The 72,089-nt window shown below is 47.5% G+C and overlaps 2 protein-coding genes across 2 annotated transcripts in view; both read left to right on the top strand.

Moving 5' to 3' along the window:
- The window catches only part of FAM171A1 (family with sequence similarity 171 member A1), a 16,285-nt gene extending 15,614 nt beyond the window's left edge, over positions 1-671 (top strand). Inside the window, exon 4 of the mRNA XM_044295582.1 lies at positions 1-671. This exon is cut by the window's left edge and continues 1,211 nt beyond it. Within this exon, the coding sequence (XP_044151517.1) occupies positions 1-356 (356 nt within the window). The 3' untranslated portion in view covers positions 357-671.
- Positions 672-28,642: 27,971 nt separating this feature from the next.
- NMT2 (N-myristoyltransferase 2) lies at positions 28,643-68,468 on the top strand. The gene is given in 14 exon segments (XM_044293793.1): positions 28,643-28,807; positions 35,314-35,449; positions 44,480-44,518; positions 44,816-44,960; positions 50,576-50,694; positions 54,903-54,994; positions 56,344-56,431; positions 56,433-56,461; positions 59,169-59,339; positions 61,800-61,908; positions 62,409-62,579; positions 65,902-66,069; positions 66,863-67,000; positions 67,321-68,468. Coding segments are annotated over 14 exon segments (1,536 nt in total). The 5' UTR covers positions 28,643-28,697; the 3' UTR covers positions 67,342-68,468.
- Positions 68,469-72,089: the final 3,621 nt, after the last annotated feature.

The following is a 72,089-nucleotide window of genomic DNA, read 5'->3' as shown; positions in this document are numbered from 1 at the left end:
CGACTTTGCAGGAGCACCAGCAGCGTGAGCAAAAGTTGTCAGACAGCACGGCTTACACACAGCTTGTTTATCTAGATGATATGGACCAAAGCGGTAGCGAATGTGGAACACCTGTGTGTAGTCCTGAGGATAATAGACCTTTCATCGAGGCACCAGCAAAAAAGAGCTGCGGCCAACTACCCAGCCTTCAGGAAGAAACTTTCAAACGAACTGCAGACTCCTCACCAGTGCCATTAAACAGCCCTGACCACAATTACTCCATTCAGGACGATGGTTCAGACGACCAAGGAGAGAATAAAAAAAGCCCTTGGCAGAAACGGGAAGAGCGACCTCTTCTGGCCTTCAACATGAAATAAGTTGCTGGGCTACAAAATGGAGTAGTTAATTGCCAAATATTCTTTCTTTCGGGAATGCTTACTTTGTAGGGGGATGAGGGGTTCTGTTTGTGAAATTTGGACCTGATCTTTGATGATAAAGACTAGGCTCACAGATGGTTTCAAGGAAAAGACACAGGATGGATTTTATGGAATCTTTTACAGTTAGTCAAGGAGTGGATAGTTAAGTGTAGCACTACCCCAGCCTTGCTTTTGTACCGAACTCTAAGAACTTGACTGTTTCTTGCTAGGTCTTGACCACTAAACTCCCCGCGACGGGAGCACATGAAGACAACTTGTAGTTTCAAAAACCGATAGTATCGCAATGTGTACTGTATATCTGTATTCTACAGAGGCGATGTAGACATTCTTGCAAAAGGCTATGCATTGCTGCTTTTACACCAATTGGCATTTTTGCCTATGCGCCGCTTTTATTTTTTGTTTTACTTTGTTTTTTTTTTTGTTTTTTATAAGGCTGTAAAGAAATATATTCCTTTTTGGGGGTTTTATTTTTTTCATTTTAATCCGCTTTTATCTTCTTTTGTAATATATTTTTACTCAGCTGTGAGTCTGATCTCTTTTCTGGTATTAACATTATTAGAATTTTCCTAAACTTGAGCAAAAAATGCATTGTACAGTTTGTGTCCATAGAATTTGATCCCTACTCTCCAAGTGCCTTTTTTTAAAAAAAAAAAAGCTTCCCAAATTTTTCATTCATTCAATTCGAATAATTTGAACTAATTTGTCTTTTTTTGGCTATTTTGTATTTAATTTTTCTTGCATGCACCAGATTTCACCCTCTGCTCACCCCTTCCATATCAGTATGATGTAAGCTCTGACTACCATCGTGTACCGTAGAGATCGACGTAGCTGAAAACTAGAAGACATCTAGAGCCCATTTAGCGCCACACGCATATTTATGTAAATACGGTTTCTGTTAATTTCGAGGACTGATTCGATTGCTCCCTGTTGACTTGGTGGGCAGAGAATGTATGAACTTATTCTAACATTCTGAATTTGCTGGAATGACTTTTCTGTGCATTCTCTTTAATGAACTGCTTGGTTATACAAGAATTATTAAAATAAAGCCTTTACAAAATGTATTGTTGATGACTAATTTTAGGCCATTTCTTCAGTTGACATTGGGTATAATATTTTTGGGTAGTGGTTTCATGGTAGTAGGTGTTCAGCATGTGTATGTTGCAGTTTGAGTGAGTGTCAAGCCTTTTTGTGGCATCCAAGGGGTGTTACCACTTCTTCCTCCATAGTGTGTTACAGCACCATGTCATGTAGTTCTTTGTACCTTGTATTAGATTATAATAGGATAAATTGGCACTTTCCTCACTTTTCAGTGGCCGGTAGTTTCCCTTTTTCCTGAATGCAGGATCTTCGTGAATGTTCAGAAACCTCAATCCCTAAAAAATTAGTCTAGAATAATATAGGAAAAAGGAAAATGCCCCAATGTTGTAGGTGGGTCCAAATTGACAGAAGGTGGGGCAGCATTAGTAGATGAGCCCAATACAAGTTGGCAGGGTCAGTAATACCATAGAACAGCACAGAATACCATCCCACAGGACCAAATACCACAGTGCAGCACAAAATACCTCCTCAGCAGCTGTCCCTCTGTGGTGACCATCAATGGCTGCCTCGTTCTATACTCCAATTGTCTGTAATATGGCTATGGAGCAGGGGGCTTAGGAGGTGAGAGGTGGACCACAACACCAAGCCAACCCTACCTTCAGCATGCTGCCTGGACGTCCTCTAATAATGACCCCTATAGTTCACTTAGTAGTATGTAGACAGCGGGGAGGGCTCATGGACATTGGCCCACTGGGAATGATCCCTGTAGGGTCTATGGCCAATCCGCCCCTGATGGGAACCCATGAAAAAAAAATAGGATCTCCTAAAATGAGGACAGCAAAGCATTTTATAAAGGCCTTTTTACATTAGCCGAGGATGATCTCATCTTTTATGTGGCACATATTGTAAAATCCTTGTTCATCGGCAGCACATCGCCCTTTGTAACTAGGGATGAGCTGCTAAAAGTAGAGGAAACCGTATGGGAAAAGTCATAATAACGATCATTCAGCCCCTATCAATTCTGCATGTAACAAGCATGCAATAATCAGGAACACCCGTGTAAAAGGGCATTAAAAGGACCCTGCAGTTAAAGAAAAAGTGTTCTCATTAACCGGGGAATGAACACCGCACTTGCCTAGTGATCTCCATTTTTCTTTTCCGCTGCAGTTCTGCTGATTCCCGGGCACCTCATCTGTCATCCAAGATGGCCGCACCGCTTCTCGGACTACCTGATGCATACTGTGCATCGGTAGTCCAAGATGCTTCCTGCTTGTCCAGCCCTGCACTTGGATTGGCTAGCAATGCTCACATGAGCAGTACTGGCCAATCCATGGAGAGCAGAAAGTGTCTTAGGCTACCAAAGGGATTCGGGAGCTACTATTTCTCTTTATGGATGGCACATAGTAGAGGGACGGGGTCTAATAGGCCAGGCAATTCTCCTCTGGGGAAAAATATGCAGATTTAACCCTCTTTCCACAAAGAAAAGAAAGCTGAACTTCTGATGCCACCAGATGTAAGCGGTCTAAAACGGATCAGCTTTGCTTTCAATGCATTCTGAATGGATAAGGATCCACTCAGAATGCATCAGTTTGGCGCCATTCCGTCTCCATTCCGCTTTGGAGGCGGACACCAAATCGCTGCCTGCAGCGTTTTGGTGTCCATCTGACGAAACTGAGCCAAAGGAATCCAAGTCAATGGGGACGGATCCGTTTTCACTGACACAATATGGCACAATAGAAAACTGACCCGTCCTCCATTGACTTTCAATGTTAAAGATAATACAGACGGATCCGTTCTGAACGGATGCATGCGGTTGTATTATCTGAATGGATGCGTTTGTGCAGATCCATGATGGATCAGCACCAAACGCGAGTGTGAGAGTAGCCCCTAAAAAAAAAAAAAAACACAGTACCTACTCGCCTTGTCCCGTTCCTGAAGCTCACAGTCCTCTCCCCCCTGCAGATGCAGATCGCTCTGCAGCACTGTGTGGGAGGAGCTTGTGCAGATTTCTAGGCTGCAGGCTCCTCCCACACAGGCCGGCAGCGCGATCCGTGCCTGCAGGCTGAATGGTGGAGCGGAGAGAAGTCTTCCTGCTTCATCATTCAGTGCGGGGGAGATGGAGCGCAGGGAGCTGAGTGATAGGACCACATCTATATTGATGGAAGCGCTCATTGCTTCTAGGCTCTGGCACCCCCTGAGAGCAGGCACCCGGGGCGGACCACCCCCTCCTTAGCACGCCACTGATCAGAGGTTCAGTTTTCCTCTTTTTTTGGAAAGAAAGTTCATTTTCATTGGGCTACCAAATGCACACTATGCATCAGGCAGGCCGGGAAGCAGGATACCCATCCTGGAGGGCAGAAGAGGAGCCTTGGGAACCGGTGGATCTGCAGCTAAAATGACGAAAAGCGTGGCATCATGTTAGGCTCCACGCACATTTTTTGCAGATTGGATGCAGACCCATTCATTTCGACAGGGCTGTAAAAGATGCGGACAGCACGCCATCTTTCTGTCAGCATCTGTTTGTCCTGATTGATAGAACATGTCCTATTCATCTCTGTTTTGCAGACAAGGATAGAACATTTCTACAGGGGTTTAAAAAAAAAAAAAAATATGGCGGCATCCACAAGGCCAGGATCCGTGTTTTGCAGGTCCTCACTTTGCAGACAGCAAAACACTTAGTCGTGTGCATAAGGCCTGTGAATTTGGACAACCATATTTTTGTAGCCTGAAATGAATCTTGACTGCACCACATTTAGCATGAATGCACATCACGCTCAGTAATAGGTTTGGCCAGCTGAGTCAAAACATATGCAGGCAGTTTTGGACTTGGGTTTCTTGGGCCCGGACATGGATATGAGGGTCGCCCTTTATTTTTGCCGAATATGTGCACGTCTACTTTTAATGGAATTGTATATTTTTTTTGTATTGGATTCATTGGCTAGCGCTGTATATTGAGTAGCTGGAGCTGTTCACTACAGATATTAGCAACATGGCCGGGTCAATTCAAGAACAGATGTAGCCGTTCTAAACTTGACTGTGATATCACATCACAAAAGCCACTGAAAAAGTTAATAAAAAAGTTTATTTCCATTCGTTAAGGGTCCATTCACACGACCGCAAAATGGGTCCGCATCCCCAGAACGGGTGCAGACCCATTCATTTTCAATGGGGCCGCAAAAGATGCGGACAGCACACATTGTGTCCGCAAAACACTTACGGACGTGTGAATGGACCTTAAAGGTTCTGGCAAGATGCCTACTTTGGTGATGAGCAGCCGTACCAGGACTGAAGACCTTTTGAACTTTTCGGGTTCCATACCTTGTACTGTATATATGTTTTGTTTTTTTCACATTGAAATTGACTTTTTATGTTTTTTTTTTACTACATTCAATATAGTGGAATAGACATTTGATGGAGGAGTCCAACCTTTGATGTAGCACAAATGAGTTCAATCATTTAAATGGCATCTGTCAGCAGTTTTGTACCTATGACACTGGCTGACCTGTTACATGTGCGCTTGTCAGCTGAAGGCATCTGTGTTGGTCCCATGTTCGTATGTGCCCGCATTACTGAGAAAAATTATGTTTTAATAAATGCAAATGAGCCTCTAGGAGCAACGGGGGCGGTACCATTACACCTAGAGGCTCCGCTCTCTCTGCAACTGCTGCACCCTCTGCACTCTGACAGGACCAGGCAGTATAAATGTCATCACACCTGGCGCTGTCAATCAAAGCCGAGAGAGCGTGGCAGTTGCAGAGAGAAAACTGCCTTTGGCCTGTTTTACACGGACATCATTTTTCTCATCAATGCGGGCACATGTGAACATGGGACCAACACAGATGTCTTCAGCTGCCGAGCGCACATGCAACAGCTCAAACAGGTGCAAAACTGCTGCCAGTCACCCTTCAATCACTAAAGGACTCCTGATTTAATTTTACATCGGTGCAACTGTGAAAAGTCGGACCAAAATCAAACCTTGTGAAGCGAAATTTAGTTATGAACATTATTTTGCAGTAGCGTATGACATTTATAGATCCAGGCGATTTTGATTAAATAACGCCTTTCCCTTAGTCTCTATAACTTCTGCGGATCCAGTGCGTTCTAAATCTACACCAGCTCCCTAGCTGTCTTACATTTAGACCATTTTCTACACCTAAGGCCTCATGTACGCGACCGTTTTTTTTAAGGTCGGCAAAAACGTGATCCGTGACCGTTTTTTCGTCCGTGGGTCTTCCTTGATTTTTGGAGGATCCATGGACATGAAAAGAAAATCTAAGTCAAGTTTGCCATTGAAAAGATAGGAAAAAACGGACATGGACCCGGATCACGGACGCGGATGACAATCTTGTGTGCATCCGTGATTTTTCACGGACCCATTGACTTGATTGGGTCCGTGAACCGTTGGCCGTGAAAAAAATAGGACAGGTCATATTTTTTTCACGGCCAGGAAACACGGATCACGGATGCGGCTGCCAAACTGTGCATTTTCCGATTTTTTTTATTTTTTATTTTTTATTTTTTTTTTTTTTTTTCCACGGACCCATTGAAAGTCAATGGGTCCGCGAAAAAAAAACGGCACAACGGCCACGGATGCACACAACGGTCGTGGGCATGAGGCCTTAGACCTGGCGCAAGCAGGGAAAAGCCGCAGACTGCTGTGCAAATTACCTTTTCACTGCAATCTGCGCAAGAAATACACCTAATATAGGCATATTTCTGATCGCAAATGATCCCCAAATTGTTTGGCCCATGGGTTAGTGATAAATATGGCCTTGCCTAAAAGCCTGTATCTGCTAGATCAGCAACCTTCAGCGCTCCAGCTGCTGAGAAACTACAACTCCCAGCATGCAAACATGCTTGGCTGTTCTTCTCCCATAGAAGTGAATGAAGCATGCTGGGAGTTGTAGTTTCAGAAAACCAGGAGTGCCAGAGGTTGCTGATCGCTGTGCTAGATTGTTAGATCAGTGTTTCCCAACCAGTGTGCCTCCAGCTGTTGCAAAACTACAACTCCCAGCATGCCTGGACAGCCTTTGGATGTGCGGGCATGCTGGGAGTTGTAGTTTTGCAACAGCTGGAGGCACTCTAGTTGGGAAACACTGTTAGATGACCGCAAAGTTAGGCGGGTCAGCAATCCACGGCCGCCGGCCGCGTGCACCCCGCATCACGGATGCGGACCCTTTCACTTGAATGGGTCCGCAATTCCGGAGATGTGCAATGCAGTCACGGAACGGAACACCGGAAGCACTACAGAGTGCTTCCGTGGTGTTTCTTTTTATTGTTCTGCACCACAAAAAAATATGACATGTCATATTTTTTTGCGGTGCGGACTGACCACGGACCCATTCAAGTTGAATGGGTCCAGCCCGCTGCATGGATGTTGCCCGTGCATTGGGGACTGCAATTGCGGTCCCCAATGCACGGAAAGGCTGCACAACGGCCGTGAGCAAGAGGCCTTAGGCCTTTTGCACACGACCGCATGTCTTTTTCAGTATTTTGCGGTCTGCAAAAAACGGATCCGCAAAAAATACGGATTACTTCCATGTGCATTCCGTTTTTTGCGGAACCGAACAGCTGGCCCCTGATAGAACAGTACTATCCTTGTCCATTATGCAGACAATAATAGGACATGTTCTATCTTTGAACGGAAATACGGAAATGGAAGGCATACAAGAGTACCTTCCATTTTTCTGCGGATCCATTGAAATTAATGGTTCCGTATACGGAACGTAAATTGGGGGGGGAAAAAAACGTTCATGTGCAAGAGGCCTTAGGCTACATGCACACGACAGTTGTGTGTTTTTCGGTCCGCAAATTGTGAATTTGCAAAACACGGATGGCATCCGTGTGCGTTCCACGATTTGCGGAATGGCAGGGACAGCCATTAATATAATTGCCTATTCTTGTTGTCCGCAAAACGAACAAGAATAGGACAGGTTATTTTTTTTTATTTTTTTTGCGGACCACAGAAGAGGAGCAACGGAGCACTTTTTTTGCAACCCTATTGAAGTGAATGGGTCCGCATCCAAGCCACAAAAACTGCGGCTCGGATGCGGACCAAAACAACGTTCGTGTGCATGAGGCCTTAATGAGATTTTCCAAGTTTCATGTGTACAGTGTTTTGTTTAGTTTTTTGGGGGTTTTTTTACACGCGGAAATTGACCTGTGGTGTGCATTTTGTAATTCCGCAGTATGACGATTGTGCAGATTGTACCATATGCAAAGAGGGAGATCTGCTGCAAATTGGCATCAAAATCCACAAGTAACTCATGTGCGTTTTGGTTTGGAAATGCTGTGAAATCTGCATGAAAATCCCCACCCGGTGCCATGCAGGTCCCTGCCCGAGTATTATGGCTACTTTATCACGCATCGTGAAATCATTTGGCTGCCCCCTCGGTGTGTTATCTGGTAGGCTGCGGTAAGAATGGTAATGTGAGTCACATAACTGTCTGCAAAGTATATTTATGCATAAACAAAGCTCTGACAGCGAAGAACAACTATAAATGTACCCGTCCGACGTGGCAGCAGATATGGAGTTACTATAGCAACGTCACCTGCAAATATGAATGAAATGTATCTTAGATGTCATGTATGATGAGAAAAAGTACAAAACAAGGAAATGGCAAATCCAGGTAACCATGAGAACATCATGCCTTCTGCATGCCAGCCTCAGGGCTCCCAGCTGGTGCACAATGGGGGGGATCGGGTGATTGGCTACTATTAGGTTTAGAATTTGGAATCTTGGGTCTAAGACAGGGGGTCGGCAACCTGGCTTCGGCATTCCAGCTGTTGTGAAACTACACTTCCCAGCATGCTCTATTCATTTCTATGAAAGCAGAGCAAGTATGCATGCTGGGAGTTGTAGTTTCACAACAGCTGGAGTGCTGGAGGTTGCCCACCCCTGGTCTTAGAAGTCGGTAGCCTGCATGGTAACTGTAGCCACCAGAGCATTCAACCAGGACCGAAATAAGTACAAAAGCAAAGTACTATTACTGAGCAGGACGACAGCACATTATACTACGTTTTTGTGAAATCTTTTTTTTTTTTTTTTTAAATAAAGATTTGAAGTGTATCAAAGAAAGCAGGAAGTATCTGGATAAAAATGGATACGCTTAATGGATAGAAACGTATCGTCTTGCCACACGCAGCCAAGGAAACCGATCATCTAAAGTGATGGATAATGTCTCAATATCTGGCAGTTTGATGGATTTATCATGGTTTGGTGGATGAGAAGGCTAACTACAGGAATGCATGGTGCCGATTTAAAAATTTGGTGGAGGAGGAATGATGGGTTGGGGCCACTTTTCAGGGTTTAGGTCATGTCCCTAACACTGGGTTCACACCTGAGCGTTTTACAGCGCGTTCCTACGCCCTGTAAAACGCTCAACAAGGAGAAACCAATGATTCCCTATGGAAATGGTTCACACCTGGGCGTTTTACAGCGCGTACGATCGCGCTGTAAAACGCCCTACGCTCAAAAAAGTACATGAGCTTCTTTGGGGCGTTTTGTTGCGCGTTCCCGTACATAGACATTCAGGAACGCGCGACAATGGGCGTTCGCTTGTCTCTGTATGCGCGATGGCAGACGCCGGTACAATCGCGCATACAGAGAGTTCCTTTCAGAACGCTCAGGTGTGAACCCAGGGTTATTTCCAGTGAGGGATAAAGTTAATGCTACTGCATACAAAGACATTTTGGAGAATTGTCGCTTCCAGCTCTGTGGTAATAGGCCCTTTCCGTTCTAGTAGGACTGTGCCCCGGTGCGCAATGCAAGGTCTGTAATTTCATGGTTGGGTGAGTTTGAAGTGGAAGAACTTGAGTCCTGACCTCAACCCCATTCAACAAATTTGGATGAACTAGACGGGAGATGCAAGCCAGGACCTCTCCTCCAACATCAATATCCGACCTCACAAATGGATAAGTGGGCAAAAAGTCCCATAAAGACATGTTAAAGCGTTGAAAATGTCTGTACCCCTCTTACAAAACAAACCCACGTATCTTTTCATAGTTACACCAGGTATGCCCTGTTGCTGTGAGTTACCGTTGACTCTGATACGGTGGCAATACCATCCTTCAAATTGGCGTGGTATTAAAAAGCAGGAAGTGCTCAACCCCATATGCAGTGGTGCATCTATACTGGGGGGCAGATCCTGCACTTGACCCGTTGCTAATGGCAATCCCCAGCAAAAATGCATACAATGGAAGATGCCTGCAGCGGACCACAAGTACCACAATGGACATCCTACACAGGATAGAAATTGTGTGGATGTGATAAGCAGTCAAAATAACAAAACAAAGACAGGTGCACTCTGCGGTCTTACTAACCCTCGTACTGGTGTAAAATTGAGAATTAGCCAACATATCCTGCTTGGAGGACATGTCTGAGCCCGAGCACCGCGCCAAGGTTTCTCAAGTAGCTCGGGGAACCTAACTCTAAACCTACCTGGGTCGTATGGGCAATACCAGGAGCCAGTGGGCGAATTACAGGTGCGTAAGGTCCAACTCAAAGCAATCTCCCAGTAACCTCCAGCATGTGACCATGCATACAATGGGAGGAGGCAGAAAGCTCTGAGCCCCACCCAAGACTGGAGAAACCTTGGCGCAGTGCTCGGGCTCAGACATGTCCTCCAAGCAGGATATGTTGGCTAATTACACCAGTACGAGGGTTAGTAAGACCGCAGAGTGCACCTGTCTTTGTTTTTGTTATGTTATTTTGCAATACCATCCTTGGTGAACTATGTGCCTAAACTCTGCAAAATAGGCCAGTGTGCTCCTGAAATCTGATCATTGCTATGAAACACATCCTCGTATGTGACCTGCACCCTACGTGAAGTGACGTGCTTCTGCTGCTATAAGATGCTTGCTAGGTATTGTTTTCTTTGCACTAATGTGAGTGAAATGCCCATTTTGTATTAAGGCCATGTTCATAGCTGTATACTGTATTGGTCATAGGTAGCCTGTGACAGGGGAGTGATGTCCTTGGGAGTCAGATGTGACATACGCTGTTTAGAGTGAGAAATGCCCCGTGATCATGTGGCTAAGAATGGGTTAATACCGGATACATGACAAGGCTGGGTTGGTTCAGTCTACCCCTGAGGCATACCCAAGCCGTAGAGCACCTGTGCATAAATAGCTATGCCCGGCCTGTCATTTTGGTCAGGAAGGCAGCATACAGATTGTGCTGGTAGACGCTGCAGCTGGTGTGACAGAGAGCCAGCCAAGTTCAGGGTGATAGTTAGCTAGTAAGTGGAGGTGTGTTGTGCTTGCAAATTGGCACACCGGCTCAGGAGGGTGAAGCAGCTGAGAACTGCAGTGGAGAAGTTAGCCTGGAATAGAGGTAGCCGAATTTCACTTTCTAGCCTGCACCCTGGGGCAGCAGAGGACCTGTGGTGAAGCCAGGTCAGAATTAGACCAGCTGTAATGCCACAAATGAACTGGGGGCAGTGTGCATGTCTTGGAGAAAGTGAGATACCATGACCTGTTAGATGCCTGCGGAGAGTATGTATGCATGCACCACAGGTGAACAGCTTTTCCACCTCATCACCACGACGGCTACGAGGAGGGCTACGAGGAGATTGACCCCTGACCTCTGTAGGGGCAGGAACAGAGAGAGGGTTTAAATCCCCACCACCAGCACCAGTGTTTCCTGTCCCTACAGAGGACAGGGGCAGAGAGAGAGTCTCCCTGTAGGGAGATGAAGATGGATTTTTGCTTGGCACCTACCGGTGTTCCCCCTGCCCTCCTGCGGTCGGCGTACTAATGCTGGGCAGGGGTGAAGGAGGGAGGCCTCGCTCCATTATTAGATGTGAGCCTGCTCCCGGCTGCGATCTCCCGCCGAGCCCTTGGGGCGTTCGCCGGGTGCGCACCGAAGCGCTTCTGAAGGCGGCCGACGTCACTTCCGGTGGACGAGGGAAGTGACGTCATCCAGGAAGCGTCTCCAGTTTTAAAATTTTGGCGCCAGCAAGCGCTGAATGCCTCCTGTACCGGCATTCCTGGAGCTGCGTGCGGTCATGTCGGCTGAACCCCGCTCCCCTGGAGACCCTCCTGTGCTGCCTACCGTAAGTCCCCTGTGGGGAAGCGCTTGTTACTCTGCTACTTGTTTTTAAACACTGTACCAGGTTGCCTTCTCCTCCTCCTCCACTTCTCAGGCTTGGGGCTTTTTCTCCATGCATTTTTTATTCATGGCTGATTGGGATTATTTTCCCCAGGTTCCTAAGGAGGCTCAGAAAAAATGCGTGTCCTGCCTCAAACGGCTTCCGGACGATTACCGCAAGAAACTCTGCAAGGACTGTATTTCTAGTGTCATTGCGGAGGAACAGCCTTCCTTCCTTGATGAATTAAGGTCTATGGTCCATAATGAAGTAAAGACCTTCTTATCCCAGATTTCCCCTCCTCTCAGGGACCCGCCTCCACCTAAAAGGCGCAGGGAACCCTCTCCCTCCTTATCTGACCCGGAGGTGACAGGGGAGGATGCCTCTTCATCGAGAGCCTGGGAAGACGAGGAGGCTTCCTCTGATATTGACACTGCTGAGTCAGAGAGGAAATTTAGTTTCTCGCTTGATGAGATGCCAGACCTTCTAAGGGCTGTCCGGGCCACGATGGGGATAGAAGACACCCCAAAAGCCCACTCAATACAAGATGAGATGTTCGGGAGACTCCGGGTTAAGAGAACCCGCGTGTTTCCAATTAATGAAAATATTCGTGACATGGTTCTGGACGAATGGTCCAACCCTGAGAAGCGGTTGGGGGTATCCAAATCCTTCAAAAACCGGCTACTATTTGATTCCAATGAGGGGAAGATCTTCAATGAAACTCCCAAAGTGGACATTCAGGTCGCTAAGGTTAATAAAAAGACTGCCTTGCCCTTTGAAGATACCTCACAGCTGCGTGACCCCATGGATAGGAAGGCGGATAGCCTCCTGAAGAAATCATGGGAAGCGGCCATGTTCAATCTAAAAACTAACATCGCGGCCACCTCGGTTGCTAGGTCCATGAGGTTGTGGCTTGACGAGTTAGAGGCTCACATTAGAGATAATACCCCCAGGGATGAGCTGCTTAGGTCCCTCCCCTTATTGAAGTCTGCTACAGCCTTCATGGCAGACGCCTCGGCCGAATCTGTTAGATTCGCTGCGAAGGATGCAGGGTTTTCCAACGCTGCCCGCCGCGCTCTGTGGATGAAAAGCTGGTCAGGCGACAATACTTCAAAGATGAAGCTATGCTCCATCCCGTTTTCAGGGGAATATGTCTTTGGCCCGGTCTTGGACCGTATCCTAGAAAAGGCCGCGGACAAGAAGAAGGGCTTCCCTGAGGAAAGATCCTTTAAAAGGAAATATCCCTTTCGGGCCCCCTCTAGCCAGAATAAACCCTTCAGGGATAAGGGAAAGTCAGGGCGTTGGAGCTATCCTAAAGGGGGCAGAGGTAGAGGTAACCCCTCCTCCTCCCAAAACAAGTCCTCCGACAAGCAATGACGCCAGCGTGGGGGGGAGATTGAGGAAATTTCTGACTCCGTGGGAGTCCATTTCCCCGAATCCCTGGACATCATAAGATTCGGTTACCGAATCGAACTTTCCTCATCTCCCCCAAACCGCTTCATCATTACGAATCCAAGTTCCTCCAGTATTCGTATAAAAATTCTGCAGGGAATTCAGAGCCTTCTAGCTATGGACGTGATAGTACGGGTCCCTCCTTCTCAACTAGGACAGGGCTTCTATTCAAATCTGTTTCTGGTACAAAAGAAAGAGGGGTCTTTCTGTACTATTATAAACCTGAAAGCCTTGAACAAATTCATAACCTACCGGAAGTTCAGGATGAAATCCATAAAATCCCTGATCCCCTTAATAGGGAAGAATGCCCTGATGTGCTCAGTAGATCTTCAGGACGCCTACTACCACGTTCCAATTCATCCGGAATCCCAGAGGTTCCTAAGATTTGCTATACAGGATTGCAGGGGGGTGACCAACCACTTCCAGTTTACGGCCCTCCCCTTTGGGATATCATCTGCACCCAGAATCTTTACGAAGCTGGTAGTCGAGATGGTAGCCTTCCTGAGACACAAGGGGCTAGTAATTGTTCCATACCTGGACGACTTCCTCTTGGTTGGGAATTCAGAGAACGATCTGAGATCAGACTTGCTAACCTTCCTATCTCTCACCCAGGATCTAGGATGGTTGGTGAACCAGAAAAAGTCACATCTGATACCTTCCAGCACTATCCAGTTTTTAGGTGTCATCCTGGATTCCCGGGCTCAACGTACCTTTCTTCCACCAGACAAGATCAAGAGCCTCCAACTGAAGATTCGTCGGTTTCAGAACAGGAGGTCTTGTCCTATAAGGGAAGCCATGAGCCTCCTGGGCCTTCTTTCGTCCTGCATCCCGTCCGTTCCCTGGAGCCAGTCCCACTTTCGGTCCCTTCAGTCATGGATCCTCAGATCTTGGGACAGACGACAGTCCTCACTGAACCACAAGGTTCTGATTCCCCCTGCGGTGAAGGTCTCACTGAACTGGTGGAAATGCACAGCCCACCTGTCCTTGGGAGTCGCCTGGGAGAAGACCCCCTACATCCAAGTCCTTACGGATGCAAGCGAGAAAGGATGGGGTGCGAAAGTGGGAGATCACTTCTTTCAGGGCTCCTGGATTCCGACAACCCGCTCCCAATCTTCCAATTACAGGGAGCTGGAAGCGGTCCGAAAGGCTCTGAAGGTGGCAGAAGTCCTCCTTGTGGGTCATCACGTAAAGATACTTTCCGACAATACGACGACGGTAGCATACCTTTCTCATCAGGGAGGCACGAGATCGGAGAAGTTGATGTCCATCGCAAGAGAAATCTTCGAGTGGGCAGAGTCCCGCGTGAGGTCCATCTCCGCAATCCATTTGAAGGGGATACTAAATGTGGAGGCAGACTATCTCAGTCGCCAGTTGATAGACCATACCGAGTGGTCTCTGAATCAGGACGTGTTCCAGACTCTGGTGGAAAAGTGGGGCGCTCCACAGGTGGACCTGTTTGCCTCCAGGAAGAATGCAAAGGTGCCGACGTTTTGCTCATTGAAACCTCTAGACAACCCTTGGGCTCTAGATGCGCTGACGATTCCTTGGGACTGGGATCTCTGCTACGCATTCCCCCCCTTGCCTCTGCTTCCCAGGATAATCCAAAAGCTCAACCTAGAAGACTCAACTCTGATCCTAATAGCTCCCTATTGGCCGAAAAGGAGCTGGTTTCCTTCCTTAAAGAACCTATCGATAGAGGACCCATGGCCTCTTCCCTCCAGGAAGGACCTTCTTCATCAAGGGCCGATACTTCACCCAAACTCGAGTTTCCTCAAATTATCTGCTTGGATCCTGAAGTCCAGAGGTTGAGATCCCAAGGGCTCTCTGATCAGGTGAAGTAGGAAGAAAGTTACCTTCTCAATATATTTGAAGACCTGGAAGCGATTTTGTTCCTGGTGCGGCAATCCTGCCCCAAATCTAGAACCACCCAACTTCCAGATGATCTTGGATTTCCTCCAGCAGGGACTTGAATTGGGTCTCAGGCCTTCCACCCTGAAGGTACAAGTCTCGGCCCTAGCCTGTTTTTTTTTTACCAAGATCTAGCCAATCATCGCTGGATCAGGAGATTTATGAGAGCTGCTTCTCGACTTCGTCCCTCCCTGAAAACCAGGATCCCCAATTGGGACCTCAATACGGTGCTCACAGGCCTGACCCTCGCCCCGTTCGAGCCCTTGGCCAGTTGTTCTATCAAACATCTTTTTCTAAAAACAGCCTTTTTAGTGGCCATCACTTCCGCAAGAAGGTTAGGCGAGATTCAGGCTCTATCCATTCAGGAACCCTATCTCCGTATCACCGATGATTGAATTGTCCTTAAATTAGATCCAGGTTTTCTACCTAAGGTAGTATCAGACTTCCACCGTAGCCAGGAGATAGTATTACCTTCCTTTTGCAGTAATCCCTCTAATGATAGGGAGTCTAGCTTCCATTCTCTGGACGTGAGACGCTCAGTCCTGCGATATCTCGAGGTATCTAAAGGTTTCCGTAGATCCAATAACCTTTTTGTCCTTTTCTCAGGTAAGAATAGGGGTCTGAAAGCCTCCAGGTCCTCCCTAGCTCGGTGGATCAGGGATTCCATTTCCATTTCCTATGAGTCTCAGGGCCTTCCTTGCCCCTCAAATCTGAGAGCCCACTCTACTCGAGCTATGTCCTCCTCCCAAGCCGAGCGGGCAGGAGCTTCCCTTGATGATATATGTAGAGCTGCTACCTGGTCTAGCATCCACACCTTCACTAAACATTATAGGTTAGACCTATCCAGTTCAGACCTGTCTTTTGGACGTAAGGTCCTTCAGGCGGTCCCCCCCCCCCAGGCTATAATTTTTTATATCTCCTCGTAGCCGTCGTGGTGATGAGGTGGAAAGCCGGAATTAGACTTACCGGTAATTCAGTTTCCACGAGATCACCACGACGGCACGTATTTTCCCTACCCCTCTTTAAGTTTTCTTGGGAGGTTATGAAGTAATACCCTCTCGTTTGTTATGCTTGTTTCTCACCACTTATTTTTGTCTCTGTAATTTTGGACACACTGGTGCTGGTGGTGGGAGGGGGGGTATTTAAACCCTCTCTCTGTTCCTGCCCCTACAGAGGTCAGGGGTCAATCTCCTCGTAGCCGTCGTGGTGATCTCGTGGAAACTGAATTACCGGTAAGTCTAATTCCGGCTTTTTCATTGTTGTCAGTCACGTAGAGACTCCCAGCCAGCGCAGGGTTGTCCAGGAGCTGGGAGCAACGCCTGCAGAGACAGTGAGAGTAATGCCTCATTCACACAGTCAGTGTTCAGTCAGTGATTTCCATCAGTGATTTTGAGCCAAAACCAGGTGCATCTCTAAACACAGAACAGGTGCAGATCTTTCCTTTATACCTTATGTTTGTGGAGGCTCCAATCTTGGTTTTGGCTCACAATCACTGATGGAAATTACTGACCAAAACACTGACCTGTGAATGAGGCTTAAAGCTGGATTTACACGGCCCGATACTCGGGCTGGTTATCGGGAAAGTGGGTGCCGGGGAGCGGGGTAATTATAATCTAGATGAGGGGCCTGGGCATTTTGGGGATCATTAAAGGGGTTATATTATCCCTTTTAAATAGCAGTAGAAGGCTCATTTTACAGACTCCCGACATATAACTTCATCAGAAGCATTAATTGAGATGTGAGAGGAGGATGGGGGGGGGGGGGGGTCCTTATTTTTATTTTTTCTCTCTTTCTCTCTAGAAACCACACCACTGTTGTCCATAGGTTGTGTCCGGTATTGCAGATCATCTCTATTCACTTTCTTTACTATGCATAATAATGAGGAAGGAGGACTCCAGGCTTACACAAATAATAAAATGTAATTTTAGCACAACTCATGATGCATCTGAGTATCCGTTGCTACACATCTTCTATATGGTCATGTGCTTGAGGCTTAAAGGCTATGGACACCATTGGGGGTGTTTTTTTTGTTTTTTTTACCATTGCATTGTACTCCCTTTTGAGATAAAATATTTTTTCAATTGGTCTTTATTGAAACTTTTGAGCCCTTTTCTCTGTACAGAGCTGAGATTCTCTAGTAGCATGATGTTCTCACTCTCTTCTGTCAGGCAGCTCAACTGATGGCCTTATCTCTGATTTCTGAATTTATAAACACTCATTATAGCTCAGTTCTTATCTTACTGATAAGAATGTGGCTTAAGTAAGTGTTTATGACCTTTTAGTAATTTAGAGATAAGGTTTATTACATGACCAACGGGAAAGTAGATAGACCGTTAAACCTTTGAGACAGAATGGCTCAATATTTTTTAATAAAGGCCAATTGGAAAAAAATATTTTTAGCCCCTGAAGGTGTACATAGCCTGTAAAGGGGTCATCCAATTTTACTATTTCAGGACAGGCTATGTGACACCCCCCACCTTTGACAATCGGCTCTTCTGTAGTAGCTCTGGCTCATTGTGTAGTGGATGGAGCTGATTACATTGAAGTGAATGGGAGCAGCGCTGCAGTAATTGGCTCCATCCTCTACACAGTAGTTAGATCTACTGCAGAACAGCTGATCGGTGGCGGGTGTCAGATAGTGATGTTAGGTCATCACGTGTAAAATCCTGGGCACCCCCTTTAATGGAGAGGTAGATACAGTACCTAGTGTGTACATGCAAATTCACCCTACACATACACAAGTCCACCTGTTGTCACAAAGAAATTGCTCTCAACTGACACAAGTTACTCCTGGAGTTACAAACCAGTGAACACCTGATCCTGGAGCATCACTAGACAATACACCTGTCACCAGGTGTGCACCTAGCCAAAAATTGAAACGGCGTCCCCCCTCCAGCTCTTCTGTTAAAGGCATACTGTGATACAGGTGAATATAGAGAGATGAGCACTTCCACAATGGCCCTGCTACCGCCCTCGCTTGTCTCTAGGTCTCGCCGCCTCACCTGGCCTCATTGGAGGTGCACCACGCCTGTCACTAGATGTCTGCACCTAGGACACGAAAGCAGAGGACACCACCTGGAAAAGAGGCATATGAAAAACAGGTTGTCAGGCCTACTATATTATAGGCTGCATGTCAGACTGCTATTCTTGAAAAACCATCGCCACTCTCATCCATAGGTTGTGTCGTAGGTTGGATCAGACTACACAGGGCTTGTTTGTGGTCTGTTACCATGGAGACAAAGGCTTACACCAGTCTTTGAAATCATCTGCGCTTTCGGAGGATTCAGCTAATTTATGCAATGCCCGCATCCTAGGGGTGTTATGTGAGTGTAAGGGCTTGTTCAAATGACCGTGGTTTTGGTCCGCATCCAAGCTGCATTTTTTGCAGCTTGGGTTCGGACCCATTCACTTCAATGGGACCGCAAAAGATGCGGACAGCACTCAGTGTGCTGTCCACATCCGTTGCTCCGTTCCGTGGCCCAGCAAACATTATGAGTCCTAGGCATTTATTATGAGTCATAAGCATTTCTGTAATAGGCCTCCTGTTCTGTTCCGCAAATTGCGAAAGGCACACGGACGGCATCCGTGTTTTGCGAACCGCAAAAAACAGCACGGTCTTGTAAACAAGCCCTAATGGTAACGGTGTGCCGAGTGAGGGTAGTAGTACTCACAGTTCAGTTGTCCCCTGGGCCGGCCTGCAGTGGAGGGGAAGACAGCACTAAATCCTATGGGGCACTCTCTATTGCAGGGAACACCAGCCACGTGGTGGCTGAGGTGCCCTTGATGGTAATGGGTATTTAAGGTGCTTTGGTGGCTGGGATCTGTGTTGTTTGTGACGCCAGCACCGTTAGGTGCAAATATCTAGAGTAGTAGAAAGGATGATGAGTCAGTTGTGGTGGAAACTGTTGAACATTTACTTCAAATGTCTTAAGACTGTTGGTACAGTTCATCAGTACAGTGCACTTGTATGGCAGAAAGGAGGATTCAGAAATTAGTTTAGCTGTAATCCTTACAACAGGTCTGGCAATTGTCAGTTGAGGAGTTTTCCTAATGCTGTTACTTTACAGGCAAGACAAAAGTTCTCTTCTTAGATAGTTCTACTTTAAGTCCAATCTCTAGCACTCAGGTACTGAATATAATGGTTTCCTTACTTTATATTGAGCAATCCAATAAGGGTGTTCTCCCTCGTGGCAGGCAAACTCTCTGCTACATTATCTTATGCAGGATGCTCTCCTGAAATATTCAGGTTCACTATGTCCCAGAAGGCATTTAGTGAAAAAGGATAATTATGGCCTTTAATCATCCAATTGTGTCTAGGTACTTTTTAAGTTCCTCCCGGTAACTGGTGCTTGTAAAGTCCCTTGGCTAGACTCCGCTCTAATCTTCACTAGACTTTCTCTATATTCGTACATAGACGCACTTGTCTGTGCTGGGCTGCTGTGACTACTTGGTCTGTCCTCTCCAGGCTTGATCAGGGCCCAGAGGAAAGAAAGGTCTGAGCCTGCTCTGCTCCTCCATACACTTCCTTCTCCTACACTTCCTCCATACTACTACTACTACTACTACTACTAGTAGTACTACTAGTACTACTACCTCTGTAGTAAGCAAACCCCAAGGTATATATAATATGTGACGCCAGCACCACCTAGGGGCGAATAGATGCAACGACAATACATTAAATGCATATACAGAAATTTAAGGGGACCACTTATACACATATAAGTGGGACACTGCATTTATAGATCATGATAACTTATGCTCACCTCCGGCTGTCCGTGCAGTAGAGGGAAATCTACGGCAAACCCGCTGAGCCCATCCGTTCCCCAACCTCATCACGCCTCATTGCATCAACGGCGGCACAGAAACGACACTTGCAACAAACTATGTCGCAAGTGGTATTCAAAAAGTCACAAAACACACCACTTATTTGGCACTGGGAGATGATTAATCCCCCAAAGTTCTGATAATCAAAATATTTGATTGCAAATTTTCTCTGTTGGCTTCCTTCAGGGCTTGTAGAAAAGGGCCATGCATTCATATGTTTTGTTTTGTTTGTTTTTTTACAAATGCTGTTTGAGTGGCATTTTTTTTAATCCTTTTTACATGCATTTTTTTTATGAGTTTCTGAATTCCTGTAGAGAAGCCTATGGGAAAAGGCAATACTAAGCGGCATAGAGAGCATGCTGCGGTTTGAACTGAAAGAAAACACACCAATAGTTAAGGAAAATGTCACAAATAAATGCAGAAACATATGGACTTTGTGTTTAAAAAGAAAAAAAAAAGCTAGAAAAAGCCCACAAAAACTTTTTTTTGTAAATGTTTTTATTTTTGAAGGTTTTTGCCATTTTTGGTGCTGTTTTTTTCATTTGCTTTTTTTTTTTACTCGTGTTTAGCTGCCTTTTTTTTTTTTTTTTTTTCCTTTTTTAGGCAATAAATACAATCTCCAGATGTTACATTGATGACTATAGGAAAGGGATTTTCTGGGATTCATATATTGATCAGTATCTCATCGGTGGGGTCCGACTCCTCAACCAGCTGTTTGAAGAGACCTTGCCGCTTCGGTGAGCATGCAGCCTCTAAGCCGTCAGTCACATGGATGGGCCTGAGCTGCAATGCTAAATCCAGCCTCTATACAATGGACGGCGCTGTGCTTGGTGAGCTGCGAGGCCGCAGGGTTCACCAGAGAGCTGTGGCCTCTTAACTAGTCGGGTGTCGGACCCCCGCTGTTCAGATTTTGATAACCTATCCTGAAAATAGGCCATCAATATTAGGGTACATTCACACGACCGTATCATTTTTTCTGCATCCGTTCCGCATTTTGCGGAATAGAAGCGGACCCATTCATTCCTATGGGTGAATAAAATGTGTGGACAACATTCAGTCCGCATCCGTGTGTCCGCATTTCTATTCCGCAAAAATATGAAGCACGTTCTACTATTGTCCGTACAGATCGGTCCGCAGAACCATTCAAGTCAAAGGATCCGCAAATTGCGGATGAAATACGGAATGGTTTCCGTATGTCATCCGTTGTTTGCGGATCCGTTTCCGTATTTTTGAAGCCCATAATTCTTTTTTTTTTTTCTTCCGTTTTTTGCGGACCGTATATAACAGAAGACATACGGAAGTCATTTGTCTGCAAAATGCGGACACGCGGTTCCGTTATTTGCGGACTTCAAATCGGAAAGGATTACACACGGTCGTGTGAATGTACCCTTATACAGGTGTTTTATGTAGTCACATTTTTTTCACCCCTGAGTAGCATTTTTTTGGATCAGTGATGTTTTTTTTTTTTTTAATCCCAGCATGCTCTGGGTCTGGCATTTTTTCCCAAATTTTCTAGCGTTTTTATCTTAGCTACTCTGTGGTGGTATTATAATGGCATGGTATGATACTTTTAGATACCCTCTGGAGGTATTATATTGGTATTGTATGGCACTCTTTACTACCCTCTGATGTTATTTAAAGTGGCATGGTATGACACTCTTAGCTACCCTCAGGTGGTATTATATTGGCATGGTATGGCACTCTTCACTAAGGTCTGGTGGTATTATATTGGCATGGCATCCATAGTTTTTTTATTTTTTCCGTCCTACTTGAAAAATGCAAGTGCCAGTATGTGCTACATTTTTTTCTCCTGGTGTTTTTGCACAGATTTATTGTCCCAATACAAGGCAGCACAACTCCCATTACTTAACAAGCAAATAATAAAACGGACACTTCCTTCTGTGGATAAAATGGTCCGCAATTTTTATTTAGGATTAAATAATGAATAAAAAACCAGAATAAAATAATATATCCTTTACCACTTCAACCCCGCTAGCTGAAACCCCCTTAAAGGGGTTGTCCGGGTTCAGAGCTGAACCCGGACATACCCTTATTTTCACCCCGGCAGCCCCCCCGAGCCTAGCATCGGAGCATCTCATGCTCCGATGCGCTCCAGTGCCCTGCTCTAGATCGCGCAGGGCACGGGCTCTTTTGTTTTCAATAACACACTGCCGGGCTGAAACTTCCGCCCAGCGGTGTGTTCGGTGACGTCACCGGCTCTGAGGGGCGGGCTTTAGCTCTGCCCTAGCCGTTTTACTGGCTAGGGCAGAGCCAAATACTGCCCATCAGTGCCGGTGACGTCACCAGGGTTCCTGTCAGCCCCATAGAGAGCCCCGGTACGTCACCGGAACTCAGAAAAATGCCTTTGCCCTGTGCAATTTAGCGCAGGGCAAAGGAGAGCATCGGAGCATGAACTGCTCCGATGCTCATGTCAGGGGGGCTGCCAGGGGTGAAAATGGAGGGATGTCCAGGTTCAGCTCTGAACCTGGACAACCGCTTTAATGACCAAACCACTTTTTACACTTCTGCACTACACTACTTTCACCGTTTATTGCTCGGTCATGCAACTTACCACCCAAATGAATTTTACCTCCTTTTCTTCTCACTAATAGAGCTTTCATTTGGTGGTATTTCATTGCTGCTGACATTTTTAACTTTTTTTGTTATTAATCGAAATTTAACGATTTTTTTGCAAAAAAATGACATTTTTCACTTTTAGTTGTAAAATTTTGCAAAAAAAAATGACATCCATATATACATTTTTCGCTAAATTTATTGTTCTACATGTCTTTGATAAAAAAAAAAATGTTTGGGTCAAAAAAAAATGGTTTGGGTAAAAGCTATAGCGTTTACAAACTATGGTACAAAAATGTGAATTTCCGCTTTTTGAAGCAGCTCTGACTTTCTGAGCACCTGTCATGTTTCCTGAGGTTCTACAATGCCCAGACAGTAGAAAAAACCCACAAATGACCCCATTTCGGAAAGTAGACACCCTAAGGTATTCGCTGATGGGCATAGTGAGTTCATAGAACTTTTTTTATTTTTTGTCACAAGTTAGCGGAAAATGATGATTTTTTTTATTTTTTTTCTTACAAAGTCTCATATTCCACTAACTTGTGACAAAAAATAAAAACTTCCATGAACTCACTATGCCCATCACAAAATACCTTGGGGTGTCTTCTTTCCAAAATGGGGTCACTTGTGGGGTAGTTATACTGCCCTGGCATTCTAGGGGCCCAGATGCGTGAGAAGAAGTTTGCAATCAAAATCTGTAAAAAATGACCGGTGAAATCCGAAAGGTGCACTTTGGAATGTGTGCCCCTTTGCCCACCTAGGCTGCAAAAAATTGTCACACATCTGGTATCGCCGTACTCAGGAGAAGTTGGGGAATGTGTTTTGGGGTGTCATTTTACATATACCCATGCTGGGTGAGAGAAATATCTTGGCAAAAGACAACTTTTCCCATTTTTTTATACAAAGTTGGCATTTGACCAAGATATTTATCTCACCCAGCATGGGTATATGTAAAATGACACCGCAAAACACATTCCCCAACTTATCCTGAGTACGGCGATACCAGATGTGTCACACTTTTTTGCAGCCTAGATGCGCAAAGGGGCCCAAATTTCTTTTAGGAGGGCATTTTTAGACATTTGGATCCCAGACTTCTTCTCACGCTTTAGGGCCCCTAAAAAGCCAGGGCAGTATAAATACCCCACATGTGACCCCACTTTGGAAAGAAGACACCCCGAGGTATTCAATGAGGGGCATGGCGAGTTCATAGAATTTTTTTTTTGGGCACAAGTTAGCGGAAATAGATATTATTATTTTTTTCCTCACAAAGTCTCCCTTTCCGCTAACTTGGGACAAAAATTTAAATCTTTCATGGACTCAATATGCCCCTCACGGAATACCTTGGGGTGTCTACTTTCTGAAATGGGGTCACATGTGGGGTATTTATACTGCCCTGGCATTTTAGGGGTCCTAAAGCGTGAGAAGAAGTCTGGAATATAAATGTCTAAAAATTTTTACGCATTTGGATTCCGTGAGGGGTATGGTGAGTTCATGTGAGATTTAATTTTTTGACACAAGTTAGTGGAATATGAGACTTTGTAAGAAAAAAAAAAAAAAACAATTTCCGCTAACTTGGGCCAAAAAAATGTCTGAATGGAGCCTTACAGGGGGGGATCAATGACAGGGGGGTGATCACCCATATAGACTCCCTGATCACCCCCCTGTCATTGATCACCCCCCTGTCATTGATCACCCCCCTGTAAGGCTCCATTCAGACGTCCGTATGATTTTTACGGATCCACGGATACATGGATCGGATCCGCAAAACACATACGGACGTCTGAATGGAGCCTTACAGGGGGGTGATCAATGACAGAGGGGTGATCACCCCCGTCATTGATCACCCCCCTGTAAGGCTCTATTCAGACGTCCGTATGATTTTTACGGATCCACGGATACATGGATCGGATCCGCAAAACACATACGGACGTCTGAATGGAGCCTTACAGGGGGGTGATCAATGACAGGGGGGTGATCAATGACAGGGGGGTGATCAATGACAGGGGGTGATCAGGGAGTGTATATGAGGTGATCACCCCCCTGTAAGGCTCCATTCAGACGTCCGTATGTGTTTTGCGGATCCGATCCATGTATCCGTGGATCCGTAAAAATCAGACGGACGTCTGAATGGAGCCTTACAGGGGGGTGATCAATGACGGGGGGTGATCAGGGAGTGTATATGAGGTGATCACCCCCCTGTAAGGCTCCATTCAGACGTCCGTATGTGTTTTGCGGATCCGATCCATGTATCCGTGGATCCGTAAAAATCATACGGACGTCTGAATGGAGCCTTACAGGGGGGTGATTAATGACGGGGGTGATCAGGGAGTCTATATGGGTGATCACCCCTCTGTCATTGATCACCCCCCTGTAAGGCTCCATTCAGCCGTCCGTATGCGTTTTGCGGATCCGATCCATGTATCCGTGGATCCGTAAAAATCATACGGACGTCTGAATGGAGCCTTACAGGGGGGTGATTAATGACGGGGGTGATCAGGGAGTCTATATGGGTGATCACCCCTCTGTCATTGATCACCCCCCTGTAAGGCTCCATTCAGACGTCCGTATGCGTTTTGCGGATCCGATCCATGTATCCGTGGATCCGTAAAAATCATACGGACCTCTGAATGGAGCCTGACAGGGGGGTGATCAGGGAGTCTATATGGGGTGATCAGTGGTTCATAAAGGGTTAATAAGTGACGGGGGGGGGGTATTACAGCTCTTCTGTGCCACAACTGACACCAATCACCAGAGAACTGGGTTTAAAAAGGGGGAACCTTCCCGCCTTTGGAGATGACAACCAATCACATCTGTCAGATTTTCCCGCTCTGCTCCAAACATCCAATAAAGTCCCCTAGCAACCAGGGGCGGATTAGGACAACGGCTCGTACCTCAGTAAAGCTGGCCTCAAGTTGACCCCATCTCCTCAGGTTCAATACCTGCGATAAATGACTCCACATACATATAAGAAAATGGAGGAGGGGACAGAGAGAACCCCTCAAAAAAGCGTACAACAGTATACATATAACTCCTTAACCCAATAAAATAGCTTTTAGGGAGTGTGCCGCCATGTGTCCCCTAGAGCAGAAGCTTAGTGGTGGCCCTGACATTCTCCCCACACCGCTCTGCAGAGGAAGTGACTTTACAAGGGGCACGTGCTTGAAAAAAAACAACAACAAAAAACGCAAGACATACAAAAACCGAAAGGTGAAAAATGGCTAAAAAAACACAACAGAAAAAAAAAAACACTGCCCAAGTCAGGCTTTTCTAGAGGTGTTTTATTTGGGCCCAAAAAATATGCACACTGCAAAGCTGTGTGTGACCGCATGGTCGCCGTGCCCGTGCTGCGGACCCATTGACTTGGATGGGTCTGTGATCTGCAAAAAATAGCATATCTCCTATCTTTTGCGATGCGGAGGCACGGACACGAAGCCCATGGAAGCGCTTCTGATTGTTTCCCCGGGGGTTCCGATCCGTGAAAGATAGGAAATGTCCTATGTTTTGCCATATTTTGCGTATCGTGAGCCATTCAAGTCAAAGGGTCTGCATCCACAGCACGGATTGCATGTGGCCAGTGCCCGTGTATTGTGGACCCGTCATTTGCCATCCGTGATACGGGCACGGAGGCCTTACGGTCGTGTGAATCAGACCTTATAGTGAATTATCTCTTTTTACTTTTTAACAGTAGGACTAAACTTAGTTAAAAGGCAAATTAATTTGAACCGCAGCTAATTACTGCAAAATTAGGAAATGTCCTCAGAAGCAGAAGACCTTTATATAAGCTTCGTATTCTATAGTGGAATCTGAGACGGGGAATTTTCTAGGTCACGTCATTTAGGTCAAACGGAATGAAAGATGATGGGAAGCAGCATGGAAAACAGGGCAGGGGTCGCCCATAGCAACCAATCAGGTCGCTGCTTTCACTTTCAGTAAGGTCTCTGGGAAATAAGTACTTGAATCTGATTGGTTGCTTGGGGCAACTTCGGACAAAATGAACAAATCTGTTTACTAATGTGCAAAATGGGAGTTGTAGTACACTCAACAGTATAAAACACAGTTCCGTTACACCTAGAGGCTCTGCTCTCTCTGCAACGGCCGCGTCCTCTGCACTTTGATTGACAGGACCAGGTGTGATGACCTTTACACTGCCTGGTGCCTATAAAAATGGAGAGGGCATGGCAGTTGCAGAGAGAGCAGAGCCTCTTCAGCTGCCAAGTGCACATGTAACAGATCAGCCGGTGTCTTAGGTACAGAATTTTTAATGGTTTTTAAAAGCCCGAGGAGCGTGCTTTTTACACCCGTGCAACAAAATCGTGCAGTGTGCCACACAAAAACGCCCACAACGTTACGGTCTGTCGCAGACCCTCTCCATAAGAGAAGGGGCCCCCCATAAACCTGCAAGGGACAGATTCAAAAGGCAACCCCCAGCCGAAGCCAGAAGTACGCCAAATCTGTGCGCCGGCCTTCACCTAGGCTGCCACCCAGGGTGTAGGCACGGAGCTCGACTTCTAGTTCTGGTCTCTCCCCGGAGGGAGAACCTCAAGGGGTTTTGCAGGGGGGTGCGGAACTGGGATGGCCACACACACCCTCCCTAGACCTCTAAGGGCTCATGCACATGAACGTATTTTCTTTCCGTGTCTCTTACATTTTTTTTGCGGGCCGTATACGTGACCATTCATTTCAATGGGTCCACCAAAAAAAAAAAACGGAAAGTACTCTGTGTGCATTCCGTTTCCGTATGTCCGCATTTCCGTTTCGCAAAAAAATAGAACACGTCCTATTATTGTCCGCATTACTGACAAGGATAGGACTGTTCTATTAGGGGCCGGCTGTTCCGTTCCACAAAATACGGAAATGCACATGGATGTCATCCATATTTTTTGCGGATCCGTTTTTTTGCGGACCACAAAACACATATGGTCGTGTGCATGAGGCCATAAGGGCGTCGAAACCCAAGATATTCATGTGACACACAAACGTGTAAAGTGAACACACAGTGAACAAAACGTTAAATAAATAGTGAATATGCGCTGAGACGCAGCCCGGACACCCGGACGGAATTATAAAAATGTCTCCTCCTTACACCAGGCCTGACGGCCGGGCAAAGAATAGAGGTGTGTGCGCTCAAAATGAGAGAAAGTGCAAATGTGCCATCACCATACCTCCTAACTTTTTGGATCGCCATTTTTTGAGCAGATTTATAGACTTTTTTGTTAGCGCACAATGGCACAAACATTATCTGAATAGAAACATTTCTAAGATCTAAATTGCATCAAATAATAAAATAATATACAAGGTGGGCTCTAATATACAGAGGTGCACCAGAAAAACACTTTCTGGATCAATATTGTAAATATAATAATTCAAATCTATCCCTGAGATCAAAAAGTGGGACACTTGGGAGGTCTGCACTAGAGATGAGCAAATTTCATATTTTTAAATTCGTTCCCGCTTCGTTTTGCGTTAAAAGCAGAATTGCGTTATGGATTCAGTTACCACGGACCATAACGCAATTCTATGACGGAATGAATAACGGAGTTCCTCTAAAGGCATTCCATCATAGAATTGCGTTATGGTCCGTGGTAACTGAATCCATAACGCAATTCTGCTTTTGCCACCAAACGAAGCGTGAACGAATTTCATAACATGAAATTCGCTCATCTCTAGTCTGCATCACTCTGTGGGCTCCCACTCCCAGTGCGTACAGACCCCCAGAGTCACCACTCTTCTGCACCTCAGGCTTAGATCCGGCAGGGCCCTTGGTCACCTAGCACTGGGCGCATTCCCAGGCCGTACACCCTAGGGATCCCCTGTGGTTCTCTGCCCCACCCGATAAGAACAGATACTACACTTGATCTTAGCGAAAAGGTCGAGAAGGTTCATAGGTACAGATATTTAATGTGATCATTACCATGGCACACATTGACCCTCACCCAGACCTGTTGGATGGCTCAGACTGGCCCACAGGGGTACAGGTGAATCTCCCAATGGGCCCCTGAGCAAGTTGGGCCCCTAGTCTCCCACCCTCTGCACAAGTGGCACATAACACAGTAGACTTACTGCGCTACATACATTATAACACTTCAAAGATTATTTATTGTATTTGAATGTATCCATACGGTGGGCCCCCAAAATAAGTTTTACTGGAGGGGCCCTAGGCCCACCAGTCCGACGCTGCCTGTTGGTACTGCCTCCCCAGTTTACTATGGGTGTGTGGGAGCCTGAAGCTGGCAGAGTGTGGGCGCCCTCTTGTGGTCATAAAGCGTCAAACAGGTTTGTTCTGTTGAGGGGAGAGAAGAGGCGCTGGGTGTCATTTCTCTCCTGGCCGCCAGGGGGCGCTGAGCGGGATGCATCGTGCCCTGCTCCAGCTCAGTCCTCTCTGTGTGTCTGTGTCGTGATGGCGGAGGACAGTGAGTCGGCGGCCAGCCAGCAGAGCCTGGAGCTGGACGATCAGGACACCTGCGGTATAGACGGCGACAACGAGGACGAGGCCGAGCATGCTAAGGGGTGAGCAAGGTGTAGGGGAGCGGAGGGTGCGGGCTGGGTGCCCAGGCTGGTGGTGCGGGCGGGCATTGTGCGGTGGTGCAGTGTGCGGCTGCTGCCTGCACATAACATGCTGGACACACGTCACTACAGGAGACGGCGGCCTCCAGAGCTGGCATCATCCCTGACACCCCAGGGTAACTTTTCATGGTGGTGCCCACCTCCTGTGCATTATTAACTGGGGTGCCCACCTTCTGCCTGCATTCTGGCCACATGCCCCGGTGGGTGCCCCCTCCGGCGCGGTCCTGCCCGGTGGGCGCCCCCTCCGGCGCACGCGCTGTCCTGCCCAGTGGGCGCCCCCTCCGGCGCGCGCTTTCCTGCCCGGTGGGCGCCCCCTCCGGCGCGCGCAGTCCTGCCCGGGGGGCGCCCCCTCGGCGCGCGCTGTGCTGCCCGGTGGGCGCCCCCTCCGGCGCGCGCTGTGCTGCCCGGTGGGCGCCCCCTCCGGCGCGCGCGGTCCTGCCCGGTGGCCGCCCCCTCCGGCGCGCGCGGTCCTGCCCGGTGGGCGCCCCCTCCGGCGAGCGCGGTCCTGCCCGGTGGGCGCCCCCTCCGGCGCGCGCGGTCCTGCCCGGTGGGCGCCCCCTCCGGCGCGAGCGGTCCTGCCCGGTGGGCCGCCCCTCCGGCGAGCGCGGTCCTGCCCGGTGGGCGCCCCCTCCGGCGCGCGCGGTCCTGCCCGGTGGGCGCCCCCTCCGGCGCGCGCGGTCCCTGCCGGTGGGCGCCCCCTCCGGCGCGCGCGGTCCTGCCCGCTGGGCGCCCCCTCCGGCGCGCGCGGTCCTGCCCGCTGGGCGCCCCCTCCGGCGCACTCCATCCTCCTGCTCTCTTGCCTTGCCTGGTGGGCACCTTCCTGCACGTGGCCTTCTCCTGTGCGTGGTCCTCCCTGGTGGGCGCCTCCTGTGCCCTCAGTCCCCAACATGATGAATCTGTTGTGTCCCGGTGCATCACTTGCCTGAAATCCTACCTAGTGTGCCACAGCCAGGTGTCTCCTAACCTAGAAGACCCCCCCCCAAATCTACAGAGGTTCCTGCCCCTTTTCCCATACTGTATTGATTGGCTCTGATGCCCCAGGGCAGGTGGCACTATTACCACCCCCGGATCCCCTCCTTACGATCCAGTCTTCCTGCTCTTTGCTCTCAGTTATTTCCAGGGACTCTCCAGACCGCACTGATCTGAGGTGACATGTCCGGCCGCTCTCTCTGCCCCCCAGAAATGTGCCCCTCTGTGGGTTTTTCGGTCCTTGCCTGTTACCTAGAGAACAGGCCGCAGCTCATTGTAGCGGGATGTACGCTCTCCGGCTGCTGGTAGTTGTAGTTATGCAGGGACCTAGTCATCTGTGGCTGGTGTGGTTATTTTCTGGGGTCCACACATTTATTGGGGTGCATCCTACTTTCTGAACTTGGCTGCAGTCCTCACACATGGGCCGTGGGGAGCTGCACCCCTACAAAATTCTGTATATGTTTGCTGCCATTTTGGGGGGCAGGCACCCCACCAGCAACGTATTAATCGCACCAGTCCTGAGAAAGAAGGAACCCCACCTATACTAACGTGACAGTGATGTGCAGCATTCCCAGACAGAAGGCGGCCAGAGCATGCTGGGAGTTGTAGTTTATGTCCACTTTGAGTTATACTCCACAGCTGCATTAACAATTCTGCCGGTCGTCATTGGAAACGGTCAGCAGAGGTATATTGATAGACGCAGCTTGTGACACTTCCAGAATGCAGATCACTTGGTCAAGTGATGTCATGGAGCCAGCAGGGAATGCTGGGGGATTTCAGCTCTGAAGTATGCAGAATTGTAAATACTGGGGATAACTCTGATCCACTTTTGGGGTGTTGGAAGGGGGTCTTGGTGCCCACCCTGTTATTGAGAGGCTGTGCAGTCCTCCTGGTCTTGTATAGACCCCCCCCCTTTCTCTTGCCTATATGGGGGGGGTTCAGTGCAGCATCTGGATGCGTCAGCCCTCCGCTGTGGTCGCAGTGCTCAGCGCCGGTGTGTGGGCTGCAGCTCATGGAGCATTACTGTCACAGATCGGCCTTGCTCACTGCTTCCTCAAGCTGCTCCGGATTACGGTAGAGCCCCTCACCCCCGGTGTAAAACCTGCCCTGGGGCCCTCCGGCCATCACCTGCTGCGGTAGTAATGCTGGCGTTGGGCTCGGGCACAACTACCAGCGCTCTGTGTCACGGGATTAGAAATGCAGCGCCTCACTTTGCTACAGGTTGTGTGTGGCCCTGCAACCCTGCCCCATTCGCTTCAGTGGAAGTGAGCTGCAATGCCATACACAACCCATGGACAGGTGTGGCGCCCTTACCCTTTGAATACATTACAGTACCCGAGCTTTAACCCCCGCAGTACCAGTCACCATGCGGGGCACATTGAAGCGACACTCCAACGGTGTGTCACTTTCAATATATCGCCAGGGCTATCTACACTGTAGTTTTTCGTCTACTTTTTCGACTGTTTCTAGGGAACTCCGGCCCCTGACATGCCCCCACCGTGCCCCCATCCCACCCATCTGTCAGACTTGGCATAAAAAATACCCGTGTGACAAAATATTGTTGCACAGGAGTTAATAGTCACAAAAATGCCCTTTACGCCATACAAACATAATAACTGACCCCCAGTGACTCCTGTCTTCGTTGCACAGTATTTCTTCGCATACATTGACCTGCGGTGCAGGTTTTTACTCTGCAGCGCCTCATTTTGTTACAGATCCAGTGCAGATTTCACCCAGAAACACCCCCATTTTCTTCAGAGGGGGAGGCTGCTTATTATTAACTGTGGTGCCCATTTTCTACCAGCATTCTGGCCACATGCCCGGTGGGCGCCTCCATCAGCGCGCGTGGTCCTCCCCGGTGGGCGCCTCCATCAGCGCGCGTGGTCCTCCCCGGTGGGCGCCTCCATCAGCGCGCGTGGTCCTCCCCGGTGGGCGCCTCCATCAGCGCGCGTGGTCCTCCCCGGTGGGCGCCTCCATCAGCGCGCGTGGTCCTCCCCGGTGGGTGCCTCCTCCAGCGTGCGTGGCAGAATTCGCGTGATAGGCTTTGCGGGTGCATGCATACGGCAGCATAGTTTATGTGGATTATTACGTTTCCGCACTGAATCCCCGTTGGTTACTTGTGGATTTGCCCTAGATTTTGCCCCTCTGTAAAAAAAAATAATATATATTTTAAAACCAGGAGGTTCCACGTCAGTTTTTTTTCAGCCCTCAAGAAAACTGTGTGAACATTCCCTGAGGAAGTGTCTTCAGATGTGTACCCACCGGCAGTGGTTATGGGCAGCCTGCTGCCAATGACTGCTCCAGATCATGCTGAGAGTTCCCTCTGAGGGAGGCAGAAAGAGCTGCTTCATTAGGTGTCTGGATATAGACCCATTTATACAGCTGCGAATCAGAGAACGACAAAATCGCCCTACACATTACATGAAAGGAGCCCCTTTAAATATTGGAGCAGTAAGGTGACACGACCACTATATGATTTCTTTCCAAATTCTCTGGCTCCCCCCTTATAACCGGACCGTGCTGTGAGCTCGGGCCTGCGTGCGGCTGTGATGACATCACAAAGACCTCTTCAGATGCCGCCCCGTCCCCAGATCTGAGGGTTTTTACGGACGCTCTCATGGAGACAGATAGTGCTTGCTAAATCCTCTCGGAGCAGAGGCTTTTGGGACGTGGATTATGTCGATTCCTTGGAGTCAATTAGTACAGTGTTTCCCAACCAGTGTGCCTCCAGCTGTTGCAAAACTACAACTCCCAGCATGCCTGGACAGCCTTTGGCTGTGCGGGCATGCTGGGAGTTGTAGTTTTGCAACAGCTGGAGGCACACTGGTTGGGAAACACTGAATTAGTAAACCATCCATCGCCCTGGCTGGCATATGTCATCGACAACGCTGCGTCCATTATACGTAGCCCCCTGCTGATAGGGGGGAAATTCCTTTAAAGACTTATGTAGAAGGGGATTCTCAAATCCAACAGAGCATGCCCTCTATTTATTTATTCCCCCCCCCCCCCCATAGATTCATACACCAAAAAATTGCGCTGCTCCCTGGATCTGCTGTTTTCAGGTTTAGGGCTCATGCACACAAACGTATTTGTTTTCTGTGTCCGTTCCATTTTATTTTGCGGACAACATGCGGAACCATTCATTTCGACGGGTCCGCCAAAAACTTAAGTTACTCCGTGTGCACTCCATTTCCGTATGTCCCTTCCGCATTACGGACAAGGATAGGATTGTTCTATTATGGACCAGCTGTTCCGTTCCACAAAATACAGAATGCACACGGACGTCATCCGTATTTTTTTGCAGATCTGTGATTTGCGACGCGCAAAATACATATGGTTGTGTGCATGAGGCCTTAAAGGGATTGTCTGGTTTCAGGAGGGATCTGCCTGCAGTAAGGACGGGATCGATACTTAGTTAGCGGAGCCACGTGTTGCAGCTCTGGTTCTTCCGACCGAGCTCTATGTACCTGGCTGCAGCGGTGGCAACACGGGATTGCTGCAGCCAGTCACTGGCCTCAGAGGTGCACTGAAGAGATCAATGATTGGCTGCAGCAGTCACGTGTTGTCAACATGTCAAACCCCCCCGTGGGGTTACCAGATCCCAGCGGGGAGAACTGGAGTGGCGGTGCAGGATCTGTAAGTAATGATCGCTTCTTTATTGCAGGCGGATCCTCTTGAAACCGGACCCCCCCTTTGAGATTGGCAGGGTGTGATGGAATTTGTGTGATATCACGCTTTTATCTGTGTGGTTATTGGTTTGTGGCCGGTACGATGGAGACATAATACCCCGCAGAGATGAAATGTTTCTTCGTGTGGAGGAAATCTCGCTCCTCACTTCATTCTCTCCAGTCCCTGAGCTTTTCTCTCCGTCGTTGCGGCACAATTTCATCTTTGTCTGCACAGTTTCCAGGGTGACGTTGGATGCTACACCTAAATATCCCCTGTTTCTTCCCCCTCCATCTCCAGCCTGGTATTCTGCACCATCGCTTTATGATGCGGTTTATTACGAGTTTGCTGGTAGTTTGGGGCCAAGTGTTACCCTGAAAAGCAGGGGATCGCCCTTGGTCCTGCTCCCGGCACCCCTGGTGAAAAGCTGGGAAGCTGCGGCCAGCCAGGTGTTTCCTCTGCAGCGGCCAATTCAGGGAAAATGTAGCATTACTTGGCGGTCATTCAGAGGTCTCAAATCCCCTGGAACGGGAGGTACTCCTCCATCGTTTTTAAAGGGGTGTTCTGTTTACATAACGTGAACCCTTATCCACAGGATAGCTAATAACCAGTGGAGGTTTGACCGATCCCCTTTGGGACTGCCCGAACTAGCCAAGCGCTGTACCGGCAGTGCTATACTGATGAATGAAGTGGCAGTGTGCATGCCCGACCTGCAGCTCCATTCCTTTCGGGGGTATGGAGGGATCTTATAATTATCCACTATCCTAACTTGAAGTTACCAGAATACCCCTTAAACCATTTCTAATAAGAACCAGCAGAATTGTGAATACAGCTCTGGGATATAGTGTAAAATGACGTCGAAAGGTCGAGAGAAGCTGTCGTTTTCTGCCTGTGAAGGCTCTTATGGTTGTATTGCAAAAAGTCAAACTTTCTCCTGGAATGATCGAATTAACGCTTTTTATTAATATTATGATATAGCGCCAGCATATGTGGCAGCGCTGTACAGATCATGGCCATTCACGTCAGTCCCTGTCCCGAATGGGGCTCACAGTCTTTCACAGTTTTCGAGACACGCTAACCCTTCCTTTTGCAGTCTGCACTCCCTTTATTTTATCCTTTTAAGGCCGAATGCACACAGTGTTTAACGGCTGTAAGTGGTCTGTGGTAACACGGGCTGGATTCCTGCTGAGGGCTTCCGGCTGCCGCTGCAGTACAGTAATACACTGGTATGATCTATACTAGTGTACTACTGTACTGCGGCGGCAGCAGGAAGCGCACGGCGTCATAGCAACCACTGACTACGTGCGCTCCTGCTCTCAGCAGGAATCCAGCCCGTGTTACCACGGACTGCACACGACCGTTGTTGTGTTCCGTTCCGCAAAATGGGGTTCCGTTGTTCCGTGATCCGTGTTCGTTTTTGTTTCCGTGTGTCTTCCTTTATTTTTGGAGGATTACCAGACATGAAGTTTGCCATGCAAATGATAGGAAAAAAACGGACGCCCGGACGCGGATGACAATCTTGTGTGCCTCTGCGTTTTTTCACGGACCCATTGACTTGAATGGGTCCGCAAACCGTTTTCCGTGAAAAAAATAGGACAGGTTATATTTTTTTGACGGACTAGAACCAAGGATCACGGACGCGGGTGACAAACTGTGCATTAGCCGAGTTTTTAACGGACCCATTAAAAGTCAATGGGTCCGCAGAAAAACGGAATAACGGACATGGAATGAAACAACGGTCGTGTGCATGAGGCCCAAGACGTTGTTTTGCATTCTGGAGACTTGACGTTTTTATCTGAATATTTCTGGAACAGGAGTCCATCCGGGGATCTTGGAGCTAAAAAGAAGAAGAAGAAACAAAAGAGGAAAAAAGAAAAGCCAAATTCTGGGGGCACCAAGTCGGACTCTGCATCTGATTCTCAAGAAATTAGGACGCAACAGCCTTCCAAGGTAAGTAGCTCTGTTGTGCATTCCAGCAAACCATGTCATGGGTAGGTACCATGTATTAGGGGTTTAATCGTAAATTAAAGGCGTTTTCCAATCTTTAAACAGTATGTGCAAATGGTTTACTTGCGGTAAGATTAGTCCCCTACAACTGTAGTGTCTGTAGCTTAGATACCTCTGTATGCCAGTCTCGCGTGCAGTCGCATGACCATGTTGCTGGTGTTGATCCTGCTTGTGTGACGTCCCTCTGGAGTACAGGACGTCACGCATTTCATGCCTCTTATCTCCACAGCTCCCTGGCTCTCCTCCGTTCCTCCCTGTGCCTGGAGGGATTGTGTTTCACAGGCTGGGCAGCAGATAATGTAGAGTCGGTGAGCAAGAGAAGAGCAGGCAAAGAGTAATTACCTCGCTGCATTACAAATTGCAACAGTTGTAAATAGAGGCAATTAGGGGTGGGCGATATAGGCGATATGCAATATAAATTTGTGCCACGATATGGATTTTGTGCATATCGCCGGACCGCGATATGATCGCGCTCTCTGTGCGCACCATGTTCTCCTGAGCCGGCACAGTGGAGAAGGAGGGAGTCCCTCCCTCCCCACTGTGCGCGGCTGCCGCTGACCACCAATGAGAACAGAGGAGGAGGGGAGGGACTGACAGCAAATCAAACAGCTGATTGGCGGGGATCCCGGGAGTTGGACCCCCATCGATCAGATACTGCTGACCTATCCTGAGGATAGGTCATCAGTTATAATTAGGGATGAGCGAATTTCATATTTTGAACTTCAAGTTCGTGTTGTGGTATAAGCTGAAGGCATTTAGTCATGCATTATGGTCCGTGGTAACATAGCACAACATGAACTCAAAGTTCAAAATATGAAATTTGCTCATCCCTAGTTATAATGTCTTGGAGAACCCCTTTAATTGAGACTATATTTATAGCTGCCGTATGAGGAAGGACTAGATAGTGAAGAAAGTTGACTGGAGATTTATATTTACAGCTACCAGAGGAGAAAGGAGACTGACTAGTAGTGATGTGAAGCAGGGGGCGTGAAGGACATACAGTACATGCTAGAGTTTTCTGGGAGTTATATGCAGAAAGCAGAGAAACAAGTCCAGGGAAATTGCCCAATAGCTGGCCCACAGTTTCTCAGATGATCAGCGTGGCTGAGGGGGCACAGTGTCCCACACATACACACTTCATTAGTAGTCTCATCAGTGCGCTCACACACATCCCCAGTAGTCTCAGCAGTGCCCCCCCCACACACATCCCCAGTAGTCTCAGCAGTGCCCCCCCCACACACATCCCCAGTAGTCTCAGCAGTGCCCCCCCCACACACATCCCCAGTAGTCTCAGCAGTGCCCCCCCCCACACACATCCCCAGTAGTCTCAGCAGTGCCCCCCCCCACACACATCCCCAGTAGTCTCAGCAGTGCCACCCCACACACATCCCAGTAGTCTTAGCAGTACCCCCCCCCCCCACACACATCCCGAGTAGTCTCAGCAGTGCCCCCCCCCCCCACACACGCATCCCCAGTAGTCTTAGCAGTACCCCCCCACACACATCCCCAGTAGTCTCAGCAGTGCCCCCCCCCCCCACACACACACACACACACACACACAAACACACACACACACACATCCCCAGTAGTCTCAGCAGTGCCCCACACACACACACACACATCCCCAGTAGTCTCAGCAGTGCCCCCACACACACAACACACACACACACACACATCCCAGTATCTCAGCAGTGCCCCACACACACACACACACACCCCCAGTAGTCTCAGCAGTGCCCCACACACACACATCCCCAGTAGTCTCAGCAGTGCCCCCCACACACACACACACATCCCCAGTAGTCTCAGCAGTGCCCCCACACACACACACACATCCCCAGTAGTCTCAGCAGTGCCCCACACACACACACACACACACACCCCCAGTAGTCTCAGCAGTGCCCCACACACACACATCCCCAGTAGTCTCAGCAGTGCCCCCCACACACACACACACATCCCAGTAGTCTCAGCAGTGCCCCCACACACACACCACACCCCCAGTAGTCTCAGCAGTGCCCCACACACACACATCCCCAGTAGTCTCAGCAGTGCCCCACACACCACACACACACATCCCCAGTAGTCTCAGCAGTGCCCCACACACACACACATCCCCAGTAGTCTCAGCAGTGCCCCCCCCCCACACACGCATCCCAGTAGTCTCAGCAGTGCCACCCCCCACACACACGCATCCCAGTAGTCTCAGCAGTGCCCCCACACACACACACACACATCCCCAGTAGTCTCAGCGTGCCCTACCACACACACACACACACACACACACATTCCCCAGTAGTCTCAGCAGTGCGCCACCACACACACACACACATCCCCAGTAGTCTCAGCAGTGGCGCCCACACACACACACCACACACACACACTCCCCAGTAGTCTCAGCAGTGCCCCCACACACACACACATCCCCAGTAGCTCAGCAGTGCGCCCCACACACACACACACACACACACACACACACACATCCCCAGTAGTCTCAGCAGTGCCCCACACACACACACACACACACACATCCCCAGTAGTCTCGGCAGTGCCACACACACACACACACACACATCCCCAGTAGTCTCGGCAGTGCCCCACACACACACACACATCCCCAGTAGTCTCAGCAGTGCCCCCCCACACACGCATCCCCAGTAGTTTCAGCAGTGCCACCCCACACACATCCCCAGTAGTCTTAGCAGTACCCCCCCACACACATCCCCAGTAGTCTCAGCAGTGCCCCACACACACACACACACACACATCCCAGTAGTCTCAGCAGTGCCCTACACACACACACACACACCCCAGTAGTCTCAGCAGTGCGCCACACACACACACACACACACACACACACACACCCAGTAGTCTCAGCAGTGTGCCCCACACACACACACACACACACACACACCCAGTAGTCTCAGCAGTGCGCCCCACACACACACACACACACACACACATCCCCAGTAGTCTCAGCAGTGCCCCCCCCCCACCCACACACACACACACACAATCCCCAGTAGTCTCAGCAGTGCCCCCCCCCACACACACACACACACACACACATCCCCAGTAGTCTCAGCAGTGCCCCACACACACACACACACACACACACACATCCCCAGTAGTCTCAGCAGTGCCCCACACACACACACATCCCCAGTAGTCTCAGCAGGGCCCCACACACACACACACATCCCCAGTAGTCTCAGCAGTGCCCCCCCCCCCCCCCACACACACACACACACACACACACACTTCCCCAGTAGTCTCATCAGTGCCCCACACACACACACATCCCCAGTAGTCTCAGCAGTGCCCCACACACCACACACACACACACACCCAGTAGTCTCAGCAGTGCGCCCCACACACACACACACACACACACACATCCCCAGTAGTCTCAGCAGTGCCCCCCCCCCCCCCACACACACACACACACAATCCCCAGTAGTCTCAGCAGTGCCCCCCCCCCACACACACACACACACACACACATCCCCAGTAGTCTCAGCAGTGCCCCACACACACACACATCCCCAGTAGTCTCAGCAGTGCCCCACACACACACACACATCCCCAGTAGTCTCAGCAGTGCCCCCCCCCCCACACACACACACACACACACACACACACATCCCCAGTAGTCTCAGCAGTGCCCCACACACACACACATCCCCAGTAGTCTCAGCAGTGCCCCACACACACACACACACACATCCCCAGTAGTCTCAGCAGTGCCCCCCCCCCCCACACACACACACATCCCCAGTAGTCTCAGCAGTGCCCCCCCCCCACACACACACACACACACACATCCCCAGTAGTCTCAGCAGTGCCCCCCCCCACACACACACACATCCCCAGTAGTCTCAGCAGTGCCCCCCCCCCCACACACACACACACACACACATCCCCAGTAGTCTCAGCAGTGCCCCCCCCCACACACACACATCCCCAGTAGTCTCAGCAGTGCCCCCCCACACACATCCCCAATAGTCTCAGCAGTGCCCCCCCCCCCCACATACATTTCCCCAGTAGTTATGGCAGACTTCCCCTCTCTTACTAGTAACTCCTTCCTCCTTTTTTCTTATCAGGCAATCGCCACGTGTCTTACCCACCCTGTTCCCGATAGTCACAGCACGCCTCCCCTCCCCCCTTTCAGAGTGATATCTGACAGCCAAACGATGGTTTCATGCACAGCTATAGGACGTCTGTGGTCAGAGGCGAGAAGGATCACAGAGCGTACCTCTCTGCCTCCATAATAAAACTCCTGTGACTAATATAGATAAAATACTAGAACATTTTGCGTGGCTTCACACCTACCCCTCATACTGACTGCAAAACAATGGTGCAGTGTGTGAATAGATGTGGTAAAGAAAAAATAGCATCTTGTCTTTCAATTTCCTATGCTCGCTGTTCTGCAGAAAGACAGAAACGCGTTGTGTACCTTTGCTGTGAATTATTTATTTCATGGGTTCTCGCAGCAGCTGCTTTACACGGGGTCACAGGGGACATGTTAAGTAAACAATTTATTTGTATAGAGAACAGTGGGCCGCACTGTGCCGCTCTGCGTCTCGTCTGGGGCAGTGGATCCCACATTTAGGCTTTAGTCCTCTCTTGTAACAAAGTATGGTGGTCACCAAAGGCCCAAGTCTCCATTACTGGGCTGCAGGATTTAAAGTCAGTCTGTCAGTAGTGCAGTGTGCTCCATTATTTGAAGTGCAACTCTCTAACATACCAGAGCCCTTGAGTCAATCCTCCAGTGCAGGTTTTTAAGGTGCTCTGTGCACTATAGGTCTGTATCACTGCAGGCAATGACAACTACTGCTGCATGTTACTGGGCTGTACAGCAGAAGTTGCAAAACACGCCCCCTTCTCTTACATCACTTCCTGCTCTGTGCCGATTGGCTGGCGTTACACCTCACAGACTTCCTGCTCTGCTCGCCCCCTGCATGCCCTCTGTAGATAATACTGGTTTCATTAAAGGGATACTAAAACCAGAAAAATGAACTGACTTCCACCAACCAAATATTGATGACCTATCCTAAAGATGCCAGTACCTTCCCTTGCGCCATCCAGACTGCCCCCTCCTCTGTGACTTCGCGATCAACATAGAACTCCTTCCACCTGGTCATCGTGTCCCTTGGCGAAATCGTGAACGGGAAACTGTCCGCTTTTGCGCATTGACTTTTCTGCAGTGAGCATCAACCTTACTGTACTTATCGCGCGTGCGTCAAGCCCTGTGACGTTGATGACCAGGAGGGAGGAGATCTATGCTGATCATGACGTTGCAGAGGAGGGGGCGGACTGGATGGCGCAAAGGGGAGGTACTGGGATCGAGTAAAGAGACCGCCTTGGGCTCCTGGAACCGATATTCATTATTTTCTGTTACGGCGTTCACCGCATAGGATATTTTAATAGTTTGGCCTTTTCGGGCGGGGTAATATGTTTGTTTATATATTTTATATGTAAAATTGGGAAAGGGGGTGATTTATACATAATATTTCTTTTCTTTTTTTACTTTTTATTTAATAACTATTTCCCCTTATCCCTTGTCTATTCACCCTAATAGAGCTCTATTAGGGTGAATAGGATCTCGCACTGTTTGGGCCTTGTGCACAGGGAGATTACCATGGCAGCCAGGGCTTCAGTAGCGTCCTGGCTGCCATGGTAACCGATCGGAGCCCCAGGATTACACTGCTGGGGCTCTGATCAGACACTGCCGCCAATGAGAGGAGGTGAGGGGACTCTGTGGCCACTGCCACCAATGATTTTAATACTGGGGGGTGGGGGGGCGCACTGGGCCACCAATGACGTAATACTGGGGGGAGGGAAGGGTGCACTGCACCACCAATGTTTTTAATACTGGAGGGGGCGGGTGCGCACTGCACCACTAATGATAATTAACGTTTAATACAAATACAGCCGGCGGCTGAAACGCATTGCCGGCACCCGACCTCTGACAGGGAGCTGCGATCAGCAGCAGTAAACCCCCTCAGGGGTTATTTGCCTTGGACACAGCGCCCTGTCAGGGGTCAGGTGCCGGCAGTGTGTTTCTGCCGCCTGTTTTTGTAATGTATTAAACATTAGTTATCATTGGTGGCGCAGTGCGCCCTTTTCTCCTCTTCGTACCCATTGGTGGCAGCAGCAGCACAGGGGGGGGGAGGGTGAGACTGCTTCCTTCTCCCCTGTGCTGCTGAGGGAACATGGTGCACGCTGAGAGCAGAGCGATCCATGTTCTCTGATACTGGGTTGTGCAGTAGCACAGCCTAGTATCGATTAAAAGGCAAATCTCGGTATCGTATCGATTATGGGACAAAAGTATCGATTGGGTATCGAAAATTCGATGCCCGAAACAACCCTAGTCTGCAGTAAATCTTGTTGGCGCACAAATCAGGGGGACACTATTGCATTTTGAACCCTTAAGTTACAGAATTCATTTTAGCCTGAAGGTCCAATAATATTTTCCCCATTTGTGTTGTAGCAGTCATAACTTTAAAAAAAATGTCTTCTAAATTTATTTCTTTTTTAAATTTTGCCTAGTTTTAGTTTTTTTTTTTTGTAGCAATTCAGGGTATATATAGTATAGTAAATAACTTTTATAATTTTATTTTTAGGGGGATAAATAAAATGCTGCAATTATTTCGTTATTTTGTGGAAATTAATTACGGGGTTCACTGTGTGGTAAAAAAAAAATAAGATAACTTTTTTATCTGGGTCACTACACTGATAATGCCACATTTCTATATATTTTTTACTATTTTTCCTTTCCTCCTGCAGGCTGTCAGCTCTGCAGCCGTTTTCTCTCCTCCTCCACATTGACAGGGAGGGTGGTGGCTGCTTTAGGTGCTCATACAGTCCTGATCAAAAGTTTAAGACCACTTGAAAAATGGCAAAAAAAATCCATATTTTACACTGTTGGATCTTAACAAGGTTCCAAGTAGAGCTTCAACATGCAACAAGAAGAAATGGGAGAGAGACAAAACAATTTTTGAGCATTCAATTAATTGAAAATAACGATTAAACTGAAACAGGCTGTTTTTCAGCTGATTCAAATTTTCGGACCACATGCCTTTAAAAGGCCAAATCTGTGCAAAGATGTGGATTCATTGTCATTTTCTGTCAGGTAGTCACACGTTGTGATGGCAAAGGCAAAAAAATCTCTCCCTTTTTGAACGTGGTCGGGTTGTTGAACTGCATCAGCAGGGTCTCTCACAGCGCGCCATTGCTGCTGAGGTGGGACGCAGTAAGACAGTCATTTGGAATTTCTTAAATGATCCTGAGGGTTATGGAACAAAAAAGTCAAGTGGAAGACCCCAAAAAATTTCATCAGCACTGAGCCGGAGGATCCAATTGGCTGTCCTGTCAAGACACTGGACGATCCTCAACCCAAATTAAGGCCCTTACTGGTGCTGACTGCAGCCCCATAACCATCAGACGGCATCTGAGACTGAAGGGCTTCAAAAACAAAACGCCACAGAACTGCTCGTTTGGACTTTGCAAGAGAGCACCAAACATGGGACATTCAAAGGTGGAAGAAAGGTTTATTCTCTGATGAGAATTTTTTTTACCTTGATGGTCCTGATGGTTTCCAACCTGAGATGTTTTCTACACGCCACAGTGGAGGGGGGCGCCATAATGGTCTGGGGTGCTTTTTCCTTCAGTGGAACAATGGAGCTTGAGGAATTGCAGGGGCGTCAAACGGCCGCTAGCTATATCCAGATGTTGCAGAGAGCATTCCTCGTGACTGAGGGCCCTCATCTGTGTGGTAACGACTGTGTTTTTCAACAGGACAACGCTACAGTACACAATGCCCGCAGGACAAGGGACTTCTTCCAGGAAAATAACATCACTCTTTTGGCCCATCCTGCGTGTTCCCCTGATTAAATCCAATTGAGAACCTTTGGGGATGGATGGCAAGGGAAGTTTACAAAAATGGACAACAGTTCCAGACAGTAGATGGCCTTCGTGCGGCTGTCTTCACCACTTGGAGAAATGTTCCCACTCACCTGCTTGCATCAAGCATGCCAAAACAAATTTTGGAAGTGATAAACAATAACGGCGGAGCTACTCATTACTGAGTTCATGTTTAGAAGTTGGATTTCTGTTTTGGGGGGGTTTAGGTTTTTTTGAGAGGTGTGGTCCTAAACTTTTGATCAGCTGAAAAACAGCCTGTTTCAGTTTATTCGTTGTTTTCATTAAATTGAATGCTCAAAAAATGTTAAAACTTTTGATCAGGACTGTATCTCTGGTTTGGTAGCAGCTAGAGATATGGGCTTTGTACTGTTTGAAAGCTGGCTTTCAAACAATACCAGAATCACAGCATTATCTGTACTACATGGGAGATATCACTGTTAGAAATCGGGATGCAATGAATACAGCTGAAAGTGAAATGAAAAGCTGTGATATCTCCTGTTTAGCTTGGGCTAATGCTGTCATTTTGGTCTTGTATAAAAGCCTGGAATGTCATCTTTCAAACAAGACCAATGCCAGTGCCTACCCCTGTATCTGCCACAGCTTCTAACAGAACATACGGCTGGTAGCAGTTAAAGATTTAAACTGAGCACGTTCGACCAGCTCAGTGAGATGGACTAAAAATATGGAAAAGAACAAACAGCAGGTGGTGCTATACAGATATATTTTATAAAAAACTTGGTGACTATGCTAAATGTTTAATTAAATGCAATTACAAAAGTATTCAGATCCAGGTGCAGATTTGAACAATATGTAGAGTATATTCCGTGGCACAACCCCTTTATAAGTCTCAGAAAACCCCTTTAATTTGCCTGTTCTCCTTTACAGACAGATTAGTGGTCAGGGTTATTGCTTCAGGAGGCTGCCTCCCAGCTAGAGATCAGTTTTGTCTAAGGTCTTTGAAAATGAGAATGTCTTCGAAGAAAAGAAAAAAAGCAGAGAGTAATACCTTGTTTTTTTTTTCAAATTTTTTTACACTTTTATTGCAAGATGGGACAGGACAGGATCAAAGAAGAGGAGGATATCATGGTAAGTGCTGCTGTTTTTATGCTTCTGTCAAGTGTCACATTATTGTATGCTGTAGATTTACTATTTATTATGAATATCTGTATGTATCAAAACTGGTGTAAAGTAGAACTGGCCTAGTTGCCCATAGAAGCCAATCGGATTCCACCTTTCATTTTCCAAAGGAGCTCTGAAAAATAAAAAGTGGAATCTGGTTGCTATGGGCAACCATACCAGTTTTCCTTTTGCACCAGTTTTGATAAATCTCTCCCAATTTTTTTTGTTTTAACACCATTTTAATGTAACCTGTTGTGTCTGTAGAACCCTGCCATCCCAATGCAAAAGCTCCAGGATATTCAGAGAGCCATGGAGCTACTTTCCGCCTGCCAGGGACCAGCGAAGAACCTTGACGAGGCAAGCAAACGTAAATACCAGTTTTGGGATACGCAGCCTGTACCGAAACTTAGTAAGTTGGCATGAGGGGACTCGCTATTTATCCAGTGCTTGTTCTGTGTTAACGTACGATCCCCTCTCCTGACACGTCTGGTTTTAGTGAACCCTTTATTTTCATGAAATAACTATTCTGGAGCATCTTTTCTTTTATTATATTGTGATGTTCATCTATTATTCCTCCTATAAATTTTAGTAAACTGGTAGCTTGTTAAAGGGACGTGTCCCTACACTGTCTGATACTGTCAGCACTGATTGGACAGTGTCTGAGTATGCAGGGACACGCCCCCAACCGGTAACAGCCAGTTATCAATTTATTCATTAGGAAGAATAACAGAGGAACAGCACCACCGTAGGATATGGCGCTGGAAACAGGGTCACAAATCCCAGCGCCGTACAGCTGCGCCCGCCCAATCAGCTGCAGGGGTCCGGGAGTCACTGATAGACGGACACCTGCTGTATGCGCGGTGAACACACAGATGCTGGAGCATTAACCCTTGCACATGCGGTATCCTGCTGGGTGTGGGGTGTCAATCAGGTCCCCTTGCTGCTGTGACGGGGACCCGATGGCTTGGAAGGCAGCTGTACGGCGCTGTAAAGGGGATCAGACCCCCAAAAGTTGAAGTCCCAAAGTGGGACAAAAAAAAAAGTTAAAACAGAAGTAATAAAAATAGTTTTACAAAAAAAAAATTAATGTTTCAAGTAAAAAAAAAAAAGCGTCCTTTTTCCAAAATATTTTTATTTATTTTTTTAAAAAGAGAAAAGTAGACATTAGGTATCGGCGCGTCCGTATAGATCGGCTCTATAAAAATATCACAAGATCCACCCCATCAGGGTAGCGCCATAAAAAAAATTAATAAAAACTGTGCCAAAACTGTGCCATTTTCTGGTCACCTTGCCTCACAAAAAGTGTAATACAAAGTGATGAAAAAGGCGTATTTAGCCCAAAATAGTAACAATCAAACCCTCATCTCATCCTGCAATAAATGAGACCCTACCTAAGACAATCGCCTAAAAAATGAAAAACTAAATATGGCGCTCAGAAAATGGCAACACAAAAAATGAGATTTTTGTAAAACTTACCAGTAAAATCTCTTTCTCGCTCTTCATTGGGGGACACAGGAACCGTGGTATAGCGATGTCCTCTAGGAGGCGCTGACACTAGATAAAGCTGTACCCCCTCCAGCCTGGAGAGAGAGCTTCAGTTTGTGCACAAGCAGTAGGAGAAGCAAGCCAACTAAGAAAAAAACATGGAACACCAACTATGTCAAAGGACCCAACTGTGGCCGAACAACAATACTGGGTGGGTGCTGTGTCCCCCAATGAAGAGTGCGAAAGAGATTTTACTGGTAAGTTTTACAAAAATCTAATTTTCATTGGGCGACACAGGAACCGTGGGACGTCCAAAAGCAGTCCACAGGGAGGGAAAAAACCACAGACCCATGGAAGCAAGCGTCCCTGCAGGCATCTAAAAAACTGCTGTCCGCAAGACCATGCGGCCCGTCGATGCATAAGTATGCACCTGGTAAAATTTTGTGAATGTGTGTAAGGAGGACCAAGTAGCCACCTTACACAACTGCGCAGCTGAAGCGCGATTTCTCTGAGCCCAAGATGCGCCCACCGCTCTGGTGGAGTGAGCCGTGACACCTAAGGGCGGAACCCTGCCCCGGGCGCGGTATGCCTCCACAATTGCAGCCCGAATCCAACGTGCGATTGCCACCTTGGAGGCCGCCAATCCGAAATGACAAAAAGGGAGTCCTGTACGCCGGAAGGAACCGGACGCTGCTAAATAAATCTTCAGAGCCCTGACAACATCCAAATGGTGTAACTCCCTTTCCTTAGGGTGTGCAGGAGAGGGACACAGTGAGGGAAGGACTATTTCCTCGTTGATATGGAAGTCGATGACCACTTTCGGGAGAAAGGAAGGAACGGGCCGGAGAACCGCTTTATCCTTATGAAGAACCAGGAAGGGTTCTCTGCAAGTGAGTGCCGCCGCTGTCTGATGGATGTGATAGCTACAAGGAAAACTACCTTCCAGGACAGGAATCGGAGTAAAATCTCCCGCAAGGGCCCAAAGGGGGAAGCCTGGAGCGCTGTGAGGACTAAATTCAGATCCCAAGGCAGTAAAGGAGGACGATACAGAGGAACCGTATGTGCCACTCCCTGAAGGAAGGTTCTTACAGGCCCCAGGGATAGAAAGCGCCGACACCTGACCCTTCAAAGAACTAAGGGCCAGACCAATTTCCAACCCCGATTGTAAAAAAGGACAGGCCCGTGGAGAGAGAAACTAAGTGGGGGAATGTCCCGGCTTTCACAGAAACCTAGGAAGGACCTCCAGGTCCTGTAATAGATCCTGGACGATGCAGGCTTCCTGGCCTGAATCGTAGTGCGGGTGACATCCGCCGAAAACCCTCTTCGCTTCAGAATGGCGGTTTCAAAAGCTACGCCGTCAAACGAGGAGACCTTAAATGCTGATGGAAGACCAGTCCCTGCGAAAGGAGAACTAGGTCGACTAGGATCATCGGAATGCCCTCCATCCTGATTTTCCATAGAACTCTGGGTAGGAGGGGAAAGGGGGGAAACACGTAAAGGAGGGAGATCAGGGCGTCCACGCCGCAAGCTTCCTGATCTCTTGCTCAGGAGAAGAAGGTGGAAAGTTTCCGATTGAGTCTTGAGGCCATCAAGTCCACGTCCGAGCGACACCAACGTAGACAGATCGCCTCGAACACCTCCGGGTGCAGGGATCACTCACCCGGATCTATTGTCGTCCTGCTGAGGAAGTCCGCAGTCCAGTTCTCCACACCCGGGATGTAGATTGCTGAAATTGCCGGTACACGGGCCTCCGCCCACCGTAAGATTTTGGCAGATTCTTGCATCACCGCAAAGCTGCGTGTTTCCCCATGGTGGTTGATGTACGCCACCGCCGTGGCGTTGTCTGACTGGATTCTGACCGGGCGACCCCTCGGGAGATGGGTCCAGTGCCGTAGGGATAGAAGAATCGCCCTGAGCTCCAAGACATTGATCGGAAGCTTGGACTCCGACCGAGACCAAGTGCCTTGGACTGTCCTGGGAGGGAACACTCCTCCCCAACCTTGCAGACTTGCGTCGGTGGTAACAACCGTCCAGGATATTGGAAGGAAGGACCTTCCCAGAACTGGAACTGACAGCCACCAACAGAGGGACGACCTCACTTCAGGAGAGAGGCGGATGGGATAGTCCAGACTCTCGGACGATTTGTCCCAGGAGGACAGGATCGCTCTCTGGAACGTGCGAGAGTGGAACTGGACAAAGGGAATCGCCTCGAAACAGGCGACCATCTTCCCTAACGTCTTAATGCAGAGGCGGATGGACGGAAGCCTGCAGTTGAGAAGAACCTCCTAACCGAGTGGTGTAAGGCCAGTTGCTTGTCCGGAGGAAGGCGAACTTGTGCCGCTTCCATGTCCAGAAGCATCGCTTCCGTGTCCAGAAGCATACCCAGAAAGACCAGTTGTCTGGAGGGAGTCGGAGATGATTTCTGAAGATTGACCAGCCACCCAAAACATGCAAGGGCTTCCAGCGGGATCTTTACGCTGCGCGACGCCTGAGCGAAAGAGGGAGCCTTGATGAGGATGTCGGCCAGATAAGGCATAAGGAAGATGCCTCTGGAACGGAGCAGGGCGAAAAGAGGGGCCGGAATTTTTGTGAAGACCCAAGGCGCAGTCGCCAGCCCAAATGGGAGGGCGACAAACTGGTAATGATAGTCTCCAATTGCAAACCCCAGGAAGCGCTGATGACTCTGCGCAATGGGAACGTGAAGGTATGCGTCCTGGATATCTACAGCCGAAAGACCTGTCTGGGGGGAGGGACGAGAACTCGATCACGTATCCTGAGGATACAATCTCGAGTGCCCAAGCGTCAGGAGACGTGGGTCTGCCAGACATCCTGGAAGAGGAGGCGAACTTTCAGGCTGAGGATTGCTTAGCCGCGGAAGGTCGAGCGGCCCTGAGTCCTCTGCCCGAAAGGACTGCTTTTTGCGCCTATCCTGGGAAGTAAATACAACCCCTCCCATACGCCCCCCCCCCCTGGCGAAAAAGCTCGCCGTGGGGCGGGAACTAGCGAATTGACGAAAGGGCCTACCACGTGAGGAACCTGACCTAGTGTGAGAGGCACGCTTCACTCTAAGTTGTGGGAGATGGGTGCTCTTACCGTGGCCTCGGAAATAATTTCATCCAGCCAGGTACCAAAGAGACGGGCCCCGGCGACGGGAAGTCCGGTTAGGGAACGCTTGGAAGTCGCGTCCGCTGCCCACACTTTCAGCCAGAGCTCGCGGTGTAAGGTGACTGCAAGTGCTGAAGAGCAATGAGGGCAAAAACTTAACAAAAATAAAAATTATAGACATATTAGGTATCGGCGCGTCCGTAACAACCACCTCTATAATAAATATTACATTATATGCCCCCTCCGGTGAATGCTGTAAAAAATATATTCAGGAGAAAATGGGTAACAAATTATTGGGTGCTTTTTCTCCTGTTACCCCTTGTGAAAATGAAAAAGTTGGGGTAATCCGCTGCGTGAAAGAGTGCTGAGCCCCGTTCCGGACAGCAGAGACACGGAGCAGTAACATGATTGCTAATGCTCTTTGCCTCTCTGTGACCTTTTTACTACAAAATCACAGTGACAACTTTATCTAACTGTTTTGCCATAGTCCAGCTCCAGCAGTGGGAAAAGTAGCTAACTGGAGGGAGGAGGTCTGCTTTAGATGGTGATATCTCCTGATTGGTAGCCGCTAGAAACATGCAACTGGTCTTGTTTGAAAGCTGGCATTGCAGCAATATGTTCAGGACAGGAGAAGATATCACTGATAGAAATGCTGTGATTGCAGCTGAAAGTGAAAGTAAAAGGAGGTTTTACCCTCTATTATTACCGACTCGATCTAACTGTAATTTCTCCTCTGTTACTTGGACGTTAGCTGTCATTTTGGTCTTGTATGAAAGCATGGAATGTCAGCTTTCAAACAAGACTAGCTGCTACCATTCAGGAGATATCAATATCTAAAGCAGCCCTCCCCCTTCTGTTAGCTACTTTTCCCACTGCCTGAGCTAGACTCGGGCAAAACACTTAGGTGGTTAAAGGCAATGTACACCTGTGGTCTTTATTAAAAATTTGGAACCCTTGTCTCTGTGCAGCCTTGAAATTCCCTAGTAGCAGTCTCTGAATTTTCACTCTGTTCTGTCAGACATCTCAGCTGATGGCTTGTTATCTCTGATCTCTGACCTAAATATATAAAAATATAAACACTCATTATAGCTCAGTACTTATTTAAAGAGGTTCTGCAGTTTGTTTAAACTGATATATCCTCTGGATAGATCATCAGCATCTGATCAGCGGGGGTCCGACCCCCGGGACCCCTGCCGATCAGCTGTATGAGAAGGCAGCGTTCACATCCTCCTGCCACACCTGTGCACTAGGGAGGGCAGGAGGATGCGAACGCTGCCTGGCCCTGTCAATCAAGACTTGGAGGGCATGTAATGAGGTGGGAGAACTTTTTAATGAGGATTTTATACAAAATTGCTTTTTTATCTTCATTGCTTGTCAGGGTGGGCATGATTCCCGAGTGTTAACTCTCATAATTTCCATCATTTCTCATTCTAGACGAAATTATAACCGGTCATGGTCCAATTGAACCCGACAAGGACAACATACGCCAAGAGCCATACTCTCTGCCTCAAGGTTTCATGTGGGACACATTAGACATGAGCAACGCTGAGGTGGTAAGTCACCAAATCCTGGGAGGCTTCACTAAGGCTACTTCCACACTTGCGGCAGCAGGGTCTGGCAGGCTGTTCTGGCGGGGGAACAGCCTTTCCGGACCCGTGCTAACGGTAGCCCACTGTGCCGCCAGAGGTCCAGCCGCAGCACAGCAAACAAGCCGAGAGACGGCCAGACAAAAACTTCAGCGTGCTGTAGTTTTTGTTCAGCCGCCTCTCGGCACTTCCGGTGGCACTTCCCCCTTCAGTATGGAGGACATATTAAGAAGCTTCTTATGAATACTGTGCAGAAACACAGGACACCATATGGTAACTAAAATAGTTGTACCTGCAACCAAAAAGAACTGGCTGGCTGCTGAATGTTAGACTTTCTAGCTAGAGGAAAAGCGTCTAAGTTATTTTTTGTTTTGTTTTTTATTTATTATGCTTTGGTTCTGTCCACTGTAAAGTTTCCAGCGTCGACTGCTGCCCGGTGGGGGTGCAAATTGTTAGACCCCCCACTAGGGTGGCCAGACGTCCTAGGCTGGACAAACCGATTTCCTGGCTCCCTGTCCTCTGTCCGGCTCAGGGTCTAGACCTGTAATGGCTAACCTCCGGCCTGCAGCTGTGGTAAAACTACGATTCCCAAGGTGTACACTTGCTTGGCAGTTCTCAGAACTCCATACGAAAGGAATGGAGCATGCTGGGAGTTGTAGTTTTACCACAGCTGGCGTGCCGGAGGTTAGCCATCACTAGTCTAGACGGATGCAATGATGTTCTCCTTTTCAGTAGCTCATGCTTAGACAGCAGCATTGTACTGTCTGAGCATGAGCCGCAGGCACAACCTGACTGCCTGAGGCTTCTCTCATAACTGGAGCCGGCAGACATGTCACTCTGTGGCTGACTGAGGGTGAGAGAAGCACTCCATGCCTCAGTGCAGCTCACCTGACGGTCTTCCATTCCTTTTCTTTTTCCTTTAGCAACGGGGGCTTAGCCTAGAATGTCCGGCTTTATGGGAGGAAGCAAGTGGCCACCCTACCACCACCAATTTGATATTGATGACCTATCCTGAGGACAGGCCATCTATACCCAAGCAATTATTAGAATAAATAAAATGGCTGCAGTCCTATTAGTACACACAGAACCCGTCCTAATCACACATCGGGACAAGTTACTTCACAACACTGAGCTAAAGAGCTGCCTCATCCTCCTCTCTGCTCTACTTGTCAGGGATTATGGTCCTGAATACACATGATAAGATCTTCAGCTGAATCTCTGTAGGAATGGAGTTCATGAGGACACATTACGGTAAGTACAGAGAGGAGGTGGGGATGTGGCTGATGAGCAGCAGCACTTGTAAGCAGTGTCCATTACCACAGTCTGTCCTGTCCGTCCTCTCTGTACTTCATGTTATCTCATGAACTCCATTCCTACAGAGATTCAGCTGAAGATCTTATAACTGTATTCAGGATCCTAATCCCTGACGAGCAGAAAGGATGATGAGGCAGCTCTTTAGCTCTGTGCTGTGAAGTAACTTGTCCTGCTGTGTGATTAGGACAGGTTTTGTGTGAACTAATAGGACGGCGACCATTTTATTTCCTGTGATTGTGTCCCAGACAAAACAAGCCATTATAACTAATGAAAGGTACGGTAGTTGGAAATATATTTTAATAATGTAATATTTAAGTCTTCTGGTCTGCGCTGCACTGTGATCTCTCGGGTCATAGTGTGCGTCTACGTGCAATACGTCCTGATGCTGTATACCGCCAGGACACCGTGCAGAGCGGGGCCCTTCAAAGTGCTTCTCTCACTGATCCCCATGCCTCCATAATGGAAGTGGTCAGTAGTAGGGATGATCGAATTTGCAAGTTTGGCGTTCGGGTTATCTAAGAATTCCATAATGGATTCCGTTACCACGGACTATGACTGCATGCATCACGGAAGCCTATAAGAGGCCTTCAGTATTGCATTCCATCATTATGATCACTTTTCATTAAATTTTTGGGGGTGGTGAAGCAACCAAAAGACGGCAAATCAACCATTTAGATTTTTTTTTTCCATTATGCTGTTTACCGTTTGGGATAAATACATTTATGTTTTAATAGTATGGGGGTTTTCGGATGCAGCGATGCCTATATACAGTCCTGATAAAAAGTTTAATCATATTTAGCATGGCTGGATCTTAACAAGGTTCCAAGTAGAGCTTCGACATGCAACAAGAAGAAATGGGAGTGAGACACGAGACCCAAAAAAATGTGAGCATTCAATTTAATGAAAACAACGATTAAGCTGAAACAGGCTGTTTTTCAGCTGATCAAAAGTTTATTAGGACCACACCTCCAAAAAAAACTAACCCCCCCCCCCCTCCAAAAACAGAAATCCAACTTCCAAACATGAACTCAGTAATGAGTAGCTCCGCCGTTATTGTTTCGGCATGCTTGATGCAAGCATTTCCATGAGGTGAGTGGGAACATTTCTCCAAGTGGTGAAGACGGCTGCACGAAGGCCATCTACTGTCTGGAACTGTTGTCCATTTTTGTAAACTTCCCTTACCATCCATCCCCAAAGGTTCTCAATTGGATTTAGATCAGGGGAACACGCAGGATGGGCCAAAAGAGTGATGTTATTCTCCTGGAAGAAGTCCCTTGTCCTGCGGGCATTGTGTACTGTAGCGTTGTCCTGTTGAAAAACCCACCAGTCGTTACCACACAGACAAGGGCCCTCAGTCATGAGGAATGCTCTCTGCAACATCTGGACATAGCCAGCGGCCCTTTGACGCCCCTGCACTTCCTGAAGCTCCATTGTTCCACTGAAGGAAAAAGCACCCCAGACAATTATGGCGCCCCCTCCACTGTGGCGCGTAGAAAACATCTCAGATGGGATCTGCTTGTCATGCCAGTAAAGTTGGAAACCATCAGGACCATCAAGGTTCAAAAAAAATTCTCATCAGAGAATAAAACTTTCTTCCACCTTTGAATGTCCCATGTTTGGTGCTCTCTTGCAAAGTCCAAACGAGCAGTTCTGTGGCGTTCAAGAAGACGAGGTCTTTGAAGATGTTTTGTTTTTGAAGCCCTTCAGTCTCAGATGCCGTCTGATGGTTATGGGGCTGCAGTCAGCACCAGTAAGGGCCTTAATTTGGGTCGAGTATCGTCCAGTGTCTTGACAGACAGCCAATTGGATCCTCCGGCTCAGTGCTGATGAAATTTCTTTGGGTCTTCCACTTGACTTTTTTGTTCCATAACCCTCAGGATCATTTAAGAAATTCCAAATGACTGTCTTACTGCGTCCCACCTCAGCAGCAATGGCGCGCTGTGAGAGACCCTGCTTATGCAGTTCAACAACGCAACCACGTTCAAAAAGGGAGAGTTTTTTTTTTTTCCTTTGCCATCACAACGTGTGACTACCTGACAGAAAATGACAATGAATCCACATCTTTGCACAGATTTGGCCTTTTATAGGCATCTGGTCCGAAAATTTGGATCAGCTGAAAAACAGCCTGTTTCAGTTTAATCGTTATTTTCATTAAATTGAATGCTCAAAAAAAAAATTCTCTCATTTCTTCTTGTTGCATGTTGAAGCTCTACTTGGAACCTTGTTAAGATCCAACCATGTAAAATATGATTTTTTTTGCAATTTTTCAAGTGGTCTTAAACTTTTGATCAGGACTGTATGATATATAATTTATTTTCAAACTTGCCACTAAAGAACACTTACATCTCAGCAAGGGGAAGGCTGTCTGGCCCTGGGCGTTCAGAGCTTCAAGGTTTTCCGCTCTCAGATGCCATGGTCGCATTTCTCCACAGCATCTGAAGAATTAAACGTTTGTGATCGGTGTTATTGCCAATCACAGGCATTAGCCCCGTTATCTGCTATACGGTAGCAGTGGTGAAGTTAAATTGCGGTAGGAAAAACCAAATGCAGATCCCATGGGCTAATCTGCGACAGATATCGGTCTCTGCAGCAGATTTTTCTTTTGGATTATCTACCATATCCATGCATCCTCACGATGTGAACTTGCCCTTTTGTAAGTTTGTCAAATGCTTTCAGCGTTTCTGCAGGTCCTCTTTTCACAGAGCTGACATTGTATTTGTCTTATTATGGTCCATTCAGTATTTAATATGGCCGACCTCTGCTGCATGACATGAAAGTCACTCTTCAGCCGGTAGTTATTAGGCTTCTGTCTGGGTTTCATGGTAACAGTGATATTTCTCTTGTCTCCTTCCACCCACCAGCTAAAAGAACTTTACACTTTGTTGAACGAGAATTACGTGGAGGATGACGATAACATGTTCCGGTTTGACTATTCTCCAGAGTTCCTACAATGGTGAGTGTCCAGGGTTCACACTGAATGAGATTCCGTTGTCTGCCATTATAACCCTGGTCCATTCATATGTCAACCTGCAAGAAGAAAGTAAAGAGTGGCCTGTAACATGTACAGTTGACATGCTGCGACTATCGCTGGAAGGCATAGGCACGTTGTGGCTTCCTTTTATAATGGAAGCCGCGGCACACTGCCGGATCCATCATGTGACTGATGCCACCAGCGTCTGTTGACTTACATTAGTGTCTGTCAGTTTCTTGGGTGGTTTTGTAACACAGGACCCTACAATGCAAATAGGGGTCATAGCGAAATTGACCATCCTCAAGTCTAGATCAAATGTAGGTTTTGAAGTCTATGGTGATTTAGATCCCTAAAAGGATTCCATGACAGCAGCACATCGTCTAAGTCAGTATCTGCATCCTACTTGGTTTGCATAATGTGTTCCTAGTTTAAAGGGGTTTTTATAATGATGGGCTATCTTCACTTGTGCGCTGCGTGAAAATCGCAGCATGCTCTATATTGTGCATTTTTTTTAACGCAACGCAGGCCCTATAGAAGTAAATGGGGCAGAGTGAAAATCGCAAGCAAGTGTGGATGCAGTGCAGTTTTCATGCATGGTTGCCAAGAGACGATCAGGATGTGGACCGATCTTTATTTATCTATAACATGGTTATAAGGGAAAATAATATTCTTTATACAGAATGCTAAGTAAATTAGTAATGGAGGGCTTGAAAAATAATTAAACTCCCCTCATCCACTTGTTTGCGCAGCCCGGCTTGTCGTCTTCTTTGAGGACCTGGGAGGAAAAGGACCTTTGGTGACTTTACTGCGCTCATCACATGGTCCATCACTATGGTGATGGACCATGTGATGAGCGTAGTGACGTCATCAAAGGTCCTTTTCCTCCGAGGTCCTCAAAGAAGAAGAAAGAATACAAGCCAGCCCGGGAACAAGTGGATGAAGTGAGTTAAATTAAATGTTATTTTTTTAACCCCTCCATCCCTAATTTACTTAGCAATTCTGTAATTACAGATTGCTATTATTTTCCCTTTATAACCATGTTATAAGGGAAAATTATAAAATCTACACACCTAACCCAAACCTAAACTTTTGTGAAGAAGTTCGGGTCTGGGTACCAAACATAAGAGATTTTTCTCACGTGCGTGAAAAACGCATTAAAATTTTCCCTCAACGCACCCGCATCTTGTCCGGCCCTCACACGCGACGCCCGTGTGAAGAGGCCTTATTCTCCATGATATTCAGATATTCCTCTAACCAGATAAATTGTGTGCTCCAGTTTATGGAGTTAAGTAGGTGGATCACTGATCGGAATACTGGTTTGTCTCTTCCAGGGCACTGCGTCCTCCAGGCTGGTTGTCTCAGTGGCACTGTGGTGTAAGAGTGTCTTCCAACAAGAAATTAGTTGGCTTTATAAGTGCAGGTTCCTGCGACCATCCGTATTTACGACACGTAAGTACTTACGCACATTTTACCAGATCTTAGTGTGCCAGCTGTTACTGTCTAGCAGTGGGTATATGTTGTGCCAGGGTGGTGGTACCATGATACAACATTTTGCCAATTGCACCCTGGGGTACATGTAACAAGGGAATGTGCACAGTGCCCTGCACCGTTTTTATGCTGTTCGCTTTAAAGGCAGCACATTGCATGGTCATGACCTTAGGGTGGGGTACTTAAAGGCTATGGACACCTTTTAGGGGCAGTTTTTTTATTTTTATTATTGCATTGTACTTATTTTGAGCTAAAAATCATTTTTTCAGTTGGTCTTTATTAAAAATATGGAATCCTTTTTTGTGTACATGCTGTACTAGCTGCCTGTGGATTTTCTGTCTTTTCGTCATCTGGTGAGCAGACAGACTCCTTATCTCTGCTCTCTGACATTATAAACATTCATTATAGCTCAATCCTTACATTACTTATAAGAATGTGGCTTAAATAAGTGTTTATGACCTCTTAGTAGTTTAGAGATGAGGGTTAGTAGATGACCAGCACAAAGTGAAAGTACCAGTCACACAGTTAGAAACACAGTTAACCCTTTGTGACAGAACGGCTCAATATTTGTAATAAAGGCCAATTGAAAATATGATTGTTAGCCAAAAATGAGTAAAATGCAAAAAAATCTAATATATAAAGCTGAGTGTATGTGTGTGTATGTCCGCTAAAGGAATCCGCACCATCGCATTTACAATCATAAAATGTGGCACACAGGTACATCAGGTGTCCGGGAAGGTTTTAGAGCAGGTCTCAGCTCTCTAGGACGTATCGTTCCTGAGATATTCCCAAAAAATTCATTAGCCAATAGAAGCCTGGTCACATGACCCTTATCAGCCAATAGAAGCTCGCAGGTCCTCCAGTCTCCACATACATAGTTTTACTCCAGGTTTCTGTAACAACCCAGCCATTTTTCTTCATGGCTGTAGGAGAGCTTTAAAGGAAATCTGTCACCAGGATAATCGCTATTGAAGTAAAGCCTTAGCCTAATAGCACTTAGTACCTTATTTCAACATGTGCCTTTGTTCCAGCAATAGATGTTTTTAGCCTCTGAAAATCCAGTTTATTTGGTATGCAAATGAGCCAGTAAGGTGCCCAGAGGGGCGTCACACTTGCAGGAGGGAGCCTAGGCACGCCCCCTGCCGTGATGTGTCCACCCTCAAAAGACTTAAAACCCCACCCCAGGCCCTGCTAAGCCACGCCCAAATCTGGTTAGGCCACTCCCACTCCTGAGACGGCGGGAATTGAAAAAATGAAGGTAAAAATCAACTTCTGTCAGCTGCAGGGGTGGGAGGGAGGGTGACTTTTTTTTCCCTGCAGCTCACACTCGGACAGTACAGTGCTGCTGTCTTAGAGTGAGCTGTTCAAAAGGACACGCCCCTGATCCGGTTAGGCCACGCCCACTTAGCCGACTGAGATTGAAAAAATTAAGTTAAAAATCAACTTCTAGGTCCCGCTAAGCAGAGGTGGGAGGAAGGGTGACTTTCTCCCTGCAGCTCACACTCAGACAGTACAGTGCTGCCCCCAATCCAGTAAAGGCCATTGTTAAGGTGGCGGGCTCCTGTGGAGGTCACTGTCAAGGGGGGTGGTATGCTGTGACAGTCACTGTTAAAGGGGAAGGCTGCTGTAAAGGTCAAAGTTAAGGGGGTGGGCTGCTGTGAAGGTCCAATTTTTAGGGACGGGGCACTGTGGGGGTGAGGGACTGTAGATGTCACTGTTATAGTGGATAGTGTTGATATCTTTTAACGACACACACAAACATTAAGTGAAATAGATTAAATATACCTGAGCGAAGCCGGGTCCTTCAGCTAGTCTGCATATAAAGGTGTATATAGCCTTCAAAGTGGTTTTACCATCGCATATTGTCTGATCGGTGCGGGTCCCACCTCTGGGACCTACAACGAGACCGGAGCGGGGAAATTAATAGAGGGAGCACTGCGCATACGCAGCCATCCTCCATTCATTTTAATAGGGCTGCTGAAAACAGCCGAGCACTGGCTCGGCTATTTGCGTCTGCCCCATAGAAATGAATGGGAGCAGGGGCTGCACGTGCGCTCCCATTCACTTGTATGGGAGCAGCGCTTGGTGCTGGACAGACCCAGGGAAATCCGGGGTCATCCAGCCACAGCTCTCCCCACTCCTTTCTCCTTGTAGGTGCGGATCCCAGAGGTAGGACCCGCACCTATCAGACAATGGGGGCATATCCTAGCGATATGCCCCCATTTCATGTGATGGAAATACTCCTTTACTGGCCCTTTACATGGGCCTGAGAATCGCACAGATTATCGCTAACGAGTGTTCAAAGTAACGCTTGTTAGCAGATGATCGGACGGTGTAAATGTACCACCAATTACCCAATGAACAAGTGAAGCGCACGTTCATCGGGTAAACCGATCGTTTGTGCGCACACAAAAATGATCGTTTACCGCCAGCAGATGGAACGGTGTAAACGCCATCTCCTGCCGGCAAATAACGAGTCATTACAGGGAAGAGCGATGGCATTAGCGATCGTTCCTCCCCATACTCTGGAGGAGATCGCTTCCTTCCCAACAATCTGCTGAAATAAAGTTCCGTGTTAAGGCTCCTTTAGTTTGAGTAGGGGGATACATAGTTCAGAAAGATGTAAGAAACCCTGCTGTAGATGACCGAATCATTCTGTTGCTTTCAGTTTAAAGAAGATGGTAGAAATCAATTTCCTTTGTGTCCATAAAAAGCTGCGATCAAAGCGCGTGGCTCCAGTCCTCATCCGAGAGATAACCCGGAGGGTGAACCTGGAGGGCATATTCCAAGCCGTTTATACAGCAGGGGTTGTTCTACCAAAGCCGGTGTCAACATGCAGGTACAGTATGCATCGCCTGTATTGTGCTAGGGTCTGTGCTGGTATGTGGCCTCGTCACGTTCCAAGTGTGATGATGTCAAGTCTGCAATCTGTGGCATAGAATTGACTTTAATTATGGTCTTCATTTTACAAGGTTTGTGTAGTGTGTGTGTGTGTGTGTATATATACGGAAACTAATTATTAGCTATTTTTAGGGGATAGGGGATAACTTGTTCTAATCGGAATACCACTTTAAGCTGAGCTCCTATAATTGGAGCTCAGCATATGCAAATTAACCTGAGATGAGTCCTGTCCCTGACTCATCTCACATACAGGACTCATCTCAGGTTAATTTGCATATGTATCAAATCTTTTTTTTTATACAATAAAAGCACACAGAGCTATGGGGACTGAGTATTGCGGATGTGCTAGCGGCCATCTAGAGACCCATGTCCTCAGCTCTATACACAAAATCCCAGTGACAGGTTCCCTTTAATAACAGCAAATTCTTAGAAAGACAGAGAGGGAGACATTGAGACGCATCCTCTGACCACATTTAAGATGTTAAGAAATATTTTTGGCGTACATGTACACTGGGCAAGAAGGGGCGTGATGAGGAGCGTCTAAAGGCCTAGTGAGGGGCATCAAGTGTAACAATGACGCCACGGTGGGCTGGAGAGTGTGGCCGGAGCTAGTGGGGGGGGCTGGAGAGTGTGGCCAGAGCTAGTGGGGGGGCTGGAGAGTGTGGCCGGAGCTAGTGGGGGGGCTGGAGAGTGTGGCCGGAGCTAGTGGGGGGGCTGGAGAGTGTGGCCGGAGCTAGTGGGGGGGCTGGAGAGTGTGGCCGGAGCTAGTGGGGGGGCTGGAGAGTGTGGCCGGAGCTAGTGGGGGGGCTGGAGAGTGTGGCCGGAGCTAGTGGGGGGCTGGAGAGTGTGGCCGGAGCTAGTTGGGGGGGGCTGGAGAGTGTGGCCGGAGCTAGTTGGGGGGGGCTGGAGAGTGTGGCCGGAGCTAGTGGGGGGCTGGAGAGTGTGGCCGGAGCTAGTGGGGGGCTGGAGAGTGTGGCCGGAGCTAGTTGGGGGGGGCTGGAGAGTGTGGCCGGAGCTAGTTGGGGGGGGCTGGAGAGTGTGGCCGGAGCTAGTTGGGGGGGGCTGGAGAGTGTGGCCGGAGCTAGTTGGGGGGGGCTGGAGAGTGTGGCCGGAGCTAGTTGGGGGGGGCTGGAGAGTGTGGCCGGAGCTAGTTGGGGGGGGCTGGAGAGTGTGGCCGGAGCTAGTGGGGGGGGGCTGGAGAGTGTGGCCGGAGCTAGTGGGGGGGGGCTGGAGAGTGTGGCCGGAGCTAGTGGGGGGGGATGCAGAGTGTGGCATACGCTATGGGGGGGATGCAGAGTGTGGCATACGCTATGGGGGGGGTGACACTGTGTGGCCATCACTACTGGGATGGGGGGGTGGTCCTCTTTGTATAGGGGCATTCTGGCACTGCTGTATTTTAAGCAACAGGCGCCTATTGTCAGAGCCAGAACTACTTTAAGACAGTTGAATGAGGTGGGGGGGAAATGCTGTTATGGAGGTGCCAAGAATCAGACCCCCACCAATCAGATATTGTTGACCTATCCTGAGGGTAGCACACCATTATAAAAGGCCTGGAAAAACCCTTTAAAGGAGCTTGTATTATGTCTTGTGCAGACCAGAGGAGGAGGGGGTGACTGGTGTTCCCTCTGTGGTGCACTCCCTGTGCCATACACTAGGCAGAACACAGTATCTACATTACAGCCAGAGTAAGCTCTTAAAGGGGTAGTCCCATCTTAATACATATATCCTTTGGTCTGCACCCCAGCATGGAGGAGGATGCACCTACCTGCTGATCTATATGTTTAGTTAATAGTTTGTGCTTTCTCAAAAGGTGGGAGTCGCGAAAGTGGAGCCCCCTCACCTGTCAGACAGTTATGGCATATACTGTTGAGATGGAGCTACCTTCTGGGTTTTATAGTGGTATAGGCAAGAAAGGCGGAGTCCTTCCAAGATTGGGATGTTATTGAAGTGGGCGGGGCTGAGACTACCATTCATACATACATAACGAAATATTAGGGGCAGATTCATTGTGTGTCATTTCCTCCCCAGCCTCAGATAATCCCTGTCTCTAGATTCACATTCAGTATTTGGCAGCCCGGCTGGAGTCTTAAAATCCAATTTTCCGCCTTTTTTGTTTTCCGCCATTGTGACCCGCGGACCTTGGCTGGGATTACAGATACCGCGTACCAAAGAGGGGGATCCGGGTTTGGCTGTGAAGGAGCTTCTAAAAGTAGATTTCAGACACGAAGGAAAACTTTGTATGCAAAAGTCGTCCTGGGATACAAAGAATGTTTTTCATCGAGAGTGTGCCTGAACTGAGAATAAAGGGGGTCGCGGAGCCTGGCCCCCCCGCTTCCACAGGTTAACCTCTTCACTGCTGGTGCATGGGTGCATTAATCCAGTGTTCTTCCCCCCGCAGGTACTGGCATCGCTCCTTGAACCCTAGGAAATTGGTAGAGGTGAAGTTCTCTCATCTAAGTCGAAATATGACGTTACAGAGGACGATGAAATTGTACAGACTGCCAGATGTAAGTAGCCGGAGCTGGTAATGGACTGTTTTGGGGGGAGCGTGTGCCCTCATTTTGGGGTAGTTACTGAAAGTGAGTTGTCCAGGATTTTATTATTGGTAGCCTATCCGCAGGATAGACCATCAGTATCTGATCTGCAAGGGCTGGACACTCTGCACCAGTGCCGATCAGCTGTTCTGCAATAGCTCCGGTGCCGAAACTACACGGGTCCGTCCACCTGCTCCCATAGCTGTGCATCTGGACCCACGCCAATCTGTTATTGATAACCCATCCTGAGGATAGATCATCAATAGTAAAATCCTATTGATGTCCTATCCTCAGGATGGTTGAATCCAGTACCCCACCGATCAGCCGTCGGAGGACGCCACAGCGCACCTTTCTGCAGCTCAGTCCCATTCAGGTGAATGGTATTAAGCTGCAATACCAAGTCACATCCAACTATTAACACCAAACCGTTCACCTCTTTTTTCTTTCTTTTTTTCCCCTTTTTAACCAAAAAGGCCACAAAGACTGCGGGGCTAAGACCAATGGAGAAGAAAGACGTCCCGATGGTCCAGCAGTTAGTAAATAACTATTTGAGCCAGTTTCACCTCGCTCCAGTCTTGGATGAAGAGGAGGTGTCGCACTGGTTGTTCCCTCAGGATCACATCATTGATACCTTTGTGGTAGAGGTAAGTCTCCATTCTCTGACTGTTACATCACAGGCTATGGAGGTTAGTACAGGTGCAGTGACGGGACTGGTCCAGGAATTGGTCAGTCATTTTTAGTGAGACATCGCATTTTATCTGGTTCCTCAGGATCAGGGGCGATCAGCTGTTCTGCAGTAGCTGCAGCCCTGGAACTCCACAGCGCCATCTACTGTGCAGTGGACAGAGCCGGTTACTGCAGCGTTGCTCCCGCTGAAGTGAATGGTAACCAGCTGCATGCACTACACAAGGGCCAGAGCCCCTGCAGAACAGCTGATCGGGGGGAAGGTGGAATGTCAGTCCGTCACTGATCAGATAGTGATGGTCTATCCTTGTGAATGGAAAGTGTTGGACAACCCCTTCAAGACATCCGCCTTGTATAGCCACCTAGATTACCATTGTTTTACACAGCAGAGGCCTGGGGCTAATATCTGTGATCATCGATAATGCTGATCGCAGACATTTAACCCCTGAGATGCCATGGTCGATAGTGACCACGGCATCTGAGTGGTAAAAATGCGGGAGCCGGTAACAGCTTTCTCCAGCTGAGATGGGGAAGCGATTATATCATGGTTATAGGCTGGGTCCTGCTTGAGGCTCCGATGCATATCACTGGTATATTCCAATGCAGAAAGAAAAAAATGAAGGTGAGAACCAGAAAACAATATAAAATAAAACGGCGGAGGTCCAGTCCACATAAATGGTGCTGCGGGTCTCTGTATAAAATACAATATACATTTATAGTTAGGCCTCATGCACACGGCCGTTGTTGTGGTCCCCATCCAAACTGCATTTTTTGCAGGACGCACCTATGCGGAATCCCGCTCTTTCAGTGCATTAGATACATTGCGCTCAGCGGAGCCGGTCTCAATCACCACTCCCGGTGTTTCCACGTAATAGCAGTCTGATAGTGGCTCGACGCATGCTCTGGAATAAATCGGCGCAATATTCTCAGCGCAACACTCGTGATGCTCTGGAATAAATACCACCATTGTTAAATGTATATTTTATAATATAAATAGTTTTCTTGTTGTCTTGAGCCTTAAGAGGCATACCTTCATTTTTTTTTCTTTTAGTTATTATTTATTTCTGTGGGTAACAGACTGGTATAGAGACTCGACACAATTGCAACAGATTAATTCCCATAATCTGTTTGGTGAGCCGTCCGCTTTATAGTGTATTAAATATTCCGATACAGGCCTGCAGGTGGCAGCACAGCATTGGATTCTACAGAACGCGGTATTCTGTAATGCATCTAATGATTGCTAGTTATAGTCACCTAGGGTGACCTAACAAAAAGTAAAAAGAACCATATTTTTTTCATTTTTCTGGCTATAGTCTTGTGTGAGGGCTTGTTTTTTGTGGGACGAGGTGACGTTTTTCTTTCTACCATTTTGGGGTACATACGACTTTTTGATTGATATTATGTCTTTTGTGAGGTGACAAAAAACAAACAGTTTTGGCATAATTTTTATTTGGTCTTTTTTTTTTACTTCGTTCACTTGATGGGGTAGATCATGTGATATTTTTGTAGAGCCAATTACAGACGCGGCGATACCAAATATGTCTATTTTTTTATAAATTTTTTAACATTTTACACAATAAGAGCATTTTTAGAAAAAAATAAATCATGTTTTTGTAGCCATTTTAATAGCCATATTTTTATTTTTCTGGCTATGGTCTTCTGTGGGGGCAACATTTTTGTGGAATAAGGTGACGTTTTTATTGCTACCATTTTGGGGTACATATGACTTTTTGATTGATTAACATTGTTTGTGGTAGGTGATCTCACAAAAAAAATCTGTTTTGGCGCAATTTTAATTTTTTTACGCCATTCACCTGATGGGGTAGATCATATGATATTCTTATAGGTGATACCAAATAGGTCTTTTATAAAAAAAAAAATTCTTCTATTTTTTTTTTTTTACATTTTTCAAATAACAGATTTGGGAGGGAAATTATATATTTTTTTGTAAATGTGCAAATATTTTTTTGTAAAACAAAACTCTTCTTTTTTTAAATTTTTATTTTTATTTTACACTTTGTGTCCCCCATATGGTCATACAAGACCTCTGGGGGACATTTATCTTCATATTTTCTTTTTCCACGATTGATTTCTCCTGTAACTGGGGCTGACATAGTGGCCCCAGTTACAGTGGAAATACACCCCCCAGAGAGGCTGTACAGCCTCAGTGCAGAGCTGATCGAGGTCTATGGAGGACCCGACAGCTCCTGCTCTGCCCCAGCGGTCACATGACCACCGGGCCGGGACAGAAAGCGGCATAGCGCTGTGTATACAGCAGTCTAGAAGGCAGGGACACCTGGGAACTGTCCCTGCCTTCTCTCTGAGGTGCCCTGCTGTTACTGACAGTGGGCCCCCTGCTCGGCAGCTGCACGATTAGCATGCAGCTGAGATCTCTGAATGGATGTTCCAAAACGTCCATTCAGAGAGAAACCGACCGCCCAAGGACGTTTATAGTCAATGGGCGGTCAGGAAGTGGTAAATATAAAAGTTAAAAGCACTCCACTTTCCATTAAAAAAAAAAATAATTAAACAATTGTACTATTAAAATATAAAAATATTTATCCTATGCGGCGGAACAGAATAAAATCCAAACTGGCCGGTTATGCACGTTTGGCATCCGTTTTAGCCTTTTCCGTCAGAGATCCGTTATTTTAGATGGGGAAAAAAGGTCCTGCATGCAGTCACTAAAATTAATGCTGAATGTGCATAACTGATTCTCAGGATCAGTTTTTTTGTTTTTTTTATCTGTTCTTCTGACAGATCAGAAGAATGGAAAAATAAGCGGTGATGTGAAGTCGCCCTAAATGGTATCACTGAAAGGAATACAAATCTCCGAGCAAAAAATGAGCCCTGATACAGCTCCATAGACACAAATATAAAAAAGTTGCGGGGGTCAGAATATGGACATAAAAAGAAATTAAATATTTAAATAAAGTTTAGAATTTTTGTTCGGTATCAAAACACAAGAAAAACTATACAAATGTTGTATTGCTGTATTCGTACTGACCCGGAGAATGAAGGGCACAGGTCAGTTCTATCACATTGGAAACTCCATAAAAGCAAAACCCATAAAACTGTGACACTTTTCCCATCCTCCCACTACGTCGTATGCAGTATTAAACTGTGCAATTAGAAAGTGCAACTTCTGCAAAAAACAAGCCCTCTGATAGCTATGTGAACGGAAAAAAAAGGAAGTCGGGGAGTAAAAAAACGAAAATGCAAAAAATTGGAACATTGCCTAGTCCTGGAGGGGTTAACTGGCGTATTTATTTCTCCTTGCAGAGCTCTAACGGCGTCCTGACGGACTTCTTCAGTTTTTACACATTACCTTCCACAGTCATGCATCATCCTGTGCATAAAACCCTCAAAGCAGCTTATTCCTTCTACAACGTCCACACGGAGACGCCTCTGCTGGAGCTAATGAACGACGCACTGATTATCGCCAAATTAGTAAGTGCATTCTGCTCTCTTCTTGCTTTTCAGAGGTAAACGGGTTGTCCGGCCTTGAACATGCAGCAAATGACACGACTGGCCCAGGGGGTGACCACCTCAACCAGTGATCTGCTGAGCAGCCGTTTTTCTGCATGCCACAAGGAAGTAGAGACCAGTGGGGGGCTGGAAATGCTGTAATGGGAGCACTGGGGTCAGTGAGAAAAGATATATTTTTTTAACATTTTTGCAGCACTTTAAAGGGGTTTTCTGGGATTTTAATATTGATGGCCTATTCTCAGGGTAGGTCATCAGTATCAGATCGGCCAATGTCCGACACCCCCGCCTATGAGCTGAATGAAGAGAAAAGGTGCACACCATGCGAGCATAGCCTTCCGTTCATTATTTACCTGCTCACCGTTGACATCGCCGCAGTGAGCAGGTGAAATTACAAGCCGTCCCACTCAGTTCTATGGGACGGCTCTGTAGTATACACTTGAATGGGAAAGAGCCGTCCCATTCACTTCTATGTAATTACACTGCTGCGATGTCGACGGGGAGAAGGTTACCAATGAGGAGAAGGTTGCGCTCACACTGCCTTCTCATCTGATATTGATGACCTATCCTGAGGATAGGTCATCAATATTAAAATCATGGAAAACCCCTTTAAGGTTTTCATAAATAATTTTTATTTTTTGGAGCACCTCTTTAACTCTTCATTTGCTTTAAAACGAAAGTTTTTTTAAAGCAGGATTACAATTTGAAAGGTGAATTCGAGCCTCCATTAATTTGTCGTCTTCTCGTCTGTCGGCAGAAAGGATTTGATGTGTTCAACGCTCTTGATCTGATGGAAAACAAGACTTTCTTGGAAAAGCTGAAGTTTGGCATAGGTGACGGTAATCTGCAGTACTATTTGTTCAACTGGAGATGCCCGGCTATGGAGTCTGAAAAGGTGAGACTGGACCTACCTGGCCTGGAAGCTGAGATATATGGGGAGATGTTTGGCGGGATCCTCACATTGTCAAACTGCGTCAGCTGCCTCATAGGCTGTCCCTCACATTGAGGAGACAAGGTGGTCGCCATTTCCTATCAAGCAGTGGCCAAAAATGTATTTTATTTTTGCATTCATTTTACCTTCTCCCTCCTACTCCCCTTAGACCATTAGAAGAATAGAGAGGGAGGAGCGGGGCCAGGAGATAGTTAGTGTTACCCCATGATTGACGTGAAAAATGAGTCTGTAGGACGCTTACGTATTCCTTCTCCTCTTTTCAGGTCGGCCTGGTGTTACAGTAAACCTCGCCATAGTAGACCTTCTCAGTCATTGGACTCGTGAGTCAGGAGCTGCTCTTCAGGAAAGCACAAAGTGACTGCAGATGCTGGAGCCGGGTGGTGTGAAGGACGCAGCGGCCGGGGAGCTTTGCCATCGCACAGACGTTATACAGCGCCGTCGTCATTTCCTTCCGGCGCACACACTTTATTTACAGAAGAAAATCCACCCCACAGAGCGTAAGTCAAGCTGGAGCACACATTCCTATACGTTTGGAAAGGGTTGAACTGTTCAAGGACACGACTGGTCCAACGGTCTTCACATCACCATCCTTTTTTATATGGATCGGACTACGGATTGCATGTAAAATAAACTTTTTTCCGATTTGGCAATGCACCGTCTCCACTATGCGGTTGTCAGAGGGCCAGAAATAAATGACAGTGGATGGCTGGCCAGTGCCGCCCGGTGTCTGTAATGTTAGCGCCCGCCCTGGTTTTTGCTTTAAAGCTTGTCTGTGTCATTAAATCCGGGAAATCGGCAGTCGCCGGGAGAAGAGTCAGTCCAAGGATCGCCGAGCCGCATCTCTCAAATTGGCAATACTAAAATCTGCTCATTTGTATAAAAAAAAAAAATATATGGGCGAGCTGGTGTCATGTTTCTAGTAAATGGGATAAGAACATTCGCCGTGTGCTCAGCGGTGTCGCCTTCATGTCCTTCAGATTATTCCTTTTTCTGACGTTTCCCTGCCAAAGTTTTAATTCCGTTCAGAGCTTTAAGTAAAACGTATTGAAATGACCAAAAAAACGAGATCCCTTTAATATCAGACGCTGAATGCTCCCATAATGTGGGTAATTATTAAACCCTGTGTTAGATGAGCTTCTGTGCCCCTATGACAACACTTCCTGTTCCTTGTCCAGGCAGTGCTTTATCATTGGGCATCATCGAGAGTATACATTGGTAATGAGACAACCCCATTTAGCTGAGCAATAATGATGACATGCAAAGTGTCTAGGGATGAACAATCGTTAATACGGTTGTTCTTCCCCGTTCAGTTTGCATTTGTCGGCAGCACATCCTGTTTACACAAGCTGCCAAATAATGATTCTTCTGTCTGTATAGAAGTAGCAATTATCCAATAAACGAGCGTTGATTGCAGGACCTGTTTACACCCGGCGATGCTCGGAAACAATCATGTATAGGAATGTTCCTTCACCGGATCATCAGCCTGTGTACAAGGCCTTAAGTCAGTGACAATCCTGCCAGCTGGTCAGGAAGTGTTGTCATGGGGCACAGCAGCAGAAGGTTTCATGGAAAAAAATCTGCCTCGGACTTTGGCTTTTGGGTATTGGGAGTCCTCCTTGGATATCTGCCTATGGCTTCTTTCACACGGTCAGTATTTATATGCCAAAACCAGAAGTGGGACCTAGAGAGAAGGTATACTAGAAATATCTGGGCCTCTTCTGTGTTTTGGACCCACTCTTGGTTTTGGCTAACAAATACTGATACAAAAATACTGACCGTGTGAAGGACCTATTGGATATTTATTTAGGCTCCTGTTGTGGTGGTGGTTCTCAGTCTTGCATTTCTGTTTTGCAGCTCATCCCTCATCACAGCACAACAGGAGGTTGTTCCCCTTTGACCTTCTTGGGACAGGAAACAGAGAGGTTAAAAGGTCAATCCCACCTCCACCCACCAATGTTCTTCATGTCCCTACAGGGGATAGACGCAGAGAGGTTCCCTGCTCTTGGGTTGAAGAGATTCTACAATAATTTTTAGGGCCTAAGGCTGTGACTAGGATCGGGGAGTGTCCGGCCTCCTTCCAGGTCTCGCATAGCCTTGCTAACACCTCTCGGTGTAGAGTTCTCTTAGCCTGGAACCCACCTAGCGGAGTCCGAGCCTATAGGTGGGTTCTCTGATGGCCTGGGTTCGATCGTTTGGTTCATCCTCATCCTTCCTAAGGGTACATGCACACGTCCAGGATTTATGTGCGGAGAATCCGCACTGAAATCCACAGGTGTTCGCAGGCAAAACTGTGCGGTCAATCCGCATTAATTGATGCGGATTTGCTGCGGATTTTCCGCATGCGGATTTCACAAAGTGAATGAAGAAAATCCGGTCAGGAAAAATAAAATAAATTGACATGCTGCGGATTTTAAAATCCGCACCGCAGGTCAAAATCCGTGCGGGAAAAATCTGCATCATGTGCATTGAGAATTTCAAATTCTCATAGAATACAATGTACATGACCTACGGTGCGGATTTTCCCGCGCACAATCCTGATCGTGTGCAGGGGGCCTAACACGTTTTTTCTTATGTTTTGAGATATTATGGGTCCCCTCATCAATATCATTCTCTCTACAGTCAATTTGCAGACCCTTTTAAAATATACTTTTTATTATTTATATTTAAAATAAATGCCCCTTGTTGGTGGCTTGATGTCATACAGAGAGTGCAGGCCTCCAACCGGCTACTCTTAGCATCCGCCACGCTTATGACATACAAACAATACAGACTTACATAGTGTTCAATGTGAAATGGAAGGTCAATGGTTAGTGTGGGAATTCTTTCCCTAATATACACTCTATCTAACCTTTGCCCAGGGGTCGCCCCTGATGGTGGGGTTCCCTGTCCGCGTACCTTCTCTCCTTTCCCTGTAACACCCTAACCGTTATAGTGTAGTGTAAACAAATAACATATATACGATACTACCACAACATACATAATTGTTGTACAATACAGTGCCCCAACGCGTTTCGCCCACTCAAGGGCTCCTCAGGGGGTCTCTGTTCCAATAATACAGATAGTATAGTAACACTTTTTGCAGTGTCTAGGTAGATGGTACAATCACCATATATACATTATTCCATTCCTCATCTCAAGTAAATATTGCAGACGTCATAATCAATATTGGTACAACAGACCTTATCCGATGAGGGCTGGGTATCGTGCTAGCTCCTATTTTGATGGTAGGTGCTGCTACCTGTAATCCAACATATATAGTAAAAAGCAAGTACTAGATGCAGATAGGGATGTATACAGAGAGACCCTTAGTCGAGGCCATACTCTTTGCTTCAACATCCGAAGACATTCAGGTACACTTACAGTTTGGCTCCCAGCTCCTGACGTGACTGCCTCCTCCCAGGGTCGATATGGCAGTGGCATACATGGGAAATTCTGTTCTGTTAAAGTCCACGCTCCTCAGGCCCTTCCGGCCCGTGGAACGCACGCCTCAACCTTACTACCGGTCTGGTGGAACGCCTCTGCGCGCGGGGCCGCTGCCACCTGCCTCTGCGCGCGGGGCCGCTGCCACCTGCCTCTGTGCCCCCGAATTTTTGAAGGGCCTGACGCATAAAAGTAACAAGGTAGAAGGCAGGAAGTTAAGTTAAAGCTAAAGGGGTCCTAAGGTGAAGAAATAGGGTAAGGACCCAGTGTGACAGAAAGATTAGGGGAATCCTAGTGTAGATGAGTGGTAGTTCAATCTAAAAGTTGAAAGGAACATTAGTGTGACCAGAGCACTGAAACTTAGGAAAGATCCTACCCAGACCTGTTATAATGGGAGGCAGCACCATCCTGGCTGGGAATTCGTCTTGTATGGATTATAGCTATCCCAACTAAACTGTTCCCTGTTCTATATATTTGCACCTAAGGGTGCTGAAGTGACGAACATTAGGGACCCTTCCTTCCTTGCACCTAATACCCATAACCTCAAGGGCACCTCTGTCGCCTTCGGGAAGGAGACTCCCCTCACTGCACGGCAATAGAGACTGTCCATCCCTCTGTCCACCTTCACACTTACAGCCATGCTCACACACATAAGCTGCGGCTATGTACGCTGCACTGGTCCTGTAACCTTTTGCCACTCCTCAGTCCCTGTGTCTCCTGGCTAGTGCCACCTTGGATTAATACGGGCAGGTGGGTACTCTGTTGGCCTGGTTTCGTTGGGAGGGTTCTTTCTCCTTTCTTGTCGCTTGAGTTCATACTAACACCTCCTGGTACGGGATCCTTATCTTGTCCTGGACCGGTATGAAGTAAATGGTACAGTTTGGTTACCTCATCGTTGATGTCCATGCCAGCCGTGTGCCAGTGCGGTCAGCTTGGCTCGGTTTCTTACATATACCTTGTAGACATTCCGGAGTTAGTTGTTTATCATATTATAACAATTATGCTCTTGGGAATGAACTGCAATGGGGGGGGTCTACAGTACACAGTGGTTATATATGATGATACAATATTTTATCTGGTTTTAGAGCGAGTCGCTTTTACGCAATAGTACTTACCATATAGACCAGGCTTAGGCTACTTTCACAGTCGCGTTTGGTGCGGATCCGTCATGGATCTGCACAGACTGATCCATTCAGATAATACAACAGTCTGCATCTGTTCAGAACGAATCCGTTTGTATTATCTGTAACATAGCCAAGATGGATCCATCTTGAACACCACTGAAAGTCAATGGGGGACGGATCCGTTTTCTATTGTGTCATAGAAAACAGATCCGTCCCCGATGACTTACATTGTGTGTCAGGACGAATCTGTTTGGCTCCGTTTCGTCAGACGGACACCAAAACACTGCAGGCAGCCTCCAGAGCGGACTGGAAACGGAACTGAGGCAAACTGATGCATTCTGAGCGGATCCTTTTCCATTCAGAATGCATTAGGGCAAAACTGATCAGTTTTTGACCCCTTATGAGAGCCCTGAACGGATCTCACAAACAGCCAAAACGTCAGTGTGAAAGTAGCCTTAGAGGTAAAGGACATCCTTTTTATGGCCGAT

The sequence above is a fragment of the Bufo gargarizans genome, chromosome 5, assembly GCF_014858855.1.
Source record: "Bufo gargarizans isolate SCDJY-AF-19 chromosome 5, ASM1485885v1, whole genome shotgun sequence".
Taxonomy (NCBI): domain Eukaryota; kingdom Metazoa; phylum Chordata; class Amphibia; order Anura; family Bufonidae; genus Bufo; species Bufo gargarizans.
The sequence above is the reverse complement of the archived record's forward strand: the minus strand, read 5'-3'. Positions and strand labels throughout refer to the sequence as shown.